Source organism: Coptis chinensis, chromosome 6 (assembly GCF_015680905.1).
Source record: "Coptis chinensis isolate HL-2020 chromosome 6, ASM1568090v1, whole genome shotgun sequence".
Taxonomy (NCBI): Eukaryota; Viridiplantae; Streptophyta; class Magnoliopsida; order Ranunculales; family Ranunculaceae; genus Coptis; species Coptis chinensis.
In genome coordinates, this window is record NC_141461.1 from 73,614,103 (window position 1) to 73,686,191 (window position 72,089).

A 72,089-nucleotide genomic window follows, 5' to 3' on the forward strand; every position below is an offset into this window, starting at 1 on the left:
AGTGGTATATTTACTTCCAAGAGCGCATACGAAGCTTTGACCAGAGAAAGAGAGAAGAAATCATGGTGCAGTATGGTATGGGGAAGATGGGTTTTGCCACGCCACTCCTTTTCCACATGGCAACTATTCTCTAATAGCATACCTACACAGGACAGGTTAGTACATAAGAAGATTCTCAATAGCTCGGTGTGCTGCCTGTGTAATGAAAGCAGAGAATTCTCAACCCATTTATTCTTTGAGTGTCCGTATTCAAGGAATTTCTTTGGAAGAGTGAAACAGTTAATAGGAATTTGCACTGATGATAGCAATGCGAATAAGGAATAGTTTTCGATAATTCGACAATGTAAAAATGTGGAGGTGGGGGAGATTTATAAGGTGTTCATATGTGCTTCGGTGGATAACATATGGAAAGAACGTAATGCACGACGCTTTCGACACACTGAAAAATCTCCTAAGGTAGTGTTTAACAAGATGGTATGGGATTTGAGAAACTATTTACAAGTTCTAAGACCTAAACTCAGAGATAGTGAAAGTGGAAGAGGGTTGTTTCTCAGAATCGGTATTACCAGTGATTTCAAACAACAGTTGTCCACAAACTGCTCATGGATTCCTCCGATGGGTACGAGAATGAAAGCAAACACAGATGGTGCCTTAGATATATATTTATGGGGCAGGTCATGGAGGAGTGATAAGAAATTATGAAAGCAGGGTTATGGCTGCATTTAGTGGAAGTGGAGGTATGACATCAATTATATTCCAAGAACTGAAAGCTATAGAGTATGTCTTGGTCGATGTCTGATAGAAGGCTTCTTAAAGGTAGAAGTAGAATCTGATTCATTAAGAGCCATCAATGCGATCAACAAAATTATGAAACCTCCATGGTATTGTCGAGATGTAGTGGCTGCTATTGACAGAAAGAAAGAAGGCTTCAGTTTCATCTCTTTTTCACATGCTTTTCGAGAAGTGAATAGGGTAGCTGATTATTTTGCTAGTTTACTTAGAAATGTTGGAAATGTTGAATTTTCTACTTTCCACTTTGCACATCCTCTGGATTTTGTTGTTTAGAACATTGTAAATGAGGATAAGAGTGGAACTATGTATGTAAGGAAAAGTTAAATTAATACAGGTGGGGGTCTGCCTAACCCTAGCTTATTTGGAAAAAAAAAACTTCTTGGAGGAAATCTGATAAAATAGTTCAAAACAAATAATAGGACTGCTACTCTGCTACAAATCATTTTGACTACTGAATGATCGATTAAAATATAAACATACAGTTCAATTAAAACCTTAAGGCATCACACATTCGCACCCACCAAAACTCACACTAGACTCCATTCATAGTCCATACCCGGCCATCAAAAGACATAACACACATGACACATTGATACAAACACAACTACAGGTCATAACCAATACTACGAGAAATATCTTCACACATTAACATTCTCAGCCAAAAATTTCAACTGATTTCACTTCAGGCTTCTTGACATCTTCCTTGGGAACAATAACAGTTAAAACTCCATTTTCCATACAAACTGTGACATACTACATCTTTCTATCTCTTACACCTCTTACAAAGCAAAAACTCTGATCGAACTTCATCCATTATATTTAGCTTTGAGAATTCTGACAAAGTCATTTTCAGGGTAACAATGGGTTCTATTGTCAAAGTGGTTGTCTTCTTCCTTGATGCCTTCTTCAGAGCGTCACGAAGCCATTCAAATCCCCCGTAGCTCGCGCATTTCAAGTACTTTTTTCCAGCATTCATTCCATACTTAGTAATCTTAACAGTCCTCCTCCCCTTACAGTCTTTTATATTGCATTCACAGTCTACCCAAGGGTACTCATCCATTTAATGGCCTGCCTTATCACACTTAAAGCATTAGTTCGTTGATGAGCTAGATTCAACCCCAAAAATTTTATTGGAAACAGCTTCATCTAACCACTGCAAATAGCTTCGACATGACTGATGTTGGCACCTCAAGTACTTCCTTCTTGGATTGCGTCCTATTTTTTATATGCCCAATAATCGGATCCCATCACATGTAGGTTCTTTACAGGGAGAGTACATAAATTGGCACTCAATATCTAAGTGTCCAAGTTGATCACAAACTTGACATTCAACCTATGAACAAAACATGTAGTAAGTAGAAACTCGGGGAAATAGCGACAAGATGCATGTCACAACAACTAATTCAGAAACTACCTTCATTTTTCGTTAATTACCAAGTTCGCTCACCTGCACTCACACAGCCTGCACAAACACATAAGCCACATACATTGATACATATACTAAGTTCTAATTCAAACATTCATACACTAAACAGTATATTCAAAACTTGAGACATGATATGAACCACCCAACTATATTCTATTTACTAAAACCAACCATAAAACATCACATTCTAGAAAAAATTTAGCAGAGTCTCCTTTGTATTTTCGGCATTTCATATGCACACATCCTGTCATAACCTAAAAATCTAATAAATATACATCCAAAGCTTATATAAAACCTCAGACCTCAGTCATAAACCCAACTACTAAAAGATATACTAATTCGAAAAACCAACTACTTAACTGTTTGGACAAATGCCAGTTAAGTCAAGTAACTAGTCATCGAAAGAAGAGAAAACGATATATATATACATTGACAAGAATTAAACCAACTTAAATCAAAACCTCAAGTCACATATACAAACAATTATTTCAAAAAGTTGACTATCTTTGCTCCTAACTCTACTAACATGATTCCCAGTTCTTGTGTTAAAATCACCGTCACTCGATCCACGTGTCAGAAGAGTTTCCAAGTGAGCTAGTAGAAACCTATCCTCGTATCAAAAGAAAACTACATAAACTGTATTCTTAAACAACCAGACATCAAGCCTTATATAAAAGACAACACAATAAAAACACGTCTCTTTCGCTAATACCCAGTTCTACTATATAAAAGACATGCATTCATACATATAGCGAACACTAATTCAAAATATCATTCTAATATCCAAAAGACACAAGTTCAAGTCCTACATTCTAGTGTTCAATCTAGTTCCCTTACTGCTGAAGCTTTCTCATAAGCCATGCATACTGAAACTGAGGATTATTGATCCCCAAAAAGACCTTTAGCAACTGCTCATTCTCTCCTAACAAATCAAAGGCCCTCAACATGATATCAGGTTCCATGTTAGGAAGTTCTTCTAAAGCATCAAGTAACAAGGTGGTAGGCTCAACAAGATTGAAGGCACTAGTTAGTTGACGCACTACCTCCGTCAACTCTTTGAAATCTGGGGGTGGAGGCATGGCCGCAAGACCAAGTTGAGACCTCTTGCGCTTCACTAAAGGAGGGGTAGTAATGCGACGACTCCCAGCATGTGAGGTATAACCAGATACAAAGCTTTCACCACCTTGTGAACTATCACCATCATTTCTATTAGGATGTGGACTTGGAGGCTGACTTGACTCTTCTTCTATATTATCTGCCCTTTCATCTCCAACTTCTTCATCTAGAATCACTACTTCCTTATTGTCGTGTCCAATATTGCCCTCTTCCCCAGTTGCTTACAAGATATAATAATAATATGTAGTAATTTAGAGTTACAAGATAGTAAAATATATTACCTTGCAATACTCTTCCCATGCCACATGATCAGCATCTATACCCTTGGTTTGTTGGTTGTATAAAAAACTAAAACCACTAGCCTTGACAACCGCCTTGGCAGTGAGGTAATATTTCTTCATTGTTTTCAGCCGAGAATGTACATTATCACTCCCGATTGGCATATTCAATCATTGATTCATAGCCTCAGCAACCTCTTTTAAGGTCTCAGGCTTCCACCCATTGTCTGACTTCTTACCTAAATCATTTAGAGTCTTTTCTAACAAGACCTCAATTAAGATCTCATCCATCGAAGGATACCAGCAGATTTGCTTCTGCCTAACAACAGGTGGTTTGGTCACCTCACACTCAGTCACCACGTGCTTACCATTGGATGAGTTACGACCTTGCCTATCCATAACTATTGGAAGTATCATTAAAATACAAACAAAGAAATTAAAAAAAAATAATATCAAATTCATTAATAACTAACAACCTCTAATAAATATTCATTAAACAAAATCATAGATAACCATTCAATTTTATCCAGTACAAACCATAATTAATACAAGCACTAATTCACTAATAAAAATTCACATTAAAAAGACAATGTGAACCATTATAAAATATAATTAAAACACCATCACATATTTAATGTGGTCCCATGGTATCTTGCCACATCATTAAAGCCAGAGCATCTCTCCAATTTGTCTAACCGTGGGCAGGTACCATATCAATTTGAACTTGTTGGTCTTCATTACCATTAGTGTCAACCTCATTAATGCCCGCATCCCCATTTTCCTCATCCGAGCTCGATTCTTCATCAGTTAACGTACTATCTGGGTTTTCCTCCCTCAAGAAGTTATGGATAGCATAACATGCAAGGATTACTTTCGTATGTACACTCATATCATAATGAGGAGCATGCCTAAGACATGCAAAACATTTCTTCAACAACCCGATTGTTCTCTCAACAACCCGAAATGACGAATGCCTAAAATTATACAACTCTTTGTAATCTTGAGCATCCTCTATGCCTATGTCATGGAGATGATATCGTGTGCCACGAAAGGGTGTGAGGAATCCCGGGACTAATACGAAACCAGCATCCATAAGATAGTACTTCGATCCTGGGACGGTGTCATGTTAAGTTTATTATATGACATTTTCAGGTGCTAAGATAGATTATAATTATAAACCTTGACATACCTGTGGGTAGAGTAAGTTTGTGCCCAGGGCGAGATACGACACTCCTCAAAACTCAACCATCATGGGCAGAACCCTCCCATCCAGCAAGTACGTAAGTAAACTTCATGTCAAACGTATAGGCAACCAACACATTTTGGCTGATGACACCCTTCCTATTACGATATCTACCCTGGTCTTTCACATCTACTTTGGTAGCAATGTGAGTACCATCAATAGCACCCACAACGTCCTAAAACCAAAAACGTTTGTTACGGAAATTTTATAAGTCAAAAGTTTAATAGGATGGACATCAATATGCATCTATATCTCTCTAACCTGAAAATACTGATGCCATTCTTTTATTTCCGAGCACTGCTTAGTAGAGTTTGCAGCGGTAGCATTATTGACCACTTCTCTATATAACCTCAAAACCACTTGTAATACCACATTGAAGTAACGATGAATTGTTTCACATGAGTGAAAGAATTGCAACTCAATATTTCATTGTCGCATGTCATGCCTGATTGTGTACAAGAAATACGCTACTTGCTCCTCGACTAACAGATACCGGCTGTCATTTAGACCAAGTCCGCACAAACGGTGGCAGAAGCGAGAAAACATTTCTCTATTCATCCTTAACATGTTATGACAATAGCGGTCACTGCCCATATAAAATCTCCTCAACACAGCACTCCATTGCAGATCCATATTCCTACGCAGAGCCCTAGGTATAGGTGTAGGTATAGCTCTAACAACCCTACGCCTAGTATACCATCATAGCTTGAGAAATAATAACAACCACCAAAGTCGCAACTGCCCTACGCTCACGTGTAGTTCTCCTCATTCTACACAAACTCATAAAGTGTAATAATAAGTAACAACTAAAATATCCACAAAGTCGAGATACAAATATATATATATATATATATATATATATATATATATATATATATATATATATATATATATATATATATATATTTTTTATGTAGAATTGCTAGTCATTTCGTGTATAAATATGTTCATAATCAATATATATTTATATTCGAAATGACTAGCAATTCTACATAACAGAAATATGTTCATGATCAATTCTATTTCCATTAATAACTCTCTACAGTCCAAAAGAAGTCATAAGTTACCAAAATAACTCTCTACATAAAAGAAATATGTTTAGATTAGTGATACTAATATATCAATTAGTTACCAAAACAACTATTCATAACAAATTTATTCACAAAATGTACAAATTGATCATGCTTAACGATAGACAGACATGAGATATCTTTTTCATCCTTTTTCCTCTTGGAATTAACAAAAATATTTTTTGGGAAAAGTTTACATATTTTTAGAGCATGTACATATAAAAGCTTAAAGTGAATATATGCACACCTAGGTTCATTGCCTCATTGGCAACATGCAACTGATATCAAAACTTAACCACTATTGTTTATGATGTGATGTGAGGACATTGACTGCAATGGTAAGACAATATTAACAAATATCTACAATATATAAGTACATCGCAATTACACAAGATCAGGCCACTGAAGCCAACAGAGGACATAAAATGCAAGCTCAAAGAAGTAGAGTAAGCACTAACTCCCATACAAGTAACATCCACAGTTTTGCACACCCTAACATCAACCAAATCGCAATGTCATTAAAAAATGCACTGGCAATCTGCTCCCCCAACAACGAAAGTGGGTGAATACAAACAAAGTACACTAAACATTTGATAAAGGCCAAACACACCATTCACATCCTAACCCCTTCATCCCAAAAAAAAAACCAAAAAATTGTAACTTAAACAATATGATAAGCATGATTTCCTTTTCTAGTACCCTACGCGCTAACAAGCCTGACTTCCACAATCTTGATTGGCCCTCGTTCTTTCTTTTATACACACGAAAACTGCAAGTTGGTCAATATTTTTTACATCTCAATTCTCAATTTGCTAATCTTAAATAGTATATGCAAGGTTTATTACTAGATTGACTTATACATTAGGGGTTTGGTGGATGGGCAAAGGTCTGCCTCACTACTGAAAGCCTTGGATGCACCTACAAAGGTGAGCTACATGAATGGCACTTTATTCGGAAAGACGACAACTATTTGAAATTACTTCAGATTACTTGGTCAATTAGAACAGTGCTTCAAAATATCCAACCTGGCCTCAATAACTCCAGTCCTGAATTTGAGTCTGAACCTCGTCACCTCGACTTTACCATTCAACTGCTAGTCCAAAGACCCAATATTTCTAGCTCTAAATTTCACCGAGTTAATGGCATCAATTTAGACTGAATGCTATTTCAATAAAAGACTTGACAGAGAATATTGCTTCTATCATTAGCGAAAAAAAAAAAGAGAATATTGCTTCCACACATACACTTTTAGAATATGTACAAGAATAAGAGAGAATATACAAACCTGTTTAATGAGATGAGCATATTTCTCCTCCTCTTGCAGCTAATTTTCGGCGCTTGAGAGAGAGAGTGTGTGTTTGAGAGAAAGCGATTGTGATTTGCCAAGTTTAGGGTTGAAGTGAGAAAATTTTGGTAATTTTCCTCCGGCAAAATATATCCAGCCTCGAGTTGGATTTTTTTTTCTCACTTGGAGTGGGAAAATAGAGTCACGTGAGGATTTTGCCGGCAAACTGGTTTTATATTTGCCAAGCCCTTATATCGCATCAAGCAGCGGGAAATATTGGTTTAAGTTGGAAAATGCCGATTTGCCAGCGGGAAAATGGGTTATCAAGCAGGCCCTAGGAAGTAATTTCAAATACCCATTAGAAAGTAGGAGAGAATAGTTACAAGTCTAGTTTTTTCATCTATCAAAACCATCCTCCAAACAAAGAATTCAAGATGAACAACACAACCTTCAACTTCACTATATTACCATATTCATATGCCATCTAGCCAATACCAAACATTTTACTCTTACTTACCTAATAATTGTAATGGCAACTATAACTATGCAGTGTTTGTGATGCAGAGCATTAGTTCGTCTGTCAAATGTTATAAGTGGGCGCCCCTTAGCTGAGTCCAAGCCCATGGGTCACGAGCCCACTAGTTTAAGTTATTCTATTTTAGTTGTTGACACATGTCGTGCTCCTATTGGTTTATAGTTTTTAAAATTAGTATAAATAATGGGCTGGTAATTAGGGTTTAGGGAGATTTTTGTGTTATTGAGAATATTTCAGAGAGAAATAAATATTTGTTTTTGTTTTAGTTGTTGATAAAAGATAAAATTGAATAGTCTTACCTACGAAATAAAGCGATGAACTCTAAACGCAAGTAAAACTAAACTTTTTATGATGCCTATATTTATCAAAGATTCTACTCTCAAGTCTATGAGATATAGTGGAGTAGAGTGATTCGTTCCACTCCTAGTCCTTCCGCATGCTGTGTTCTCACGTGTAAGTACTCTCTACTTAAAGTCTAATGAGAGATTTACGAAAAAGGCAACTAGACTACGATGCAACTACCCACGAAATGCAACTAGTCGACGATGGGAATAACTAAGGGAATGCTACGTTGATTCGATGATAAGGATTTAGAAGGGAATTGATTCCACCTTAACTCGACTTAATCCTATTAACTACAAATCATCGTAATCCGAATTGAACTGCTTCGCAGAACAATTGGTTCTTCCTAATCCCTAATTACACATGGCATTTCTACCAATTAATAACTAGCATGTGAACGATTAAACCCATTCTCATGGTGAACTAAACGTTTCTAGAGTGGAAAGGAAATTACGACGAATCTACGTTAATCGGAATCAAGCTTTCATCAAGGCTTCTCAACCCCCTCTAATGGAGGTTTAGCCGAGAATCATTACGCAATCATTTCCGATTAAATTTAAACTAAACATGATATAAAGAATTGAAATGTACTTAATTAAACAATAATGAAATCTAATTTAATGACTAAAATGCAATAAGGACAGGAATTGAAATTGGATCTAGAAATGGAAATGACAAAAATCGAAGTTGATAGAAATATAACTTTATTGACCTAATCAAAATGAAGAACAAGATTCCAAGGTTTAATCTAATACAATAATTGGATTTGAAACTACACTTAATCAAAAACAATTAAATAAAACTAGATCTAGAAGCTATTTTAATGGCTACTTTCTATTCTAAGCTATTTTTATTTTCTAACCTAAAAATCTACCATTAACAAAGAATTAAGCTTTTGTTTTTATACTTTCAGATCCAAAAATCATGCATGGGCTTGGAGCCATGTTTTGGGCCAGAGAATCAGGCCCAAAACCCAATTCTTTCACTCCAAAAAGGCCTCTTCAGCTGCAGTTGGCTTCAACAGACTTTTCGTCCACTTTTTCTCCTCTGATTGGATCAAGGCTTAGACAATTGGAAAGCTCTTTCCGAGCCGGTCGTTTTGACATAAGGTAGGCCCCATTCCGAGGTCTGAGTCCAAAGATATGGCCTTCGGAAGTTCTACTGACTTTGTGTGTTGTTTCTGCCCGCGTCGACTTTTCAGCTTTTGACCGGGCTTTTGGAAAGGCTTTGTCTTCTAGAAACTTGGCCTTTAATCACGGAACTCCTTAGTAACCGACCTCTGCTTCTTTATCTCGCTAAAGTGGCACATTTCTGCACATAATGGACTTTGAAGCCTGGAATGCATAAAACACGTGTCGGTGTTAACTCTTAATTATTACTCACATAATTGGTCTAAAAGTATAAGCTGTTAAAGGGTTAAAACTACAGTTTTGGGCTCTTATCAAACCACCCCAAACAGCATTTTGCTTGTCCTCAAGCAAAAGATGAGAAATTAACATAAGTGACCAAAAATGGAGTTCTATCTACTTCTCGTTTCGCCGAGTGCGATTGCATTGACCATATGCAACAAGGCCTTAAACCACTAGGAATTTCCTAGTGGACGAGTTATAGCCTCGTGAGAGTTTTCCAGTGAAGGTACTCACAAACTTCATCTATACTACAACGACTAAGAAATAAAACTATTGTTTCCTTATTCATGCTCCAAACTATCTATACATCTCACTAGCTATGAACAAGAATAACCAAGTCAAAAACCTAAGCTAATATATGCATAATAATCAATCATCTATAATAAACATATATACAATGAGTAATACTATGAAATGCAATAGCAGGTCCGTTTCTGAAACTTGGAATAGCGCCCTTAAGTAGGTTCTCACAATAATAGTCAAGATACAACACTCTGATTTTTCCACTCAAGTTTAAGCTACTCTAGTCTTGATGGGCACACTTTACCATACAATCTCAATGACAACAAGGAAGCCGGAGTCGATCAAACACATCTGCCACTTACTATCACACTAACCTATTCCTAATTGAGCTAGAGGTCTTTATTAGGTGTTACGGGGATTAGGAGATGGCTTAAGAAGGAAGGAAATGGATATTCAAAAAGACAAGTCCGAGATAATAGAGTCTTCATATTATGTAACTAGAAAACCTTGTTATTTACTTTTTGCTTCTACACTTTGTTTCCATCCTTAGCCATATTTTTTCTTTTTTTTTTTTTTTTTTTTCTTTGGCTTTTGACTCCCTTTTTATTCTATTTTTGGAGTTTTTATTTTATTTCTATTTTTATTTTTCTTTTCCTTGGATGGAAACTTCTTTTCTTTATTTTCCTCGCAGCAATTAACTAACTTTTTTGTTTACCACGTGTTTTCTCTTCTTCTTTCTTCCTAATTCTATTCTCGGACTTATTCTAAATTGGGTGGGTTGAATTTTTTTTTTTGTTTTGTTTTGTTTTTGTAACAAGGTAAAGGATTTGTGGTTTTTATGGAAGGCTAAAGAAAGGCTCGAGGGGCTTACTAAGCGGAAAATAATTCATAGGTTTGAATTTCTGGCTATATCGATCCAAAGAGGGCCTAAATTCTCGCTTAGGATATGGCATAGTGATCAAGCAAGTGGGCGTGTGATATCTCTATCCGGTTTTACTTCTCCCTTGTGTCATTTCTCAAATGTTTAGCTCATATAAGGCTTTAGGCTATATTCTCACAGGATTTGTAGAATAAGTACTCTAGCCTAGATTTCAGAAACTTATCAACAACAATCATAGATACTCATGTAATATATTTATAGGTAGATGCAAAGATTATTACCTATATATTAACCTAAGTTTCTAACAATTATTCTGATGCAACAACTACGTGAGACTTCTAGATTGTTAAGAGCATGGAGAAAGAAACAATACCAATATTCATAAGTGTATAGCATAACTTATTTATTTATATTTTTGAATTTTTGAAATTTTAACTAGAAAACAAATGCATATTATACATATCTATATCCTAACAGATGCCTTAATTACACGTGTTTCTATGCCCCCCCCCCCCCCAAACAAAAAGCATGCTTTGTCCTCAAAGCAATTAAATAAAGAGGGTAGGAAAAATATCATTGAAGCACGTGAAATTCAGGAACATCTGCAGAACAAGGTTAGAACGTACTAGTATAGGAAATAAAAACTGACACAACTCTATACGAGTTCTACCCATTAACAATTCTCGAAAGGAAAGTAGGTGGAATGAGGTACTTCTAGTAATGGTGTACTTTGAATAGATTTGTTGTTAGGCTTGAGGCCTTAGAACTTGTGTTTTTGTCGAACCTCTTTCTAATGACTATACTCTTAGAGAAGGTATGTATGTGGATGATGCCTCAGGAACTCCATATGTAACAAGTTGATTATCAATAAAACAGGTGGGGGTCAGCCTTAACCCCAGCTTAACTTTTCAAAAAAAAAAGAATGAAATTGCTTGGGACATAAGCAGACACTAACTAGAATGAAAACTTACCTTATACCCCGCATTACTCATCATCTTACTCATTCTCTTCTTCCATAAAGAAGTGAGGTTCCTTCGCGTCCTGCCATGCCATGATAATTTGCCAGGCTTCCCGCCATTTATCATCTATGATTGCTAACCTATTAAGAGCCACTTGGTCTGACGGGGTGTAGGGTGCAACCTGATGAGGAGGTTGTATCCGCCACCCCTTGCCAAGTCATTACCGCGGAAAGATCGAATGATACTATTGGTGGGTCGGACGGTGTCGACCGTAATCCAATCCGTGAAGCGTGTACAAAAGTAGGAAAGAAACATAGCATAATACGGGGAAACTAGAACGGGCATCGAAGGTACTTATGCCTCATGCTATGGGATCGAGCTAAACTAGACATCAAGGTTCGGGAAGGTCATGACACATACGTCCCCGTCCGTGCTAAAAGCAAGGAAAACGCCGCAAGTGGCATCATTCACGTAAGAAAACGCCATTCCCTAAAATGTTTAGCATGATCCAAAACATAACAGTTCCTATGTTCATGGACCGGGCTACCAAAGGCGGCGTTATATTCCCCTTGGTCCTCGATACGGAAAATGCCCGCGCCATACGACTCATGCAAAAACTCGTAAGTGTAGACATACATATTGTCTACCCAATAGCACCATGGGTCTTGTATTTCAGCGGGCATAGCAAGTCCAAGAACAAATGCTAGCAAGAACCTGGTAATTTCCATTGGTTCATTATCAATGTTGATGGAGAACACTTGTTCTCCATCTGGTCTTTCAAAGAAAATGCAGTTATCGTAAAAATAAGATGCTAGAGTCGGAGAATAAAGTGCATCAGATCTTACCATAAGCGGCTCCCAACCAACGAATGTGATCGTTTCGCGAAACCAAGCACCATAAGTAGTGCTTTGGAACAAATCTTCGAAAGACTGTTCCGGTATCAATGTTGGAGATGTCATCTCAAAATTACGCTTTGGAATAGCTGCGAATGATCCGGATACTACGCGCGAAAAACTGGAAATTTCCTGGTCCACGAGGTTAGTTAGCGAGTCGCTCTGATAGAAAAGCCTTGCCTCTGAAGAAATTGAAATTTCCAGTGTTTGGCGCTGGTCGCTTCCAGCTTGAAGCGAAAGGCCTCGACAAAAACTCAGAAAAATATCAGAGCGAAAAGGCGCTCTGTAGAAGGGCGAAAAGTCTTTCGGAGTTCTGAAAACTTCGGAAAATGAGCCGAAACGAGGGAATCGCGGGAGTGAAAGGTGAGTGATGGAGTTTAGGTGTAGTGTGAGTTGTGAGGATAGATTGTATCAAGTTTATATAGGTTTAAAGTTGCTAAAATGGATCGGGAAGTTGCCAAAACTAATTACGGCAGTTTCCGGAAATCCTAAAATTTCCAAACCCGAAAACGAAAACAACTCATTTTCTTGATTCTAATTCAAACCCAGTATCTTTTAGGTTGATTTTATGATAGAATATACCTATTTAATCTAGATTTCATCCTACCATGATACTTATTCATATATATGCCTAAACAGCCATATTTTCACCTTGACTCCGCAATAAATTCTAACACGAGGGTTATATAAAAATCATGCTGGAATAGATAAAACCACCCCCAAACAAGTTGGGAAGGTGGGGTCAATATTAAACAACCACGCATACTGAAAATAACCCATTATATTAAAAATAATTCATTCGGAGTACATTTCACTACAAAATTCAACTTATGGAAATAAACTTACATAAAAATAAATGACAGTAATGAAAATACAAATAAAACATAAAACATCAAACTATACTATCCCTAGCTACTCGAACCGGTGGCGGAAGGCACACGCCTGGAGATCGCTCCCCGAGCTCTGATGGACCGGCACCATTAGCCTTTTGGCGGGCGGCTCGTGTCTCGAGGGTGTATCCTCAGAAGGAGAGTCCCCGTGAGGTGGGAATCGTGTCCGCATCTCGTCCCGAAACTGGCGCTGAGCTTCTAGCTCGGCCCTCATCTGTTCCCACCTCTCATCCCGCCTGCAGGGCACGAGCTCGAAGTTATGATGCATCGTTACCTTCGCCGAGTCCGAGGGTCTTCACAGATAGTGTTGAGCTTAACGCATGCCACGATGGATCACAGCCATGCGTTACGTATCGACCAAAGACCTCTCCAAGGCATCCTCCTCAAAACACGCCAAGTCCTCCTCATCCTCCGAGGCATCCCGATTTCCCCGACCTCCTCTTCATTCTCAGCTCCACCATCCTCTTCTTCTTCTTCTCTATCCTCAGCCAATCTCCAAACCCGTTGGACACACTCCTTATAGATCACGAGGGTTACGGTGGAGGCGATGTATGTCCAATCGATCGCTGAGCTACTCTCAACTTCAAAGATGATCTTTGTTATCAACACGGGGAGGGGGCAATAGACTTCCCTACTCCCCTAATTATGCTCGGTAAAACCTAAGATCACGAACTCATACTTCCGCTCCCGGAGTATCCATAAGATGTGGAGGCAGATTTCAGCCGATGTCGCCGACCTTCCCCTTCCCTGGATGTTCCGACCAATCCAATCGAAATGGCTGGTTGGTCCTAAAGGAAGTTCAGTCGAACACAATCGCGATCTCGCATTGTAGTCGCCTCAATAACTGTCTCGTGCATCAATGGCTCTACCCCATTATGTTGGGACTCCTGCAGGTTGACATCGAGATGGATTCTAGGCGGAATGCCTAGAATCTCGACCAACAAACCGGTCGTCACCTCCTTCCTCCTCTTACCCACAACAACAAAAAATCCTCGTCCCTTCCAACTCCCTCGTATCGTAGAACCGTCGGACTAAATCCTCGTGGTAATAGGCTTTCGGTCGAAAGTACCACAAGCTATTCCAGATCTCGACCGATCATCTCAAATCACCGTGAAACGGTAGCGAAGTGGTCGGCAGTAAAAGCTTGCTCCGGTAAAATTCGGCGTTGTTGAGCCATTGGAAGTTTGGAATGTAGTGGGGGTTTAAATGTGATGTGGTGGTGGGATTTTAATAGACCGGTTGATGCAAACCGTGGTGGTGGTGGAGTGGTGGCGCGGCAGCACCAAAATTTGATATTTTGGTGGATTTTTGGTTATGTAATTTGGTGGTAATGGTGGTCGGTGGTGTTTGGAGTCGATTTGGGTTGGTTTTTTATTTTGGGCGTGGTTTAATTTTTGTTTTCTTTTTATTTTGATTTTGTTTTTTAGGTATTTGGAGCTTGGGCGTTAATGGCGGATGGAGAAGAAGATCGCGACTGTTGGTTAAGGTAAAGATGCGTCGTCGGTGGCCGGTGGGTTGGGCCCAAAGCCCAAAATCGAAATTTGTGATTTTTTCCGATTTTTCGCGAAACTTCAAATCAAAATTGCCGCTTCGTTACCGGTCCGATTTTTGCGAATGAGATATGGAAATGATCAGGAGAGAATTTCCAATCCAATGATCCATAAAACACTCTATTCTGACCATGGATGACATATAAGATAGTGGAAAACGCCTCGAAGTGCGTGCATGACGTACGTTATACGAACAATTGAACTCTAAATTCATGGATTATGTCAACCCGAATCGTAATACAATAAAACGGCCTAAGCAACTATAATGGGACATAAATATTTAGTACGGAAACACGAACACCCCACCCCAAACAAATTTTTTACAACGGCTTAGAAAATTTGTTTTTAGCAAATGGTCTTTTAAAGTCGATTTCGAGACTTCCTAGGTTACTATGCTTATTCTTTAATATATATATATATATATATATATTTTTTTTTTTTTAAAAAAAAAATAATAAACAATAAAGACATAATTCACCCCATAGAGAAACATGACTCAAAAAATCCGAGAAAAAACATGCAAGAGTGGAAAACGTGAATTATGTTTAAACGTGGACTTAGGATCCAATGCTTACAGCCACACACTCCATAGGGAGGGCCCGGTTACCTTAATGGTGCACTCACCAATATATGGAAATGAAAGGAAATGCACCAAACACAAAAAGTTGAGTCGCTTTATAGTCGATACTTTCGAGACTTTATCTAGGCGTATGTATGAACATGCAGTTTATCATATATCAACAACCGAAATAGTTGTGGATCATTCCATAAATAAATATCCCAGAAAATATATCCAAACACAATCAAGCACCAAGATTTCTTATGATTCAACCTAGTGAAATGAAAGCGAAGTCGGATAACCCTATTATGTAACCTATCATGCACCTTATTTTTCATTTTTGAATGAGTGGGTGTTATAGTAAATAAGTGTGGAAAAGTGAATGGTTGTGGAGAATATGGTGGATATGGATAAGTTGTAGAAAGACAGCCTGTAAACAATGAGGATGTGGTTTTAGCACAAAACTCATTTATTGTGTGTGTAGGGACTGTCTCAATTCTGAAAATGAAGGTGTCAAATGGTTTGTCCTTCTGTAGTATTTGTTTACTAGGTGGATTTAAAAAATTATGAAGCACAAAAGAAACAACAGGATCGAGTGCAAAGTCAGGATTCCTTTAAAAGGGTGGAAGGAGGGGAATCGAGGTGGATGTTGTGCAAAGTAGTTCTTGATAGGGTGATTCATCACCTGCTCGAAGAAATTCATCGAATTGCTCATCTAGATTGGTCATATCCTCGTTACTATGATAGTCCTCTACATCTTTGAGAAAGTCATCTATCTCATCCTCATCCGTAATATGTGTATCAACTAGTGTAGGGATGGAAATGTTGGAGTCTGAACTTCCAAAGGAAAGAAATTTGGGCATATGATTATCGGGGAACGTGTTGTTGAAATAATCTCGAGTAACGCTCTCGATCATGCTAACCTCTCCATCTATTGAATCGGGGGTAACGTGTCTTTGTTTTAAAACATTGACTTCAAATGCAAGATGGCCAAAAGACATGGACATTGAACCATCACGGCAATTAATGAGCGCATTGGCGGTTGCCGAAAAAGGACGCCCTAAGATGATCGGGGACGAGTCGTTAACGACTTACGTAATGAGGATGACAAAATCGGCCGGATAGTAAAAATCTGAATTTTTACGAGAACATTTTCGGCGACACCCTTAGGATACTTAATAGACCGATCAGCTAATTGCAACGCCATTCTAGTGGGTTGCATCTCGCCTCTAGACCTATTTGTCTATACAAATAAAAGCGGGAGTAAGTTGACACTAGCCCCAAGTCTAATAACGCGAGTCGTCGTATAGGAATCTCCTAAGGTGCATTGTATGCGATGGGATCTGACCGAGTCCTTGTACTTAACAATTCCATTATGTTCGGATAGAGTTGGGAATTGTTCCGTTAAAAAGCGTCTTTTGGTATATTGGTCTTAAGCCTAGTAGTACACAATTCCTTAAGAAACTTAGCATGGTGTGGTAGCTTTTTTATAGCTTTGAGGAAGGAAAGGTTTATAGTTAGATTCTTGAAAACATCCCTAATCTCCTCGTAATTTGTATCCCTAGTTAACATGGCTAATTTTTGTGGAAACGGTGGTTTTACGTCTATATTTAGCAATGGTATTACCCGGGTGTTTAACCGTGGCTTCTGTTTCTTAGGTTGTGTTGTAACCGGTACCCTCTACAATGGTAGGCTCTTCAGTTTCTATTTCGGTATCTAGTAATATAGCGGTGTAGGGGAATACCGGTGGGGTAACTATAGGCATAGTTACTTTGTTATCAACCACTCTGCCAGAACGGAGAGTGGTGATGGCCAAAGCTCACCTACATTTTCATACTCGTTACTAGTATTATTGGTTACCTCAAAGGCTATATTTGTTGTTTTAGGATTAGGTATTTCGTGACCTGGAAACACGCCTTTGGGTTGGGCTTTATCTTGAGCCAGCTGTTTGGTTAAATTATTAACGGATTGTAGAAGCTGTTGGTTAGATTGAGCCATGGTTTGGAAAAGTTTTTGGCTCACTTGTATGAAGGTGTCAAGACGATCCGGTTGTGTGGGTGTAGTAGTCACGGTGGTGTGGATGGAACTATTTCACGTGAATTATTTATGGGTGGATTTTGGTAGTTATTATTTACCGAACGATACGTCTATTAGCATTATAATTATTATAACTACTTTGACCTTGTGCTTGACCTTGTCGAGGTTGCACTTGGTTGTTATAATTATTAAAATTCCCCGACCACATCCCTTGTCGTAGTGGGGCTTGGTTAAAGCCGTCGCGTAGGCCTAACATATTGGTTATTGTACCCTTGAGGTGTGACGTTTTGGTTATTTCTCCAACCGAAGTTGGGATTTTGTCTCCAAGGGCGCTAGGTTCACTATTAATGGAACAAGCCCGTTCATAGGCTATAGGGACGATGGGAGTCGGGATGCTTTCGGGCTCAAAATGAAACTACATGGATTTGAATTTACATTCATGACGGGGATAGAATTTTGTTGAACCGAAATGGCCTCTACCTTTTTAGTGAGTGATTCGATTAGAGTTTTAGCTCGGGATCGTGTTTAATTTCAAACATACCGGCCCTTAACTGTATTAGAAGAACTAGCGAGAGCGGTGGATATCGTCACTACCCCCAGGTTGTTATTTAAACTTAGTTTGGTCCTCTAAAATTTATAAGCCTCCGGGGCTCCTTTGCTTAAGAAACTACCCCCATTCATTATGTCAAGGACTTCTTTATGGTGGTGTAGAAGTCCTTTGAAAAGGCACGAACTAACGTGTCTTTAAGCTAAGTTATGATGTGGACACTCTATAAGGAGATCGGTGAAACGATTCCAAGCCTCGAAAAGGATTCATGAGGATTTTGTCGAAAAGAAATGAATCTTGGAAAGCATCTCATCCATCTTTAGGGGTGGGTAAAAATGTTCCATAAATAGGTGAACAAGTTTAGCCCACGAGTCCACGAAATTAGGCGTTTGGGCGTTAACCAAGACGCCACCTTATCGGCTAAGGTGAAAGGGAATACCCTTAATTTAATTTGTTCCGCACCAACCGTAGGATAGTGGAATGTTGTTAGGACTTGTTCAATCCTACGCGTGTCGATAAAGGTTTTTCATGGTCTAATCCATGAAAAACGGGTAACAAAGTAAAATATTTGAGAGGATTCAAAAATCCCCACCGGTCCGCTAGAACGATGCAAGATTTGGGGCTATCGCCAAGGCTTTGTAGAAGTCGAGAGAGAGTCTCTCTTTCTTCCGCCATTATATCACGTGGTGTGTGTGAAATAGTAGCTAGAGGTGTAGTGGGTGGTATACTAGATAGACTTGATTGTTGATGTTGTTGTGTATTTACGTTCGGTGTTTTGTTCGCCGGACCTTAACCTCATACAAGGCGTAAGACCAACTTAGCTAAACACGCCAACACTCCAAACAATTCGATATACTAGTATAAACCTCTAACAGGAGATGCGAGGTGTGGAAGAAAGGAATACCTGATTGCGTCCTTGCTTCGCTTATGAATAGCGTCTTGTTTTACGCTTGTTCAGTGTATATAACGAGTTAGAACACCGAAAAATATGAAAGATCAAAGTTCAATAAAACCGCCGAAATCCAAAAAATTTGATAAGTAAAGCGAATTACTGGTCGCGCCGCGATAGCCTGGGTCCCGCCAAATTATGTATCTTAGAATTCCAGAGTTTAAGGTCGCTCATCGTGGTCCAGGGAGTTAGGGGTCGCCAAAAGGAAGCCTTGCCTTCGATTATAATTTCTCCCGAATTTTTTTTTCAACTCTGAAATGGACAACCACAGTATGAATCAAACAAGGGTGGGTGGGTGAAATGGGACTTTAAGAACAGTACTAACATTACGAAAACAATATGAAAGTGAAACTAAGACGGCAGCGGCGCCATTTGATAAAAAGATAAATTTGAATAGTCTTACCTACGAAATAAAGCGATGAACTCTAAACGCAAGTAAAACTAAACTTTTTATGATGCCTATATTTATCAAAGATTCTACTCTCAAGTCTATGAGATATAGTGGAGTAGAGTGATTCGCTCCACTCCTAGTCCTTCCAAGATAATCTTGTGTTCTCAATGTAAAGTACTCTCTACTTAAAGTCTAATGAGAGATTTACTGAAAAAGGCAACTAGACTACGATGCAACTACCCACCTAAAATGCAACTAGTAGACGATGGGAATAACTAAGGGAATGCTACGTTGATTCGATGATAAGGAGTTAGAGGGGAATTGATTCCACCTTAACTCGACTTAATCTTATTAACTACAAATCGTCGTAATCCGAATTGAACTGCTTCGCAGAACAATTGGTTCTTCCTAATCCCTAATTACACATGGAATTTCTACCAATTAATAACTAGCATGTGAACGATTAAACCCATTCTCATGGTGAACTAAACGTTTCTAGAGTGGAAAGGAAATTACGACGAATCTACGTTAATCGGAATCAAGCTTTCATCAAGGCTTCTCAACCCCTCTAATGGAGGTTTAGCCGAGAATCATTACGCAATCATTTCCGATTAAATTTAAACTAAACATGATATAAAGAATTGAAATTTACTTAATTAAACAATAATGAAATCTAATTTAATGACTAAAATGCAATAAGGACAGGAATTGAAATTGGATCTAGAAATGGAAATGACAAAAATCGAAGTTGATAGAAATACTACTTTATTGACCTAATCAAAATGAAGAACAAGATTCCAAGGTTTAATCTAATACAATAATTGGATTTGAAACTACACTTAATCAAAAACAATTAAATAAAACTAGATCTAGAAGCTATTTTAATGGCTACTTTCTATTCTAAGCTACTTTTATTTTCTAACCTAAAAATCTACCATTAACAAAGAATTAAGCTTTTGTTTTTATACTTTCAGATCCAAAAATCGTGCATGGGCTTGGAGCCATGTTTTGGGCCAGAGAATCAGGCCCAAAACCCAATTCTTTCAGTCCAAAAAGGCCTCTTCAGCTGCAGTTAGCTTCAACAGACTTTTTGTCCACTTCTGCTCCTCTTATTGGATCAAGGCTTAGACCATTGGAAAGCTCTTTCCGAGCCGGTCGTTTTGACATAAGGTAGGCCCCATTCTGAGGTCTGAGTCCAAAGATATGGCCTTCGGAAGTTCTTAATACGACTTTGTGTCTTTGTTTTCAAGCCCACAACGTCAACTTTTCAGCTTTTTGGATCGGGCTTTTGGAAAGGCTTTGTCTTCTAGAAACTTGGCCTTTAATCACGGAACTCCTTAGTAACCGACCTCTGCTTCTTTATCTCGCTAAAGTGGCACATTTCTCGCATATAATGGACTTTGAAGCCCGAAATGCATAAAACACGAATCGTGTTAACTCTTAATTATTACTCACATAATTGGTCTAAAAGTATGACTGTTAAAGGGTTAAAACTACAGTTTTGGGCTCTTATCAGTTGTTTTGTTTAATTCAAGCGCCAGTTTAATCTACATCTTTTGGTATCTGAGCACGAATCGTTCCTGAGTAAAATCCAATTTTCCTTTTTTCTTATTCGTTTGAATTTTTCGTGTTACTGTTCATCGGGAACAATATTCACGCGGTACTGTTCATCGCATTACTGTTCACCCAAAATTAAATTTCAATCTTTTGCTTCTTTTCTCATCGGAGATTCAATTTTTCTTCTTTCAAGGTAAAAAAAACCAATTATCTTTACTTCTAAAGATTAAAGTTTCAATCTTTATAGAGCTATGTCGATAGATCTGACTGGCATGACAGAATCAGAGTTAAATCAGTTTGATGAAGACGACTGGGATGTAGGATGGGGTACTGGCACTGAAATTGACTGGGATGCGCCCAATCCCAAACTAGGTGAGCCTTTGTGGGAAGCACCAAGTACTGAGGACACCGTGTTAAGAAGAGCGCTGACTTCAACTATTCAAGCAAAATCGTCAGCTCAGAGTTCCCCGAAACAACATCCACAAGACCCAGTAATGTCAGCAACACATTTCTCCTTAGTTGCAACACCAGCAATGATCATTGGGGAGGGTGATAAGGAGACATGGAAGTGCCATTCTATTTTCAGAACCAGATGTATCAGTAAAGGTAAGTTGTGTATTGTTGTTATTGATGGTGGTTCTACTGATAGCCTAGTTTCCCAAGAGATGGTCGATAAACTAGGACTACAGACCACTAAACATCCTAAACTATTTTCTATCCAATGGTTTAAAAAAGGAGATCCAGTGGCAGTCAATCATCAATGTTTAGTTCCACTGACTATAGGACCTTACGAAGATACAGTAATGTGCATTGTTGTTCCAATGGACGTTTGTCATCTCCTACTAGGGCGCCCTTGGAAGTTTGATCATAGGAGTATTCATGATGGTGCCAAGAACACTCACTCATTCTTGCATAACGGTAGAAAATTAATCTTGGAACCGCTCAAACCACCAGATATAGAAACCACTATGTGTACGACATTCTTAGCTGAAGCACGGGAATCTGGTATGTTTTTCTCTCTTACATCACATGAGAAAAATAAGTATGCTAAAAAACCAAAAATCGAGACAGCAGGCAATGTTCAAGCTGTACCAAGCACTACAATGGACAGCCATGATGCATCCACTTTTATGCCCGTTATGGCTTATTCTACTTCTTCTTCTACTAAGGATTTATTTGTTGGTGAGGATGTAATATGGAGTTAAACTGTGTTGATTGGGATTTCCCTCCTATTTTTTATGTTTGTCTAGAGGAGGACCATGATAGTTTTTTAGATACTCCACCAATATTTGATGAATACGGAGCAAATAAATCTAAATTTTGTCTCACTACTCCCTCTTTGTCTGGGAATCTTTTTGTTGAGTATGCCGATCTAGTTTGGGAGGATTTTGATATTAATTAGACAAGGCTCTTTAGTTCTGTGCATCTAAAGTTACAATTAGAGGTATGCGTATTTGCTATTTTGGGATGTGATAGTATTCCCATAGCGCAGAGAAATCATGATGGTGATTTTGCAAACTTGCATACATTATGGTGCATTCTTATTCTTATGAGCAATTATCTGGGCAAAATTCGAGGTCGAATTCGTTTGAACAACAGAAGAGTGATGGGCATCAGCTACAGCGAATTTCATCAGTCAGTTGCGTATACAAACTCGAGACGAGTTCTTTTCAAACTGGGGAGAATGATGCAGAGCATTACTTTGTCTGTCAAGTGTTATAAGTGGGCGCCCCTTAGCTGAGTCCAAGCCCATGGGTCGCGAGCCCACTAGTTTAAGTTATTCTATTTTAGTTGTTGACACATGTCGTGTTCCTATTGGTTTATAGTTTTTAGGATTATTATAAATAATTGGCTGGTAATTAGGGTTCAGGCAGAGTTGTGTTATTGAGAATATTTCATAAAGAAATAAAGATTTGTTTTAGTTTTAGTTGCTTTATTTAATTCAAGAGTAGATTTGATAAACTGAAGCTTCCGCCAGTTTAATCTACATCAGTTTGTCTTTCTACTATTTACTAAGTCATAAAATTGCTTTCAATTTATTCTCTACTTTTTGCTTTGACACAAGTAAAAGTGAATGGAAAATATAATATTCATATCTCATACATATGCACATATCTTTGCATTCTTACATATTTTTTTAAAATTACCAAAAAAAACTTTCGTATAACGGGAAAGTTCAGTGTTTTATACGTATTAACCCATTTAATTTACTAATATATATTCCATAACAAATTAATGAGTGTAATTATATTTTTCAATTGTTAGATCTCAATTTGAGTTGTCTTGCTTATGAATGCTTTTGTTTTTCACTGCTTGGTGTGGGTCAATGATATTCTTTAAAGAATTTCAAATGGAGTTTGGTCGAATGGTGCAAATTGAGCGTAAACTTGCACCAGACAATGGGATGAAAATTACTCGATTAGTAAGCACTTTTCTTTATGTTCTCTTTTCATGTCTTTATGTTTCTTCATCTTAGGATTCCTCTGAATATCTTCTTTCATTTGACGAGGAAGGAAGCGGGACATATATTGGAATTTGCTTCTTCTGAATAGCTTCTTTCAAATCGCCTTATGGTAATCTCTCTAATTTTATTTTCCCGACCTGTTTGACTTCTAAATGTCGGAGTTTTGTATTAGTAGTAAAGTAAAAGTTAATGTGAGGATGGGTGGAACCAATATCAAATTTTAAGTTTTGTACTTATTTGGGGTATCCTGATTTAGTCGAAAATAGTGACAATGATTAGATAGTTCGAGTAAGTTAAAAATTCAAGTTGTGTACTAACTATTGGGAGGTAATAGTAGTTTATGATTCTGAGTTCTAAATCTATGTCTTGTTGTTGAAATAGGTTTCTATAGTAGGTTTCTGTGGCTTTGTTAGAATAGATATTTATTAGGGGATATTCAATTTTGATAAGTCATATGTTTAATATTTAGTTCAATTTTTAGGATGGCTCATTTACTGGGGACTTGAGCCGATTAATCTTTTAAGCATTCAGACTGAAGCCTGCATTTGCACATACTTTCTAAATTGTTATGCCGAAACCTAGATTGGCTATCTAGCTCTGTAGATGTAATTGTGGTATGCGCTTTGAATGTTTATAACTTAAGCATAACATTTTGGTGCTTATAAGGTTTATGTTAATGTGTTTTCTGCCTCTAACATGTGTCTTTTTCTTTTAAATCTTATCTAGCAATGTATTTTGATGCTACTCCACTTACAAAAAAGTCTTATTCCACTGAGTAGTACTTGAGCACCACGAAAGAGCTATTCCACTGAGTAGTACTTGAACACCACGGAAGAGCAATTAGGAGCTTCAGGTCAACAAGAGATGTTCAAGATTAAATTGAAGGTTAATTACATGTTAAAGCTAGGTGTGTTTTTATATGACTTAACATGGAACCCATCTATCCAAGCTTTCCTCCAATGCACTCCTTTGTTTCCTAACGTGATGTCAATACACGTGATTAAGATTTTTGACATCTAAGACCAGAAAATTAAATAGCTCCCAGATATTGCCTTAGCAATGTATATCTCCATGGTAATTTATTGGCTTCAAGTACTTTTATCAAATAAATTGTAAATTCCTTTGAAACAAATTACAAGATTTTGATTCCCAAGACTTGCTCTCATCCATTAGTAAAAGAGTCTTTCATTGAAGTAGAACGTTATGTGGTCTTTATTGTCCTTATCTTTATTATATGCAAGTAAGTTGATTTTAACCTCTTAATTTTCATTCTAGAATTTCTAGAATCTCAAGTGCTCTCCATACACGTTTTCTTAATTCATCAGTCGCTCCACTAATGCTAAAGGCCGACCATAGAAAATATTGCATCGGTGAATTATATTTTCCTATGCCACTGCCTTATTAAGTAAATGTTAATTATCCCTATTCAGGATTTAATTTATGCTTCTCATGTTAATATTTTGAGTCTAATATGTCAACAAGGGTGGGATTAGGAAACATAATGGCCAGAAACTGATGATCTTTACTTACTAAGTTGAATTGAGAGGTTGGAAGAGACTTGGCAACTTTTGTTTGCATATCCGTTCAAGTATCAATTCTTCAGTGAGGTAGGTCCTATCATGTTTCATTGCTTAGTATGAGTTATATATATGGGCTCGGGTACGTGTCACAATTAAGACGAAATTCAGACTCCACTAAAGGTCGGTGGAATGTATGATTTTATTAGTGTAAACCAAAAACTATTTGATCAAAGAAGTTATGACCATCAAAATATTCTATTGCAGTATTGCATTAAAGAGTGTAATGAAGTTGGATATTCTCATTGTATATTTGTATATACAGTCGCATAATGTATTACTAAAGTAAACATATTATCTTAGATGCATCATCTATGACATATTTGTGTAGGTATCTAGATGCAAGTTCATTAGCACATCAGTGCTTTCTGTAGTGCTCCAAACCTCCTTTATGAAACTTATTTTTGTTAGTCGTTTAATCACTTGATTTACTTTTATTAGGATTTGGAGGAACAACTAGAGTAGAACAAGCTAGAAAAGTGATTGGTAGAAAGGACAAAAGCTAAATTCAGGTGGTTTGATAACATGTAGTAGTGATGGTTTTTAGGGAATTATGAGGGACCATGGAGGACAAGTGCTTCTTGCTTTCACTCGAAGAACTAAGAGCAAGCGAAGCAGGCCTTGGAGGTTCCTTGAAGTTGGGTTGCATTAACGTGGAGGTTAGTTGATTTAATATTAGCAGTACATATAGTTAAAGGCAGATCAACTGAACATGTGATTATCACTAGACATTTTGTTTAGACATGATCTTGCTCTTGCATTCCAAGACAATGACTCCCTATTCATCCTTCATATCTACATTGATTTCTTTTTCCTATTAGGATAAATTTTTTACTGAGCATGACGAGTCCAATGGACTGTTCTCTCTTCGGGTCCTCTATGTGACAATGCGTGTGCTTCAAGTATTGTTGTGTCAATGCCCACCGTTCAAACTTTTGAGCTCTTTTTTTTTGGAGACTATGAAGTTAGCTATTTATACTTTGCTAAAGCAAGATATTTGCTTTTTGATGATCACATCTTCAAAGTAAACATGAGAGCTTTTTTGTGGTATCTTAATTACTCGAACTGAATTACAATGAGGATGAGGATTCACTCATCTAATAGATTAATACTTTCTTCAAACAATACAAAAAGTATGCATGGCATGGAGTGAATGATGTGGATGAGTTTGTTTAAAAAGTTGTCGAGTTAGGCAAAAAAGGACTGGAAGTTTGTTTAGTAAAGGATTGAATAAGGTTAAACTGGCTGCAAGCTTATACCTCACATAGAGTATAATTTAGGATTGTCAATGTGAATGTAAGTGAGATTGTTTAGATTATTAATTGCCGAGATTCTTATTGAAAAATTACCTTACAATTTTTATTTTTATTAGTGTGAATGAGAACCCTGATTCTTGGGGAATTATTTTGCACATTACTTAGTTGGTCTAAAAACAAATTATGTTTGGGATATGGTTGCAATGGTATATATTGCTTTTTGGTACTGATTAAGAACGTCTTTGTATTTCAAAATTGTCTTGGTATTGGAGTAGTTGAACGGTGATGAGAGGAAAGAGATTCCAAAATTGGATAGTGAATCAGGGGAACCTCTTGAAGACATCAATGAATGGCCTGGTTCAAATTGGACCTGATGTATGTGGAAAATTTATTGTGCTTAGGTTGTTCGCTGATTGGGTTACATAGTTTTGTAACTGGTTGATTTGATTATCGGGTGTAATTCTCATTTAAATATTGGTTGAACTTGGCTACTCACCTAGATTTGATGTTGCGGTCAAGCTTCTTAGTAGTAAATTACCTTAATCATCTTTTATTTCCTTTTATATTGAAGTTTTTCCGAGAAGGTATATGGATCAAATGTTCCCAATAAAGTGTTATAGTTCTATATTCGTTTCTTAACAGCTAAAACATGTGTTTGCAATGTAATGACAGTGCACTACCATGTATACATTTGAGCAGGTGATTCCATATTGTGAGGGTGTATCCATTCGTTCTCCTTTTCATCCGTGCAAGGAACAGTGCAACTTTTTGGTTCAGTTTTTTATTTCTGGAGAGTTTTGGTTTTTGGCTTTGTAGCTTATGTATGTTTTATTTGATAGTAATGATGTTTTATTGATTTTAGGAATGTAAAGCATAAGATTTTTTTTTTCTCTTCTTCCTCTTCTTCTTCTTTCTGAAGTTGGTAGATAATTGTATTGTTTTGTATTGTGTTGTTACTACTTATCTGAGCTGCGAATAATAATTGCTGTATAAATTAATGACACATACTGATTTGAGCTTGATTATTAAATTATAGCTTTAGTTACAGATTTAAACAAAAATTCTATTTAAATCTATTTTGTTTATGGGAATGCAAGTCTAACAAGAAATTTGTTACTAGGTGGTGCTGGTAGCAGCAGAGGACGAAGGCAAAGAAGGGGCGAGGATGTGATGCATCCACTGAAGGTTAGCTTGGAGGAGCTTTACAATGGAACATCCAAGAAACTATCACTCTCACGAAATGCCATCTGCTCCAAGTGCAAAAGGTGAGTCCACAACTACATACCATATGTAGCGAGGAAAGAACTCTATTCTTTATTATTATTTGACCTTTTGGTGTTAGTTGGGTGCATTCCTTAAATTATGTTTTTTTAGTTTTCTTTATAGTGCAACTTAACGTTGCATTTTTAGATACGACCTGCTAGAGTTACACTTTCTTATTACATTGCTTTCGATTACCAACCTATCATTTTTTGTTGCATGTGCATTGCTTTTTTTATTGAGCAAGAAAGAATATTGTTTCATGTCTGTACTGAACCTTGCAAAAGTTTAAACTTAACTGTTGTGAGAAACATGACTCACACAGAAATTAATCATGTGTTGATGGTGTTAAGCATCAAGCTTGGTCTTTGAATTGATGCTTTTCCACCATGTGAATAGAGTTTTACTGTCATTAAAATATAGTGTGCAATAAGCAAGCAGCTTAGTCTGTTGTAGTTAGCATAAATATTTTTGTTGTCGTTTAGAGCTCGGAAAGATGACTGCGGATACTCCAAATAAATTTTAATACGAGTTGTTGTTGTCTACATGACAATTAATGACTACAGACACTCAGCTATGTTTAAGTTATGATGAACTACTAATGTTTGTACCCAAGTCTGGCATTTTCATAAGTGTTGGTATCTACATCCAAAGGTGTATGTATTAGAAAGTTAAAGGAATATGCATGTACTTAAGACTAACCACTATTGTTAAATTGGTTGGGTTGTTAAGATTGAATGATTGTATGATATTTCTAATGTATATATCAATATGTTCATATCGCGTGTATAAGCAATCAAACGAATTTTATGTAAATTTTTAGTAGATTCAAGCCATTAGTTACTTTCTACATAATTTGACTTATGTTTTGATGCATGTTATTCAAAGCTTTTAGATATGGAGTTTTAAATCTTCAGAGGACTAAGTTCTGGACATTGTTTAATTTGTTCATTATATTTTTGAAAAAATGTATAGATGTTTAGCCATAAGGGGAGGTTTGTAGTTTGACCGTTTTAATGCGAGTTTTCCAATCTTGAAGGAACTTCCTAGGTTTTGAAGGTTTGTTCTTTTATTTCTTCTCTACTTTTTATTCATTTTAACTTCTTCATAATTTTGTCATCTCTGCCACACTCTTTAGGGTGATTAGTATGTATGTATGCTCTTCACTTACTAATTCATACTTTAACTTGTTTTTGCAGAAGTTTTGGCACATGTTACCTTAGGTGGTTCTAGCTTAAATCACATGTTACCACAGCTTTTTGAATGACTCGAAGACAATGCATCAAGTTGCACTCACTATGATAGGATATAATGAGTTTTTCATCAATCATCTCTTCACTCTTGGTATGTAACATGATCTCTATCTATTATATGAGTTTTTCATCAATCATCTCTTCACTCTTGGTATGTAACATGATCTCTATCTATTATTATTTTTCCCCGTGTACAAAAGTACCTATTAAGGAGTGACTCTGTATGAGACTGCAAGTACTTTATTCGACAGTTATTAAGTTTTATAAGCTCATAGCTCACCGAGTTTAGTTAAATGAAATGTAACTAGGAAAATTACCAACAATCTTATGACTTAGCTTTAATTATTATTATTGCTCTACGAATGTTTTATTGTTAATTTGGTATACTATTATCTTGGCATATTTATGAATTAATTACAGTGCTCTTACTTTTTTCTCACGCAATGATTTTTAGCACATAAGTTTTTTTTGCAACAGTTTTCTGGATTGAATAGGTGTGTAGCATTGGGTTTAAGGCTAGAATAGGGGTAAGGTATGAAGTTTTCTCGACAATAGCGTCAGTGCCGAGCCACCATGTCTATACTTTGCTAAGAAAACAATGAAATTGAAGCACATGAGATTGTGAACTATGCCACTATGAAAACCTGACTGCACAGGAAAGGTGTGGTGTGATGCTGCATAAGGATATGGTTCCTAAACACTCATTTGTAACCAGGATAGCTGCGGGTAAATTAGCTACATAAGATATTGAGATTTCTTACAATTGATAGTTTTCCCAAAAGAGTCAAACGCCATCAATAGCATTACATCGTCAAGGTTTGCTTATCTTATTGGTACTGACCAAGTTTATTATTCTCTTTGCTTGCGGTGAAGGTGGTATACTACTTTTCGAGGTCAGCAGGATTCTCAGGGCTATACGCTCCTATGCAGACGAGACATGGCCACGTTGTGATATAGAGATTTTGGAATTCTAGTTGATTGGTTGCAGGATTCGGGTGTAGTTGGCAAGGTACTATTCTCACTTAAAATTGTGTGATATGGGTTTTTGGTCCATGTGTGAGAAAGCCATTCATCCTTAATGTGCCTAGCAAGCTGTTTGAGAATAAGTTGCAAAGAAGAAATAGTTATTAGGGACTTGGAAGAGAACAATTTGACCTACACCGAAAGGTATAAAAAGGAAAGGGACCTTAAATTATATTGCTTAATATATTGTACTTATCATTTATTTTATATATTTTGCTTCTGAATCTTATACTGTTTTTTATGTAGGTATTCTCATGTGTTTTCTCCATTGGATTGCTTTGCTAAATGGTTTGCAGTTGAAGTTTGAACTTTGAACACTTTTGATACTTCAAATGCTAATTGCCTTATACATACATTACCGTGTTTCTTGATTGTTTGCAGATTGATTAAACATAGCCAAACCCAAAATTTAGCTAGCATTATCAATACTAAGGTTGGTGCTCTTTGGATTTGGGAAAGCATCTCTATTCATTGTATGAAACTCGCATTTCTAGATTTAATCAATGTGAGTTCACAGTCATCTTATTTTTTGTCCAATATCTTAATGTGTAAAAGCATTTGATTTTCTACAATGTGGAGCCAATTAATTATGGAATCAATGACCCCGCCTTGATATTGCTTTTGTAGAACAGTTTCAAATCATAGGTAACTCCAAAGGTTATTTTTGTTTCCTTTGATTATTTGACCTAGCTAGATGCTTAGTGAAGTGTATGACCAATCACATTAGAGATGCATTTTTGGTGAATATAGCTTCTTAGTTTTGGTGAATATATCCCCTGAAATAAAATTTTCAGACAAAGAGATGGAGCATAAAGTCTCAATGCAGAACGCCATAACCCTTTCCCTGACGAACTGCTTCTTGTGAGTAGTTGATTATGAACACTTTCAAATAATAGGCACCGTCTTGGTTTTCCTGATGTTTTCGTATTTATGATTCTTACAGCTCTTAGTCAAATTCTTAGGAAAAGGCAATAAGGATACATCAATTGTATTGCTACGATAGCACAGTAGTCTCAAATATTTTTATACAAAGTCATCTTGGTTCTTATTAAACCTCTGAGGAAATGTTTGATACAGATTGGCACTTATGAAGGACCCTGATTACGTAAAAGCTTTGGTTCTTCTAAGGCAGGCTCTATTGCAATTGGAGATGCTAACGGAGGCTACCGTATATCTTGAGCGTGTTGTTACCAAGGTCAGTTATTTTTCAACTGTCGATGAGTTTATTGCAAACAGTTATATATATATATATATATGTTGTGTAGATGGTGAGGTTGTGCAAGATGTTTGGTTGAGGCTATGTGGTGTTGAGTCTGGGGAGATCGAGTTGAAGCTAAAGTAGATCGACAATGCTTCTCCTTTCTATGCAGACCCTAAAATGTAGATGCTATCGAAGAATAGGATTTAGAAGTAGTGTAGATGGTGTGATGCCAAGTTGCATGCACAATACATATATTGTCTATTTATGTAGTAAGTACAACACAAATTGGATATTCCTTAACTATGTCACGGCAGATGAACCTAGCACATTCATTCCTGAATTATATTAGTGGAGCTAACGATGTAGTTATAAGAAGCAAATACAAGGATTACATTGATTCGGTTCACCCTATCATGATTACTTTGAAGAATTTGGAAGAAAGCAACTAAGCAATACTATGTTCTAGCTATAATGCAGAGCTGACCCACCCTGTTGGTGGAAGTTGCGGTAGGTTGGTAATGTGAACTGATTGACCTTTTGACTGTTCTTTATGCCATTTGCAAGACCAACAAGTATATGCATGGGGATTTAGTCCAGGCCTCAACATTGAGTTGAACAAAGTTGTAGAAAGATGAGGATCTAAAGAGAAGAGGCTATTTCTCCATTTCTCTTCTCTATGAGCTCTAGGACTGTAGGAACAAGCTAGGCTAGAATGAAGAACAAAGATATATCTCCAAAAGCCATTTTGCATATCACTGATTTTAATACAGCAAGATGTTCTGTTGCTTTTAGTAAGGATCAGAAGTTGGAAGCTCAGATTTACAAACCTAGCCAACTATGCATTCTTTTAGATACTTGGTCACTTCCTATCTCACCATGGGCTAAAGTAAATATTGATGCTGGATTTGACAGGTTTGGTAGTAAAGCTGCAGCAGGAGCAATATGTCGCACAACACAACTGATGGAATTATATTAGCAGCAACATTTATGAGATTTCAAGCTGAAGCTTTGGTTGCTGAAGTAGCTGTTTTGTTAGCTTTGAAACTTTGTCCTTTTGTTGTTTTTAAAGACTTAAAGTGATACCATATATTATGCAATGTACTTAATCATAAGATCATCCACTATTAATGTAGCAAGCCCGGCAATGGCCTGGCCAATTAGCTAGTTAGGCAAGAATCCTCAACAAAGAATCTTTCTCTTCCGTGTTCACAAGTTGTATCTAACGAACGAACTACTAATGATATTGCCTGGCCAATTAGCTAGTTAGGCAAGAATCCTCAACAAAGAATCTTTCTCTTCCGTGTTCACAAGTTGTATCTAACGAACGAACTACTAATGATTCCGTAGGATTCTTTGCATTGCAGCTCTTTTTTTACCCTTCGGGAGTACCTTAGTGTCTTTGACTGCAACCCAAGAGTCTCCTTCTTGGCTCCTCCTGCCCATCCCAGCGGCAAAACACTTTACCTCCACCAGTTTCAGAGCTCATCACTCCGGCAAAAAAAAACAAAAAAATAAGACAAAGAAGAAGAAGAAAGCTTCTTTTGAGTCAAGGTTTTATATATACTTGGAAAGAAACTTTGAACTTCGGCTTTAGTTAGTTTGTGGTTACATATTTCGTAATGATAATTTTCAGTTGGATCTTGGCACGATGTGAAACTGCACGTCTGGACAAGAGGGTGTACCTATGAAGAAATTAATAGAGTCACTTATAAGAAGACTACCTTGAAGAATACGTGCATGGCTTCACAGATGAACAACAATACTAATAACTAGTACACAACGTACTGTAACTGTAAAAAAGCTTTTCAATTAAGAATAAAAATGGCATCCTTGAAAGTCAAAAAAAAAAAGAAAAGGGGGTGGGGGTGAAGAGAGAGATGTATCTATAATTTAATAGAACAATTGCTCAAATCTTAAAAATGCAGAGCAAACATCCTTCTAGGTCAAGTATTACAAGATCATATGACAAGGGTACAAACACGTGTAACATTCTACATAATGGAACTACAAGGAACTTATATACACATCTGCGAGCTTTGAGAGAAGATTCATATCAAAAGTTACTCATACTTCATTGACACTTCAGCCCTCCGCTTCTGTCCAATCTCCACCAGCAATGTCAGAAGAGCCTCACACACTTGAGATGCATCAGCTTCACTAGGGTCGTCATTCATGGACGAATAAACCATCCAAGCATGGTCTAACTTACGTTTTGGCCTAACTACAACTGAACCAGGAACCTCTGCATCACGGCATGTGACAAGTCCATCGCTCTTTTCACCGTATCTGACCTGAAGAAGCTGAGCACAAGCAGCCATTGCAGCAGCAAGAGGCATAACCACAGGGAGTTTTGCAGATTGGCCTGCAGCCAAAGGTGCAACCAGGGGTAGCTCTGCATGCGCTACATGAGAAAATGTTGCAAGAACCCCAGGAGCAAGACCCGCCTCAGTATTTAAAGAAACAACAGGAAGTTCTTTAGGCAACTGGTGCTTCCTAAGAAATTCCTTCCTTTTCTCATAAGTCAAGTCCTCTAGAGCTTGCATGTCTCCCTTCACCACAGAAAGGAAAAGTTAACATTAGTTCACAATCTTTTTTTTTTTATCGATAAAACTCAATTTATTCATAATAGTTCAAAAGGTTACACATTACAAATGCATATACTCGATCCTACCCACCCATACCCTTAAGTTACAAGAGTATCCCAATTACATAGAAAATCTATATAACCCACTCCCCGGAAGCTTGGGCACACAGTAGCCCACTCGAACAACACTTCTTCCACGATCTTATGTAGCTCTTTCTCCTTGTGCTCAAAGATTCTCATATTTCTCTCCTTACATAAAGTCCACATAATAGCACTAGGGAGATGATCCACAAGCCACTCGGATTTGCTAGACAAAGGACCCGCAATCAATTTCTTCACTAAGGCTTCTCTAACATTTGATGGTGGGTCCCAAGGTTTATGGAATGAAAAGAAGAAGAAATCGCTCCAAACATCGCTCGCAAGTGGGCAATTGACAAGAAGGTGATCAATACTTTCATCCACCCTTTTGCAAAGAGAACATTAGTTCACAAACCTGACAAGGAATTTTGTAGAGTACGGAGAATTTCCAAAGTATAGTTTCCCAAAATGGCAAGGGGGAAGAATAATAGCCCAAAGTGGGAAACTGCCATCCAACCACGTGAGAAATATGATGCACGTGTTGGTAAGATGAATAAAAGCGCACATACTATGTCCTTGTAAATCGGGACATAGAAAGCATAGTTCTTCTTTAGTTATCATCTAAGTTTAAGACTAACCAATAGATATGACGTACAAAGACACATTTGAAACAGAGTGAAGATAATGGAAGACCAACATTGCAGAGAGATACTCAAAATCATTCACCAAACAAAACTCTTGACTTTGTTGAGAGAGAGAGAGAGAATATAATAGGAACAGAGATATACCTTAATCACTTTACAAATCAGGATTTCCGTAAGTTTCCTTAGTTGAAAATAATCACCTAGCTGCCCTTCTCGCAAGATATCTGAAGCTATTGGGCTACCGCCATATGGACTCTGTGCTAACACCAACCCAGCGACCTTGTCTCTTAAATCAGGCCAATACATGGATAATGCTGCTGCTGCATCTACACCCCCTTTGCTATGTCCAAGAAGCAAGACACGTTTACTCGATCCCCAGTAAATTTCCTCAATGTATTCCTTTATCTCCCTGGCATTTTTCTCGATCGAAGCCTGAAAGTTAACACTGGAATATAGAAGACAAACAACAAAGGAAACATGTAACACAAGTAACCAAAACAACTACCTCGCTGTGTATCTTGGCAATATGGCATGCTAAACCCATTTTTGAGAAACACATTTTTGTATTAACAAAATAAAGTGGCCCATGGTTGCTAAAGAGGCCTGCCAAAATGAGAAACCATGAGATACAATACAAGTATCATACATTAAGAAGCATAATGACTTCTTTAATCTACTCTAAGAAAGGAAAAAGACAATGACAAAAAATGTACACATCACCCTTAGTTTTCTCATCAAACTACGATAATTGACCATCCGATGGATCACACCAGTTATGTATCCAGAAAAAAAAATGTGATCCGACCAAATGATATCCAATAATTTGCATTCTTTGGGCGCTTGGAGAAAGAAAACTTTTAATAAATCTACAGACCAGATGTTTAATTTTCGAAAAATTCCACACTTTTGTTGATTTCTTGATGGGATGTCTGCTAGTGCAACATGTATGACAATGGGGAGAATTCTTACCTGGAACTAACAAGTAAACCATTGAATTTGGCAACGTATGTACACCATGTCTGGTAGGCAGAAGCAATTGAGATCAGAAGAAGTAAAATACATTGACATAATTTTAACTTCTGTTACTCTTTCTAAATAAGCAAATGTGTATTTGTCTAATATAAATTTCATCATAAGAACTTTTTAGAGTGGTGATTTCATGTAAACATGCCTGATGTTGTCAAGCACTTTCATAAATTTATCAGTTCCATCTTCAATCGGTGGCATTCCAGGAGCTCGCTGTAACCATCCTATATCCTCTGCTGACCCACGGACAGTTCTCCTGGCACGAGAAATAAGACTGGAAAGAAACATGTCAGCAAAGCTGAATCCTGTCGATAACAGACTCTAGACCTGTATATATGAGTTTATACTCATGTATGTATAGGCATTCCAGGAGTTTATACTCATGTATGTAGCATGTCATTTGCTTATTTATTTCCTGGATGTCAAATTATACTTTTTTCCCAGTCAGCAATACATCGCATAAGACGAGTGAACGCAATCTAGGTTCTGACTTAATTACTTTCAATAAAAGCTTGCTATGACCACATTTCATTACGCATGTAAAATAAAGTTATCAAAGCAGCATTTCATTATGTACATATCTAACCATGTCATGCAGCTACAGTAATAACATCTCGAGCCTTCTGTATACTACCTGACCATTATTGCAGTGTTCCTGCTTATTGGTCATTGGAACTTCACAATCCAGAGAGAGATAAATGTTTAACTTGTGGCACCAAGTAAATTACTTTGTAATGACAAAGCTTAGTTCGTCTACACGTGCTACATAGCAAGTTAATATTGCTTGCAATCTTTACTTGCACAAACATTTTCCATACAGTTCACAGTAATGACTGTTATATGTCTACTAAGGTTGTAGATTCCTTTCCCCTTTTTTCACTACTCAAAGCGTATTCTCATATAGAACTACACATATAACTGACCAACAGTAGAGATAGATATCTGCATAAAACTAAAGTGGTTATTAAAAGAATTTCACAAGACCGATAGAAGTTTTGGCTACTTGTCCCTTTTTGGAGCTAGTACGCTTTGTTGATCATTTAGCTACAAATTTGCTTAAAGAGTTGTACTTGTCAAAAGAAAATGACAATTACGAGAGAATTGGTTAAAGTAGTTTTGCAATACCCGAAATTCAGGAAACTTAGTTCACTCCATGTGCAGCAAAACCGAGGAAAAAACAAGAAAGAATGTTTGATACATATAACCATGAGAAGGCCCTCCCCTTCCCTCCCCCCTCCCCACCCCACCACACACACACGCTTTAATATGTAATTTCAAATGCATGTAGTGACTGATATCATACAGAGATACATATTAGTTATAGGCCAAGTATTGGTACCCTTGAAAGATCGACAGCCCATTTTGGACATTATGAGATGATCCCACCGGTTCATCAGGATCTCGAGTTATATCTCCACTGGAGCTATTCATTCCTGCATCATGTACAGAAGGAGCAGCAATGGTTGTATCAGAAGGTTCAGAGACCATAGAACATCTTCTAAGCGAAGACTGATGATCAGTTAATAAAGATTCATTGGTTTGTCCAACAGAAAATGTCCTTAATTCTTGTGCATTCATGCTGGAATCTCCCAGCAGCGCTTCCTCTGCAATGAGAACATCATGTGAAATTTAATTACCTTATATTCAACGCTGAACCTGAGTGGTATGACATTTACTCAACCGTCTCCATATATGTAGTTCATTTTACTAAGATGGCATACTATCAGAAGAGTTTTGTCATACTTTAAAATCCCTAGAACTTTGAAATGTCCTAACTTTTTAACAAGAGCTGAGCTTGTTTATCTTGCAAGTCTATGAACTTTTAATGCTGAATATCGTAGGACAGGGCAGTGGAGGACTTGGTAGGTGTTTCCAAATGACAGCAGAGTTTTAACCAGATTTGCATTTTCCACTCATCCCCTGCTCTACTTCACACTTCACCTGGAAAAATTTAAAGTTTGCAAGGAAAACAACAACAGAGCCTACTTATAAGTTTCCGACATATTGGTATAGTTGGTAATTCTTTTTCTCAAAATCCTCAAAATGACATTAATGATCAGTAGAAGTTGTGGAAAGAAAAGGAATTTTATCAGTTAAAGCATTCCTTACATATTGGTATTTAAAAAAATTATATTTTTGGTTCGGTATCTTTCAAATCCTAAGAAAAATTGAAAAATTAATCATGGAAAACACATAAATTTTGTACATACTAAAGGCATCTATTACTGAGGTGAATATGTATGAAAAGGCATGTGTTTACACATACTAAAGGCACGGAAGCCATAGTTGTCAATATCGTACGATACACGATACGTATCACACTACTGTATCAATAATGTTAAGTATTGCACGATACAGATAGCGTGTTGTACGATATGATACAACCATGTATCGTGCGATACACTCTAACACATGAAATCATGAATTTTTTTATCCAAAAACGAGTTTGTAAGAGTATTTTAGTTTTTAATTATCTTTTCTAAGTTTTGGAAAGCCATCTAAGGTTTTAATTTCGATAAACAATAACCCTAATGCAATGCAATCTTTACTTACTCAACTAAGAGCTAGCTTAGCCCTTCATGTATAATAATGATTTAGGCCCAATTATTGAAAATGATGACATTTTTATTATACATTAGTAATGTTGTGCATGCTAAACCGTATATATGTATCTTTGTAAATGAAACTTACATACACATGCAAAAACACATAAAACTATAAATTTTTTATTTCAAGCATATCATACGAAACACGATATATGATACGATATATGATTTGATAACTATGATGGAAGCTGTGCAAGCCCCCTAATACAAGACAAAATAATGTATGATATAGAAAAAAATATCATAGCCAGAGCAATTGACTCTAGATGCATAACAATGATGCATAATTGAAAATAATGGAAAACATAATCATAATGTGATCTAAACTCATTATGTGATCTAATGGCTTCAAAAATATAGTATTCTTGTTGAGCTATAAATATGTTATAGTATGTGGTTTAGTCCCACATTGAGTGCATAGGAGTTAGAATGTGTGTTATCTCGTTATTTACGATGAGTGAGTCCCCATGTAATAATCAACTTTGGCTATTATCAATATATTAAAGATTTCTAACAATATTTTCCTAGAATACAGTATTCAACTCTTGGAGATACACAAACTGGTAAAAAAATGGAGTTATACATGATTGTCGGCTTATGTGATTTGGGAATGTGTGAACTTTTTTTTCCATTTTTGGATCAATTGAACATCGGATAACAAAGGTAAGCACTAAACGAAACTTTTATAAGAAGATGCTAAGGGAGTGTGTTAAATTACAGTTGTCGACTGCACTTAATGTTGAGTAAGGTAAAAGGCAAAGTATATGCAGCATATAATAACAATATATGAAGGCGCCAAGGCTAAAATGCTGACTGACATCATTATTCCATAAGAAGGATTGTAAACATATCAATGAAAGGGCAAAAGAATTTAAATATAGAAAAATACAAAAACTCACCAGTAGAGTCTACAAAACAGTGAGTCAAATATGATGTTGTTTGTGCAAGGTATGAAGCAGCATCATTAAGAGTTGGGACCGAAGTGAATAGCTGAGGGACAAGCCCATTATTACTCATACCATCACTACGAACCTGGCACAAAAGCACTCCTCAGATGTTCAATTTGATAAATACAAGAGTCAACATTTTACTATAAAGAAATATATAACACTATGTTACATGGACACACCCTATTTTATAAAAAAAAAATCCGTGTCGGACACGTATCTGATATACCTCAATTTTTGATATTTTACCGTGTCAGTGTTAGATACGGTATCTGAATCAATGTAACTTAGATATATAACATAACATTAGGATGTATTCATGTAGATAAGAGGCAAAACAGTATTGTTTTGATGCAATTTTGCAGAAGGAATTACGGAAAGGAAAACAACATCAAACTATTAAATCTGTATTACCACCACACGCTTGCTTCTATCTCCACTTTTAGAGACCCTTGAGTTCATAGTCGAAACAAATTCCTAAGAGCAAAAATCAAAAATTAATTTACAGAAGTAACAAATTATGAATACTCGAATTGAAATTGAGGTTACATATAAATTACCTTGTGATTTCCAACTTCAATTGAATAAAATTATTAATAAATTTTCTTATTACAAATTTTCTAGGGTGTTAAAAAGTTGACGATTTGACATGAAGATATGAGAAAGAGTTTTAACGGTTGCGAAATGCCACAGGATGTCGTAATATATCGCGATATCTACGGATCTACCAGTTTTAAAAGTTACCAAAACTCTGATATATTTCGATATATTACGATATCCTGGTACTTTTTGTGTCGATATTCTCTGAATGACAATAGGGTGATGACTGATGACTAAAAGATTCTTGTAAGACAAGTAACGTTTGTTGACTAAGTTTGACTATAAACTGCACAACACTAAAAATATCGGATGTATCATATTTTGTTGCTGTTTCTTTCTAATTCTACCTGCTTGCGTTCTGCACCATCCACATATGATGACTACGCCAATACTAATCAACTTTATTCTTATAAATTCAGCGTTACAGAACTAAGCAGGAAAACTTGTCCACGAACATATAGAGTTCGCACAAGAAAAATATCTCAAGTGGAAAATGAGGATTAACAAGTGGACTAAACATCGTAGATGCAAAGGTATGGAATGAAGCAGCTATTTGTGGGCTCATCTTCAAAATTGCCAGCAAGGAAGACTCTCTATGGTCAAAGTGGATCTGGGAGTATCAGTTGAGAGGAAAACACTTTTGGACTCTCAAAGTACCTACTGATTGCTCACGGGTTTGGAGGGCTGTCCTTACATACAGGAAAAAAGCTATTAAGTTCTTCACTTATTTGATAGCAACTGGGGAGAAGACTAGTCTATGGCATCATCCTTGGAGCTCAGTTGAATGTCTACACAACAATGCAGAAGCAAGGCAACTCCTTCGGTTACTTGAGGAGGCTATTGTTGCTGATTTGATTCACCAAGGGCAATGGAATGACAAGGTTACTGGACTGCGTGAAGGAGAGTTAAAACACAAGATTATGAGTGTGGAAATTCAAACTCATCTACTGGAAGACAAGACAGTTTGGAATGCTACCTCTGCAGGGAAGTATAGCACAAAATCAGCTTACTTGGGGATCAAGAACATCAGGGAAAAGGTGAAATCGTATAAACTGGTGTGGGGCAAACTTTGTGTACCCAAACACTCATTTATTGCTTGGCAATTATTTAGTGGTAGCTTGTCAACGCAAGACAAGCTAATTAAGAAGAATATAATTCATCAATCAAAATGCATCTTCTGTAGAAACTCAAATGAAAACTCTCATTATCTTTACTTTGATTGCTCATATGCCAAAGAAGTATGGTCTGGAGTTAAGAGAAGCATGGGACTGGATCCGAATGTTCAGAGCTCAAATCAAGAGTGGTATAGAATCTTTAGGAGCACTAGGAAAAATACTACAGACTCAGAGATTCTAAGGGCTATGGCGTGTTATGCATTGTGGAATGAGAAAAATAATAGAAGATTCAAGAAGGTACATCACTCTTCTTCACAGGTTACTAGAGATATCATCAAGAAAATGCTACTGTATTTACAAAAGGAACTAAAGAAAGTCACCAACACCGGGGCAACAAGGGTGATGTTGGACAGGTTGGGCATTCAAATGCATTTCAATAACAAGGTAGCAAAGCAGGTGATGTGGAAAAAGCCACCTCCAAATATAGTCGTGTTGAACACTAATGGGACCTTGCAAGCTGGTTTGGCAGGCTAGGGTGGCTTATTCAGAGATGCAAAGGGAAGAGTACTCCTCATATACAAGGGAGGTTCTAGGAAAAGGTCAATATTACTTCTAGAATTGCTTGGCATTGAAGCTTGAGTATAGCAGTTAGAATGGGAATCCATTCCTTGCAGGTCAATTCTGATTCAGAAAAACTGGTGAACATCGTCAATGGGACAGAAGATGCCCCGTGGTATTGCTTGAATGTCTTGCAAGCAATAAAGGCACACAAGATGACTTTCACCAGTTTGGAAGTTACTCACATCTACAGAGAAGGCAACCGGGCAGCAGATTTTATTGCAAAGTCTTGTCATGAAGATGCGAGTATAGCTTGTCATATAGGCCCTTTGGAGGAGAAGCTAGCTGTAATAGTTCAGGAGGATGTGAGTGGTTCTACTTACACTAGATTTTAATTAATACAGGTCAGGGTCTGCCCAACCTTTAACTTCATCAAAAAAAAAAAACAAGTCCTATGTTTATTTTCTTTTGCAGTTCTTTCTTCTCTCTACATTGACGACACACATATCTGCAAGCAAAAAAGTAAGATTTTGTAGCATCATTTTTCTTTCAACAGATAAACTTATTTTCTGTTTGTTAAATATTTTATTATTTGCATAGCCTTATCCTAAGCCAACTTCAACGGATTTTAGTCGAGCAGATAAATTTCATTACAAATTTCTTGGATCATTTTTAAAAAGGTAATTGTTTGTGTGTTTGATTTTTTTTTTATAAGTAAAAAGGGAGTCAAGGGACTCCTCAATGAGACTAACACTTACAAAGGTCAATTAGGGATTTTGCTGAAGCTAGATTCAAACAAAAGAACGGAGGTGCTCGACCTCTCATAGATGCTAGACTATAAGCTACAATATTTAAGGATCTACTGATATATGATAGCAGTCCTGATCGCTTTTCCAAGACAACAATTAAAATATAATCCATCAAGATCATCAATTTCTTGACCTTCATTTTCCTAGTTAGTTCTATTCCTCTGGAGATGGCATGAGCTCTGTCTCTTATGGATCTCTAGTTATAGTCCTATGTGCTTGATTGATTTTAGCTAGGCTCATTCTTCTCATTTTTCCTAGGATGGAAAATTATCTTCATTATATTTATTTCTGATCAGGAAAAGACAAAAGATGCAATGGTATACTTCCACGCCAAGCATATCAATGCTTTCGGTGGAATGCTCGAGCCTAAAGCAGCCGAGGAGATCTTAAGTAAGAAATATGAGCTACATATTTATTAAAAAATGGTACGGTTTTATGTACATTTCATTTTCAGCTAGTATTTCTTTTTTTTCTTTTGGTTATAATCGATAAATAATCTCATATGCAGAGCACGATAGCATTGTGCATGTCATCTTTCCAATGTAAGGGACTTAAATTTATGACTACAAAATCATGGGAATTCTTGGATTGGAGGAAGCATCGAGGTGGTGTAGTACCACCTGAATCGCTTTGGAAAAAAACAAATTTTGGTGAAAATATAATAATTGCAAACATAGATTCAGGTAAAAACTATTTCTATCGATCATCACGGTTTTATTTTATTTTAGTGCGAACCACCATCATGAAATGATACTTCGTATTTGTGGTCTTAGGGGGTGTAGATGTTGGTTATTTTGAGACTACGACCTGATGATTTGTTGGATAGAAAATGGCTGCACTCTTCTTGGGATAAGAGTTGCCTACATATCAAGTTTCTCCAGGTAAACTTGAATCAAGCCTTACGTAGTTTATCTCTTTCTATTTGTAGATGTGTGTCTCTACCATTATGGATTGTAGATCTACCTTGTATGCTATCTTGATGATTCGCCATTACTCTAATGTTACAAAGTAAATGACTCCTTGATTGTTGCGTTGACTGAGCTCTAGGATTGCGCTGGTTGATATCTTTCCATGTATGGTTGTAATTGCTGTTGGTGACGACCTGGGTGTTGGGTCATTGGTACGATCTGATATTGTGGGACGAGCTGAGATAAGGCGTCCTGCCTTATGAACACGTTCTCTGTAGTGTAGAACGGAGGGTACTTACACTGCCCCCTTTTTTATCCGTTCTGTGGATAGCGGTTGCGTGGGATAAGAACGGTTTAAAAAGTAAAGTTTGAAGGCACATGTCTGACAGCTATTTTGTTTTGAATTTAGGTTTTGGAGAATGTGCGGGAACTGTTGGGCTAGATTCATGGGCCCAGATTTACGGCGATTTATGGGTGAGTAATAATTTAAGTTTTTGGAACACAAAACGTTTTGATTGAGAGGGGTTTTTTGACTTGTAGAAGATTTTTGTTTGTCCACTTTTCAACCAAAGGGAAAAAAAAATAGTCTAAAGTGAAAGAGAAAGAAAAAAGAAAAAAAATTTCTTGTCCTTATTGAATTAGGTTTATCTTTCCATTTTAAAAATTTGAGCTTTATTTCTTTCTTTGATTGTGTCATGTCTATGACTAGTGATGGTGTAAGTGGTGAGGTTGAAGTTGGTAAATGGAAAGAGAGAATTGTAAGTGAAGAAAGTGAGGAGAGGGTTTGTAGTGGTGATGAGGCTTTGTCGTCCTCCTCGTTGAAGACGGTGGATGAGAGGAAGCCTAAGTCGGTGAACTGTTATGCCGCTTTGAGGAGGGAGTTTGGTTGGGTGAAATCCGACCTGGTCATGTACGATATGGCTGGGGAGAAGAATTTGTATACTAACGACTATGTTCCTTGGGGTGGAGGAGTAGTTTGTTATGGGCAACAAGGTGGGATGAGGTCGCCTTTTCCCCGCTATCGTGGAGGTGTTGAACTTTTGGGGAAAGCCCCTTTGTCACCGTGGGGAAACAGTTGGAGGGTTCTCCATGTGTTGGACTTGTTAAATGACAGGGGCTACAACATCTGTTTAAACGATGTGATTGAGCATTTTGTTTTTAGGAGGTCGGGTGTTATGAACTTTAGTTTTCATGTTTATAAGGGGAAGTCTCCTGTTATTGAGCAAGGAGGACTGGAGTCGTAGGCCATTGTTGGCTGCGGGTAGATATTGTCCTCCTGGCTTGGAGATTGATAAACATGTTGTACAATCTCGTGGTAGGTCGTTGGTTGTAGGTCGTAATGTGTGTGTTTTATATTATAATTTGGACGTTCTGATTTATTGCTGGGTTTGTTTTTGTAGAGGTTTCTATCCCTTCTCGTACGAAGAACGATGTGAGTGAAAGGTTTGCTTGTTTGAGTTTGGAAGATAAGCAGGCTTTGCTGGATGAGGTTGCACATTACTTTAAGAGGCGCGGAGGGAAGAAAATCAACCGTAAGAGGCTGGAGCAGAAGGCTAGGGCTAGCAAGGTGGTGGTTGAACTTTCAGATTCTAGCTTGGAATCTGCCATGGAGAGGGATAGTCATAAGAAAGCACCTATTTCTAAAGTGAAATGGAGTGGAGGTGCTGGTGACAACCTTTCTGGTGGAGCTAGGACATTTGGTGGGGCCTTCCACACGTCTTGAGTTGGGTGATGCAAATCGTTTGGCACCCCAACATTCTGAGCTGGAGAGGTGACGCCTTCCAGACGTCTTGAGTTGGGTGATGCAAATCGTTTGGCACCCCAACATTCTGAGCTGGGGGGTGGGGGGCGCTCTGCGTCCAACCGCTTCTCTTCTGGTGATGCAGATCGTTCTGCATCCAACTACTTCTCCTCTGGAGATGCAGGTGCTGGAAGTGCTAGTGGTGCTGCAAGTGACAATGCTGATGGGGAGGGTGATGCTCCCACTTCGTTCCCGAAGCCTAATCTAAAAAGGCGTTCCGAAGTGGTTGAGTCGGAGGGGGCTAAGAAGGGCTGAATTGGGTTTGGAGACCGACCTGGTGCTGTTGTAGGTCATTCATTTTCAGGTCGGGCTCCTCTTGAGAAGATGTGCCTAATTGATGTGGCTGCTGATGTTGGGGCGGTTGAGGCCCGAGGTAAGGAGAAAGTTGGTGATGCTGAGCCTGTTACTGAGTAGTGCAAGGGGTCAAGAAGTATGGACCCCCGTAAGAAGAGTGATAGTGATGTCCTTGATAGACTGGTTACGTATGAGGACCCCTACAGTCTGCTACCGAAGTTTGTTGTGAAGGGTGACTGTAGCTTCAAGTCTCCTTTGGTTAGTGGGGCGTTGTTGGAGAGTATTGCGCTTGCCGGGGATAAGCGCAAGCTGGATGGTAAGGGTTTGGATGTGAACTTTGTGGAAATGGAACGGTTGTTGTGCTTTGTGAGTATTCTTCCGTTATGAGCTTTCTCCTTTTTAGTCTTGTTGATTTTGATCCCTTCTAATGTCTACGTTTGTTGTCTTGTTTGTTAGGTTCTGGCGATGTATCGGAAGCTGAAGGATATGGCGTCTATCTCCGACCGTTATAAGAAGGAGCTGGATGACAGCAAGCAAGCTTGTAGTTGGCTGGTGGCTGAACAGCAGGTGGAGAGAATGGAGGTTGCAGTGATGAGGGATCAGGTGCAACAGCTTGGTGGTAAAGTGGCTCTGTTGCAACCCGCTCTGGATTCCACAAAGTTGGAGGTTCAGCAATGAGTTAATGAGTGTAAAAGGCTGCGCTCCGTTACTGAACGAGTTGAGACTGCATACAACGACTTGGTAGATAGGGTGGAGAGTGACGATGAGTACGTGCTGTTGGATGATTATCTTTAGGCATTGGATAAGTATGATCGCCTTAAGATGTCTATTGAAAGTGGGGCTGCAATAGTGTCTGCTGCAGATGCTGGTGTAGATGCTAATAGACCATCTGATCTCCCATCTGACCAAGTCATTGTGCTACCGGTTGCTCCAGCTATTCCTTCTATTCCTTCTATTCTTTCTGAAGTTGTTGTTGATCAGGCTACCAGTTTTGGTGTCGCAGAGGGCGTTGATCTGGACCCTTTGAATGTGGATACTCTCTTTGTGTGAATTGATTTTGAACGTCTTGTGCTTGTCTTGGGGTTGGGAGGTCTTTGAATGTCTTGTTATTGTCTTGTTCTTGGGTTGGGGGGTCTTTGAGTGATACTTAAACAGCTTTTGTTCTTGATATAGCTACAATATTAATATTAATATTAATATTATTAATATTAATATTATTATTATTATTATTATTATCATTATTATCATTATTATTTTTTTGATGGGGATACTCAGGTCGTTTTCCTGGGATAACCTGGGGGCCTTGGTATCTAACCGATTTTGTATTGAAGTATAAATATCTAAATTACTTACTTGTTGAAGTTGGCTTAAAGTATGCATGTTGTTGCTTTTGTTGCTACTGATTTGTTGTTTGAGGACCTGTGTTGCATAGTGTTAGTTCTGATGTATTGCTTGATTTTGCTAGGTCGTCTTTAAGGTACAGGTCGTAAAGCGTTTGAGTATGACCTGATGTCTTTGCGTAGTTGGCACGTAGGCTTCGTCTTGTGTCAAGTAGACGCCCTGATTCGTTCCTTTTGGGGGAACTCCTGATTAATATAAGTAGCCTTTGAGTGGCCATTATATTTGAGTCTGACTTAAACCCTTTGTGAGGTCGTAAGTTGACTTGGGGTCCTTTTGGGGGTCCCCTAGATTGAATTTGTCTGATAATTGACCTTTGAGTGGCAATTACAGTTGAGCCATACCTAACCCTGGTGTTGGTGTTAGGTTGGTTTACCTTTTGGGGGACCTTGATTTGAATTGAATGAACTTAATCACTGCGTGGCTGTTGTTGTTAAGTCGTTCTTAACTCCATCTTTGATATCCGACCTGACATTGTGATGTCTTAGGTCGGGCTGCGTAGTGTGAAATGCAAGGTGCTCATGTAAAAAATGATAGCTGCATTCAACAATGTTGATGAGATTTCATTCATATTAACTTATGTACTTGGAGAAAAACTTATTGATAAAAGCGCTTGAGGAGAGCTGTATTCCAAGGTCGGGGAAGCCTATTACCGAGTTGGGTTTTGATCCAGTATGCGCTATTTCCAACGACTTTGTGAACAATGTATGGGCCCTCCCATGTTGGGTCGAGCTTGGCTGGTGCTAAAGTATTTTTGAGGACTAGGTCGCCAGCTTGGAAAGATCTTGGGACGACCCTCTTATTGTAAGAACGTTGGATTGTTTGGTGGTACCGAGCTAGGGATATTGCGGCAGCTTCTCTACGTTCTTCTAAGAGATCCACTTCTTTTGCCAAGATGTCGTCATTGACTCTTGATTCAACAATGTCAGAATGTGTAGTTGTGATTGTGAATTATGATGGTATCACTGCTTCCGTTCCGAAGCAAAGTGTGAAGGGAGATTCATTTGTACTGGATCTAGCTGTTGTTCTGTATGCCCATAGAATGTTTTCTAGTTGCTCTGGCCATTGGTTTTTTTTTGCTCTCCAGCTTCTTTTAGAGGTTTTCTTTGATAGCCTTATTGGTGGCCTCTGTTTGGCCATTGCTTTATGCATATCTAGGTGTAGAAAATGCTTGAGTGATGCGCCATTTTTATAGAAAATCCTTGACTTGAGTGCCAACAAACTGTGTTCCGTTGTCCATGACTAGGGTGTGGGGCAGACCAAATCTAGTGATGATATTAGTCCAGATGAAGTTGATTACGTTGACTTCCTTGACTTGGACTAGTGGGATTACTTCAACCCACTTGGTGAAGTAATCTGTGGCTGCTAGGACGTACTTGACCCCTGATTTCTTTTGCGGGCTGAATAGTCCCATGATGTCTAGCCCCCACATGTGGAACGGCCATAGGCTGGCTATGTTGATCAATTCCCTTGCTGGACTTAGGTGATTGTGGCCAAAAGTTTGACATTGAAGGCATTTAAGAACATACTTTTTTGCCTCGATATGCATGCATGGTGATAAGAGCCCAAAAATGTAGTTTTAACCCCTCTAACAATATTGTTTTAGACCAATTATGTGATTAATAAGTAAGAGTTAGTACTGTTATCGTGCTTTTGTGTATTTCAGACATTGGAGTCGAAAATGTGCAGAAATGCGTCCCTTTTGCGAGATAAAGGAGCAAGGGTTGGTTGCTAAGAAGTTCTATGATAAATGGCCAAGATTCAAAGAGAAAAAGCTTTTTTAAAGCCCGGTCAAAGCTGAAAAGTCAAAGTCAACGCGGGCAGAAACAACGCATAAAAGTCAGCAGAACTTCCGAAGGCTGTATCTTTGGACTCAGATCTCGGAATTGGGCCTACCTTATGTCAAAACGACCGGCTCGGAAAGAGCTTTCTAATGGTCTAAGCATTGACCTAATAGAAAGCACAGAAGTAGACAAAAAGTCCGTGGAAGTCAAATCTAGCTGAAAAGGCCTATGTGGACTGAAGAAATTGGGTTTTGGTCTCGATTTTCCGGCCCAAAACATGGCTCCTCATCCCATGCACGAAAAAGTGGATCTGGTCTCCTCCATTTGTATGGAGAAGACTTAACTCTTAAGATTACCTAGATCTAAATTAGAAAATTAGGTTAGACTCCATTAATTAGTTCCAATAACTTGTTTTAGATCTAGTTTTTTTTACATTCAATTAATTAGTTTGTTTTAATTTGATAAGTAGTTATTCATAATCTTAGTTCTAAATTAGTTTTAATTTTAGTTTTAATTTATTTTGAATTATTATTGTTATTGTTCAAATAGATTAATAGAGTTTAATACTTATTCAATAATGACTTGTTCTATTTGTTTAATCAAGTTTAGCTTAATTTACATTATGTTTTCCTTTTATTATTTTAGTTTAATTAATCCAATGATATTAGGCTAATCCCCCATTAGAGAGTGATTATGAAACCTAATGAGGAATAGATTGCTTAGTAGAATTATTTCATTGTGTATGTGTTTCAATGAGTTTAGTTTATTGTATGACTTCCAAAATAAGCATATGATAAATTAAACTAGGGATTGTTATAATTAAATCGAGAGACTTGGTTGTAATAATTCTACATGCTAGTAATAATGACTATAGAGATATAGATTGTTGCTAGGGATGATAGAGGTTGAGGCTTTGGGTTGAATCATTGTGTGAAAACCTAAATATGATCTCTTTTCAATGAATAATTCGATTCTTGTATGAAACTAGTTATTAGGTGGATTGATTACTCTTCTTTATACTTTCTCTGTTATAAAAAACCCTATTTCTATTAGTTTAGTTAATTTAGATTTATTTGAATTTATAGTATAATCGTAGAATAGAAATTTCATATCACACATTACTCTCACCATTATTCTTTGTATTTGATTAGTTGAATTCGTTTAAGTCTAGAGAGTTAAAAGTGGAACGATTCCGTACTCTATATATTGCATGAATACATATGTGAGAGTAGGAAATAAATAATTAATACCATAAGAATGAGGTTAGAGAAATCTAGTTGAGCTTTTACTAGTTATCACCTGGCCAATAATATCCTTGGGCGATTGCTTTGTGTGCCAGTGATCTTGCACCTGCGTGGTTGCCACATTCACCTTTGTGGATTTCGTCGAAAATGAGTTGTCCCTCCCTTGTTAAATGGGTACATCAGTGATGACCTTGATGCTGTGAGATTGGAAGTAAGGTCGGAACTTTCGAGCTGAGTAGAGTAAAGAAAGCATTGCTTTCTCCATCAGGGAATAGTGCTTTTCTGCATTTGCCAACGTCTTGCTGGTGAAGTAGACCGGCTTCTCGACTCCATCATGCTCTCGAAAGAGAACTGAGCTGATTGTGAAGTCGGTTGTTGCAAGGTACAGCCCTAGTGTTTCTCCTTCTTCTGGTTTGGACAGGATGGGTGAAGTTGATAAATAGGCTTTCAGGTCGGTGAAGGCTTTGTGGCACTCGTCTATCCAAGTGAAAGTTGCTCCCTTTTTGAGTATTTGCAGGAATGGTCTTCATTTGTTAGATGCTCTTGAGATAAAACTGTTGAAGGCTGAAACCATACCAGATAACTTGTAGATTTGTTGCTTTGTGGTTGGTTCTGGCAGTTCAAGGAGAGCTCGTGGATTTGCTTTAATGCGTCTTTGTGAGACGAGGTAACCTAAGAATTTTCCTGAGGCTACTCCAAATATGCATTTGGCTGGGTTGAGCTTCATCTTGTTTTGGCTAAAGTCGTTCAAAAGCCTCTTGTAGGTGGGAGATGTGATCACCTGCCTTTTCGCTTTTGACCACCATGTCGTCTATGTAAACTTCCATAGTGTCTCCTAGCAAGTTTTTGAACATTTTGGTGACAAATCTTTGGTAGGTCGCTCCTACGTTCTTCAAGCCGAAAGGTAGGACGTTATAGCAGAACGTACCTTGCTCTGTTATGAAGGACGTCTTTTCCTAATCTTCCTCTGCTAGTGGTATTTGGTTGTACCCACTGTATGCGTCCATGAATGACAAAAGCTCATGGCCGCAAGTTTGATCTACTAATATGTCGATTCTTGGTAGGGGGAAGATGTCTTTTGGGCAGTGCTTGTTGACATTGGTGAAATCTATGTAGAGTCGTACCTGACCGTTCTTCTTTGGAACGGCTACTATGTTAGCAAGCCAGGTCAGGTTCTCGACTTCTCTGATGAATCCCACATTTTTTAGCTTTTCTATCTTTTCATTGATGACTTTTTGAAACTTGAGTGCTAGCTTCCTAGGTCGTTGTTTGATAGGCTTGATGGTTGGATCTACATTTAACTTGTGGCAAGCGACCTGAGGGTCGATTCCTGGCATATCGATATATAACCAAGCAAAAACATCTTTATTGAGAGATAGAAATTTGACAAGCTGCTTCTTGAGCTTGGGGTCTAAGTCAGCCCCTACATATACAAATTTTGGGTCATCAGTTGTGCCCAAATTGACTTTTTCTCTTGATTCTGTTTGAGCTTGTTTTCCTTTGAGCTTTTCTAATGCCACTGCTGGAGGGCTAGATGTTTGAGGATCCTTCCTCTTTAGAACGTCCTTGGTTTCGACGACCTGAGGCTTGGGTGAGGTCGTAGTGCTGACCTGATTGCATCGGTGAGCTTCTAATTGGTTGCTTCTGAGCTCCATGATGCCTTTGGGACCAGGATATCATAGGACCTGGTGTAGGGTTGATGGAATAGCTTGGACTTTGTGGATCCAACGGCGTCCTAGAATGGCGGTGTAAGACAACCTGACATTGATAACACTGAAGCGTGTTGATGTTTTGACCATGTCCTCTTTTTTGCCAATGGAGATTGGTAGGATTACGTCTCCGATGGCATCTGTACGATCTCCGCTGAACCCATAGAGCGGTGCATTGGACTCTATCATCATCGAGTCTGGCAGGTTCATGTCTTTGTAAGTTTGATAGAACAGTATGTCGCATGAGCTCCCTAGATCGATGAGGACTCTTTTGACCGTCCAACCATTGATCTTGACGTGCACTACCAAGGCATCATTGTGAGGTAGGCACACCTTGTCTAGATCTTCTTCTGTGAATAAAATTGCCGTTGTCTTCTTAGGGTTGGTGGGGTTGATCATCTCGGCTTTGTGTGGGAGATGGTAGATTTCTTGAATTGCTCCCACTTTTTTGCGCTTCTCCCAACCTGAGATTTCGTCGTTGGAGGTGTTTGTAATCATGTTGATTACTTTGTCCTCATCTTGGTCGGAGGAGTGCTATCTCTTGTTATGCCTTGACCGACCTGGAGACTTAGATCGTCCTGTTGATCTGCCTCTGCTTCAATTTCTGTTGTTGGCAGCTCGTTCATTCTTTGCGGCTCCCCGCTTCGTGGCGTTTGGCATCCAAATTTTGTGCCTCGATAAACTTTCTAGCAAGAACTCTTTTAATTTGCCTTTCTCCACTAGGTCTTGGAGGTAGTGCTTAAGGCTCTAGCAATCATTGGTATCGTGGTGGTGGAGTTTGTGAAAATGACAGTATGGACACTCTGGTATGACTATTACCTTGTTTGGTTTGAAGTATGGCGCTGTGTAGATCATCTTCAGGATTTGACTTGGCATCCTGGAGAAGTTGGAGAATTCCCTGTTTGTGTATGAGGGTTTGCTGGCATTCGATCTCTTGTTGTTGGTGGTGTTGTTGTTGTTTGAATATTGCTTGCTTTCTTTGGGATTGGCTCGTTGCTGACTACAAGGACCTCTTTGCCTTTGCGCTTGGCCATCCACTCCTCGTACTTGATGTATTTGTCGACTCTGTGATACTGGTCGGCTGAGGTGTCTGGCTTGTTGCGCATGAGGGACCCTGCTAGGTCGAAGTCATCCAGGAGGGCGTTTATGAACACAGAAATTGCAAAACCGTCACTGAGTCCTGACTCCAGCGAGAGTAGGTCCTTCTTAAAACATCCTAGAAAGGCTCGGATCGTTTTGCCATGAGCTTGCTTGAGCTAGAATAGGGAGTCCAAGTCGGTGCGCTTTTTTCTATTGTGGACGAATTCTGCTACGAACGTCTCAGCAAGGCTGTCGAAGTTGCTAATCGAATCTGGAGGGAGTGTGTAAAACCAGTCTATTGCTCATTCCTTTAAACTGGCTGGAAAAAGTTTGCACTTCAAGTAGTCCTAGTCAGGATGGCTGTATAGTGCTAGGATTTGGCTGAAGCGGGCTATGTGCTCGCCTGGGCAGGAGGTACCGTCGTACAACGGGAACTTTGGTTGAATGAACTCTGAAGGAGGTTGTTTCTCTCTGATATCTTGGATGAATAGTGATGCTTTGTATGTCTCCAACATCTTCTGAGTGATCTGGATCGCACTGGCTCTTTCGCTTGACTTCTCTAGTTTTTGTGCGAAGTCTTCTAAACGCTGATTGGTGGTGTTGGCTAGGGCTGCAACAGTGTTGTGCTCCCCAACTTCTGTGGTGCCATTGCTGGTGTTGGAGTTGGCATTCTCTTGCATTGTCTGGTTGTCCTGTTGCAAAGTGATGAAGCTTCTTGGAGTGTCTTCATCTGGTCTGCCAATGCTTGTAGGATGGGCTCCATTGTGGTTTTGTTGACCAACTTCATGGGCTTGAGAAAAGAGTGGTTGTTCTTCTCTTAAGAAAACGAACCGGCAGACGACGCCAATGTAGATTTTGGTTATTTTGGGACTACGACCTGATGATTTGTTGGATAGGAAATGGCTGCACTCTTCTTAGGATAAGAGTTGCCTATGTATCAAGTTTCTCCGGGTAAACTTGAATCAAGCTTTACGTAGTTCATCTCTCTCTATTTGTAGATGTGTGTCTCTACCGTTATGGATTGTAGATCCACCTTGTATGCTATCTTGATGATTCTCCATTACTCTGATGTTACAAAGTAAATGGCTCCTTGATTGTTTCGTTGACTGAGATCTAGGATTGCGCTGGTTGATATCTTTCCATGTATGGTTGTAACTGCTGTTGGTGACAACTTGGGTGTTGGGTTGTTGGTACGATCTGATGTTGTGGGATGAGCTAAGGTAAGGCGTCCTTCCTTGTGGACATGTGCTCTGTAGTGTAGAACAGAGGGTACTTACAGGGGTGAATCCACACTCTGAGAGCTTTAAGGATTGACAGTATGGGACCTATTCCATCGAAGTGGAAACGTCACTGCAAAGATGACAACCACGATTTAAAAAGCTATTGCAATAGGTATCTTATTTTTTTTTTCCATTAATTCAGTATTTGTTCCCCATAAACTTTAATTTGTGGATTATTGGAAATTATTTAGACAATTTACATTTAGAGTTTGTAGAAAATGGGCATCCAACTTAAAACCAAGTGGAGATGTCTCAACATAGTTCATGTTATAAAAGGTGCTTTTTTCTTTAAGTTAAGTTGAAGGGATATTATAATTAACTGGTTACCGAATTTCTAAAAGAATAAACAGTAAAAATGGTAAAAGTCTCATAATTCTCGATGTTTAGCGATGTTTAGTGAATTTCTAATTATTTTCCGCTTTCCATTCATTTATTTTAATATTTTATTTTCTGAATTGCAAATATTTGTAGGATATAACAAGATTTTACATATATATTTGCAAATTTTGAATTTGATATATGCTCAAAGTAACCCTAACATGATGGACAATCACACACACTAATATTGTTTTATGTTTTAATTATTTATGACTTTGCCAATTTTTTCCAATTTTTTAAACAAATTTGTACGAATTAACGATTTCATCCTTGCCGAATTAATAACGAATTCCAAATTTGTGACTACAAGAAATTGGTCCCAAGGCCCAATTTCGATTCAAAACAAATATAGAGGATAAAGTTTTTTTATAATCACTCACAAGGACAAATATTGGATGAAAATAACCCTGAAAATCAATTTTCGAGTGAAAATAACCCTCAAGGGCAAATGGTCCGGATTTGAAATAAATATTTTTCGATTTTACCCTTTATGTCATTTTACTATGAACAATGAGTGTTCATACATTATACTGATATATGAACAATGATTGTTCATAACCAAATAGGTTAGCGTACCTTATACAATATATTGATGTATGAACAACGATTGTTCATAGCTCATGCATGTTGAGGTATAAATAATGATTGTTCATACTTCAATAGGTATTTTTATTGATCATACATTATGTTAAGGTATGAACATTGATTATTCATACCCCAAATATGTATCAACAATAAGAACAATTATTGTTCATACCCGAAATAGGTTAAACAATGATTGTTGATTGTTCATACTCTAATAAGTGTTCTTATTGATCATACATTATATTGAGGTATGAACATTGATTGTTCATATCTCAAATAAATATGAACAATAATTATTCTTCATATATGAACAATTATTGTTCATACCCCAAATAGGTATGAACAATGATTGTTCATACTCCAATAAGTGTTCTTATTGATCATACATTATGTTTAGGTATTAACATTGATTGTTCATACCCCAAATAGGTATGAACAATGATTGTTCATAGCTCATGTTGATGTATGAACAGTGATTGTTCATACTCCAATAAATGTTCTTATTGATCATACATTATGTTGAGGTATGAACAATTATTGTTCATAACCCAAATAGGTATGAACAATAATTGTTCATAGCTCATGTTGAGGTATAAACAATGATTGTTCATACTCCAATATGTGTTTTTACTAATCATACATTATGTTGAGGTATGAACAATGGTTGCTCATACCCCAAATAGGTATGAACAATCAACAATGATTGTTTATATGAACAAGGAGTGTTCATAGATCATGTTAATGTATGAATAGTGATTGTTCATATCCCAAATAGGTATGAACAATATACACCGGGTCGTTTCGGTTGGGCTGGGCCGTTTATTATTTCGTATCAGGGGTATACTTGATATTTCATCTACGTTTTTAATTTCGCGTCAAGGGTATACTTGACCTTTCATTTACCCGGTCCTTGTGAGTGATTAAAAAAAAAGGTGTCCTCTCGAATTACTTTTTTCCACGATTTGTCCTCTAGAGTTACTCTCTGTTTGTGACTATGCCTATTAGTAGTAGACTCTGATAGGGAATTTTTTTAAATGATTTTTTTTTGGAATATTCCATGTAGAATAGTAGAAACTTGTATTGGAGTTAAGTTTTAGTATTCTGTCCCACGTGAAGTGGAAATAATTTTCTCATTTCCCAATATCCATTACAGATTTATAGCATTAGACCGCTTTTCTAATAAGTTGGTTTATTTAATTTACATGATATACGTTGTCTTTATTTTGAATTTTGAATTTTCCAGGTAGTTGATATCAATGAGAAAGTTTGACCAAGCATACCGCAAATCTCATGGGCAGAATGCTAACTATACGATGTATGATTATATTGTAGCAGATACATCTAAGCGGTGCAAATCTGAATGGTCTTGCCAATGGAACTGCAAAATGTGGATTGCCATTTGCCAAATGCCCGTTTAGTCTCATATAAGGTCCAAGACTATAGTTTGACGATGGACAACGAGAACGAATGAGCTGAAGCATGTAACTTCTTTTCAGCTTATGACGAGGCAATACACGATGGCATCAATGTTATATCTATTTCTATGGCCCCGAGAAGCTAGCCCATATTATTTTGATGTCACTGCACTGGGTGCATCGCATGCTGTGAAGAAAGGAGTTGTGGTAGTTACTGCAGCTGGTAAAAGTGGGCCAATAAATTGTGTCGTTAACGTTGCTCCCTGGTTTTTAATAGTAGGAGGAAGCACAATTGATTGAACATTTGTTTCATATGTTGAACTTGGAATGAAATATTAGTGGTGATGCTAGGAGAGTTGTGACATTATTGTAATAAGAGAAACCAAAAAAGAGAAGAATGGAGACGAATGGAGGCTGGAAAATAAGGGTTAAAGAGAATTATCTTACTCTATCCAGTAGTTCATATATATACTTAACTTATCTTAGATGTTAAGATACCCTAATACATGAAAATAGAAAAGACTAACTAGATATGTGCGGTTCAGTTTCGGCATTCCGAACTGATTGGCGCACGCCTATATATAATGAATATATAATAGGCATACGCTCATACATACTTCAACACTCCCCCTCAAGCTATGTATATTACAGTTTAGATTACATAAATAAAAGATAAGAAAACTGCTCCACCTTCTGCATAGAATTGTCTTTAGTTAAAGAATTTGAACAACTGTTGAGACATTCTGGAAAGTGAAATCGTCGGTTTAGGCAATAGCCTAACCTGAATACTAATATGAAGTTGTACCACAATCACAAACTGAAACCATAACACTGGTTTGATGGTACGCTACTTGGCTGCTACTCACATCATTTGATGTTATATATGGCTGTCACAATACAAATTGCAAACAATAACACTGATTTGATGTGTGCCAGCGCTTCTTGGCTGCCACTATCAATATCACTATTGATACAACAAAATACTGTTTGATCTGGATACTCCTAAATACTTAATACTAGTGTAGTTAAGGCTTCACTGCTACCTGAATACTAATACCAACTGATGCAGTTTAGGCATGACTGCTACCTAAGAGATGAATATTGAATAGTGGGGATGCCATTGTCTCATACGAATATGGATATCATACTCTTCCACATATGTCTCCATAATCTCCTTGGCTCAAATACTACTCAATATCCTCATATCTTCATATGCTCCTCCTCAAGTTGAAATATACAAGTCTAAGTTGGAACATACAAAAACTTGTCTATTCTGACTTGAACTTGAAACAGAGAAAACCAAATACCAACACAATAAATAAACTGACTATCCCCAAAGTTATACAACCAACCAATACCCAACTTGAAACATATGATAAATACTTTGTTCACCAATATTCAACTTAAACAAGCAAAGACGAATTTATATGACCAAAGATCAACCAATGCCCACTTCAAAAAACAATACTCCATACTCTAATACACGAAGCATATAAGCTAGAAAATATTCTAATTAACAGAACATATTTCGAATACATTTAAATCATATTGTCGCCACCCCTTCAAACCAAAACAATCAAGACAAGCTAGACCATTACCTTCATTTACCAACATGTGTTACCCATACCAAATTAACAAACCAACAACACTAACATACATAACCAAATCCCCCAATTCACACAATGAAGCAAAGCAAGAGAGATACTCACAGTAAGTGGAACACTACCACAAAGCATACTCAGGTTATAATTAGCTTCTAAATGTTGTATACATAGAACGGGCCCATAGGACTGAATCGAGTTTTAATTTAACTTCTAGCAAGTTTGGATTGGCAGATACTTATGGCTTAAGGACAAACTGAGTTCACCAATGCTGAAAGACGATATTACCCTCATTTAGGTTTTTATCAATTAAATCAAAATCAAAATGTTGTGGCCAATGGGGAAAACTCCCACGCGACTTTTCAATTTTGCTTTTGACCACCCCAGGACACTCACATTTTATGTTAGGACTAACATGAGAAATTTAATTTATTTCATGGTGTACACATGCATAGTGGTGTTTGTATGTTTGTTGGACACATGCATACTGGTGTGTGCATGGGTGGTATACACATGCATAGTATTGTTTGCATGTGTGTTATACACATGCATAATGATGTGTGCATGTTGGTATACACATGCAGTGCATATCATATATGCATAGTGGTGTTTGCATGTACATCGGACTGCTACTCCTAAGTCCCAACTTAAAAATATCATCGATGACAACAATATCGAAATCGAGATAAATCACACGATTGGTTAACATAAGATTTGAGGATTTGAAGAGGAAATTAAATTATTGTTCAATTGCTTGCTTGCTGAATCGGTGTCAAAATTGACTCAATTATTCTTCAATTAACAATAACCTAGAATTGGAAAGTACAAAAGTAGATTACAAAGTGAGAAGAGTCATGAGATAATAAGATGTTTTCTCATATCTTAAATCACTAATCTCAACAGACAAATCATCTAGCTCAAATATATGGAAATAACTAGATCTCAAATTTTATTAGTTGAAGTTTTTGTTTTCTTTTGCTAGATGGAGAATGTCATAATTGGTATTAATAAAAAATAACTTGCTGACGTCAGCCCGGAAATGTCCTTATAGCAAAATTATTAATGATTGATGATGATCTCAGCTCATTTTTGTCCTAAAACCCTAATTATTGTTCACCCGGTACTGGAGCCATAATTACTAGTCAATTTCTATGTTTGAGCCTAATTTTTCATGTTTGTATATGCTTACAGGAAGCTGAGACTCAGGTCCACATTCTCTTCTCGTGCCCCCATGATATTTGATGTTCGTCATTTATCACCAATTTTTTCACCTGCAGGGCCCCAATCATCAACATGAATGTTTCCATGCTTCTTTCCCCTTCTCCATGCTTCTTTCATATCTGATCCCATCTCCATGCTTCTTTCCCTTTATGGTAAAATCCTCCATTGTTGACAATGTGAGTTCAAAAGGGAATCCAAGCAAGAATGGATCTTTATGAGTTCGAAAACCCAACATGGGTAGGTAATCTGGTGGCAGAGCCTACACCTAGTACACAAACTACCTAAGAGGAACTAATGGCAACTACTACTATGGGAGTAGCTGAACCCCCAATTTTCAAATCATATGATGCTGCTACAAAAGAAGGTGTAGTCCCCCTCTTTGAAATTCATAATCTTCCGGAGCCAGAGATGGTGGGTACCTATCCTTCAGTGAAAATTCCACAAAAAACGCTTGAAAGAGGGCTTGAGTTCTGTAAGTTATGTCTGTTTGGTAGAACTGATCTAGGCAAAGTTTCAATTGATCAAATTAGAGAAATTACTCATGATCTCTGGAAACCCAAGGGTGAGTGGGTCATCACTCCAGTTGGGAAAGGACTTTTGTTCATTCGGTTCTCCAATGCCGAAGACCTTAATAGAGTGTGGGCTGGAGGCTCATGGAATTTCAACAACACTCCCCTCCGACTCTCCCCATGGACGCCTAATTTTAACCCAGACAACCAAAGGCAAACTCACGCTTTGGTCTGGGTTCGTTTTCTAGGTTTGGGTGAGGAATACTAGGACCCCGAAGTGCTAATGTCCATTGCTAAAGGTGTAGGTAACCCGATGCAAGTTGATGAAAAAACGATTAAGAGAGAATATGGCTATTACGCTAATGTTCTTGTCGACATTGATCTTTCTAAGCCAATCTCATATCAAATTCATGTCAAATCCAACAACAACGAGTTATGGCAGAATGTCGAGATTGGGAAGCTACCTAAGATGTGCAACCATTGTAACATTATTGGCCATCTCGTAACCGAGTGCAAGAAGCTCAAAGGAGTGATGGCAAACAACGAGAAACTCAAAGCTGTGGTGGTAGATACTACCCCCATGGAGGGAGGAAAAATAGGAGACACAGAAACAAGCAAAAAGAACCTACTGCAGCTGAAAGCTCTAGAGCAGCTTGGGTCCAAAAGCCCGCACCAGCTCCGGTGCAACTGGGAACTAACATGTTTCAAGCTCTTTCAGAAGACCCTGAAACACTGGTGATTGACATCACCAATGACACAGTTATAGATATGGTTACAAAAGCAAACATAACATAAAGTATTGTTGATGCCTCAATGCCCAAGGATGCTGACTTCGGCAACAATGTCGTTATTATTGTTACAATAGTTGAGAAAGCTGTGGAAACTTCCAACGCCATAGATGAATTACATGAGGCTGTTGGTACTTTTGTTATGGACCTAAGTAGATATGGAGATCTTCTAAATAGTGCCTCATATGTGTAGAGAACTACCTCGCGCCTTTGCCGGTCCGATGCAGAGCTGTAGCAAAACCCCCAAGGATTGTGGTCAACACAAAAGCAGACACTACTAAAAAAAGGGTTTATAAGCTCAGCTAAAAGGTGAGATGTTAGAGTTTTTACCTCGGTTTTCTAGAAAAAAACAACCGAGATAAAATCCACTGAGATAATAGAGTTCTATAAAATCGAGATAATAAGCTACTAAATTATCTCATAAGTCTGAGATCTTATCTAAATATATTATCTCGGTTTTCTAAATAAAACCGATATTATATAAAATAAAACCGAGATAAATTGTTGATTGAAACCAATTAGTATAGAAGAAAAACCTGAGATGTTTTTTTATTGAAACCGAGATAATATCAAAAAAATAACCGTGATAAATTTTTTGGAAAGGGAGATTGTTGGACAACCTTTTATCTCACCCTTTGTCATTTTTGTTGCTATTGCTCATGACAATTAACCAAAGAAATAAAGACCTGTCCTAAACCACCACATTCCCTTTCATATTCACAAACATCAATACCAATTAACAAAAGCAACCCAACATAAGTAAATTCTTTAAAGAACTTATTTCATTAATATAAGAAAGAACAATGTCGAATATAAACTTAACTTTCAAAGAGTACTAGTGATCAATCAATTATATATAGAAACTCAAATATTGTATCAACTACTATTATATCAAATTATATACAGATGGTTCCTACTGAATTTCCTCCTTACAGATGGTTCTTGCTGAATTTCCTACTCAAAAAAAATTTGAGAATCCACAGGTCCCAAAGTATTCACGTCGGTTGTCAGCTGTGAAAAATTATAGGCTCCAAGACTCTCTTCATCAACTTAGTAAGTGGTGACAAATATCCAAGATGGCCCTAATCCATAAGAGAAACATCATTTCTAACAAACTCATCCTGTGCTAACTTCTGAAAGAATGACCAATGTTTATGCTCAATCCAGTTCCATCACTGTACAACGGACTTATGCTAGAGGACTCTTCAGTCAATCTTTCCTTTGAAAATATATCTGACGGGAAATCTCGAGGGAATCGGTCATTGATGTCAATAAGACTATCTCCACACTTGGCAACTGAGGACTCAACTTGAGGTGCATCTTTAGTGGAGGCCTGTACCAAAATAGAATTATTTGATTGCTCAAGGACATAATTACTATGTGTGTCACTCGAAGCTATCTCACCCCAATGAAGCTCTGGGTAGGATAGATGCAGGGTCCTCACATTGCTTAGAAGTAACTTCTAAGCAATAGAACCACACAATAAGATAGATATAAACAAAAGAAGAAGGGCAAAAAAAGAAAGGGTTGAACAAGTATAAAAATGTTGCAGTAGTGACCTTACCAGAAACTTTTGCAAACTGTGTCACTTTACTTATAGAATCTCCATCTTTCTTAAAGCACTTGACCTAAGAGTAAAAAACGTTGTTAATAAATAGACGCTTTTGTGCATTTAAAATAAATATAATAGAGATAGGAATTGCAGAAAAGACTCCCTACATACCTTTACATACCTCCAATGAGGGATCGATCTCGTTAAATATCATCTCTGCAAGAGAAATTCCGGCAATGTCGACCTCCTTGACGAAGAAATGTGCTTCTACTTTCATATCAATTGGAACGGTGGCCAGGACATGTTCGTTTAAGAGAAAACATGTATATGTCAAAGAAAAAGGATGTAGAGTTATTTCCATCAACAATAATTAAAAATTATATATCATCAAGGATTCAAGGTCAATAGCTCGTTTTATTAACTCTTCATCCTTTCCTTAATTGTTTGAGCACTATCAATTGACATAAAAAGTGTGAAAAAGCATTTTTCTCGAATCTATGTATAGAAGAATTACAATCAAACATTGAAAATATTGTAAACGTAAGTAAATTCTAGACAAGATAACAAAAATCCAAAGGTTTAGAAAGAGTGCTTCTTGCATATATAACAATTAGTTTCCTAGAACACTAGGTTCTAAAGAGGTTAACCATTCAAAACAGCCAAACACATACAACTGGTATTAGAAAATGGAAAGCTTCTAAAACACTTTTAATGCACAAAACTACCATTATAACTTTTGTTAAAGGGTCAGTGAAAGAATGCTTGCTCCACGAACAATAGAAGTCTGCAGAACTTACACGATAAAAACTGCATAAGAATGGCACACTAAAGAAGGGGGATAAAAGATAAATCGCATGAATGGAGAGACATCTCACGCATAATACTTTTAGGTGGGAGCAGAGGATTTTCAAAATAATATTGATCATTACACCAAGACAAGATAAAACACCTTACATACAAATAGTTTGCAAAGATATGGCACACTAGAAGTCCGTAACACCAAACTAGATTCCACATGGTTTTGCCAAAAGTATCAATGAAACCTTCTCACATTCCCCTCAAAACTAATGACACACTCAAAGGAGTCATAATGACATCATAGAATTAAGAACGCAGCAATTACCTGATTTTTAGGAGTAACTAACTTTGCTTTCTTCTCATGAACGAGGGTCTTCGTGAGCGCATTCAACGACAGGCCTCTTCTTTGAAGCTTTAACCTAAAAAGAAGGAAAAGAAGAAAAAAAAGGGGAAAAAGAAAAAAAATATGAACTTAGTAACCGAGGTAACCACAAACATCTACGGTGTGCACATTCATCCTAATAATGCAACCATTAACCATAATTTTCAACAAAGAAAGAGTCGGGTTATTATTACCTCGAGCTGGGTTCATCTTCCTCGAGAGGAATCATCATCTTCCTCATCACTATCACCCTCACCGCAAGCATGTCCCATCAACATTAAAAGAAACAACAAATGAGAGAATGCAAACATGAAAATTAATCAAATTGCAAACTGCATCATCTCTCATTATTATTATAAAATAACAAGGCAGCCGTTGCAATAACAAGCCAAAGCACAATGCAGCACATGCCATTAAAGTTCACGAAAAAAGAATCATAACAGATCATATGAATATCATGATACAACCATGTCTATTGACATACCAACACTTGTACAACAACACAAAATATATTAATTGCAACAAGATGGCAAGTTATCAAATCGCAGAATTTGACTAATTATATTAAATTTACTACACACACAACAACAGATGATTCAGTTTTTGGTGAATACCTCATCATCGAATCATCTTCCTCAAGATCTTCCTCATCGAATCATCACTATCATCATCCTCATCATCACTAACCTTAGGCTTATCATCCTTAACTAGTTTAGCAATTTTTGCATTAGGTTTAGCTATCGAAGTTTCGGCTTCACAACTTTGGCCTTATCGCCAGAAGCCTTTAATTTTTCAACCTTGAGCTCGAGGTTTCCCCTAAGAAACGACAACGAAACATAAATAGCTAACAAAAGACAGATGAGTATCATTTATACAACAAGAGACAACTATATAGTACCATTCGCAGCAGCAGCAAATGACAAAGAGGAGGAACTTCATCATCTTGGAAGAATCATCACCGGATCCAAATTGATCATCGTCGGACTCTTCACCGGCATTTCAACTTGGTAGCCAACAAAGTAAACACTCCCATTCTTCCAAATTGTGAAAGCTCAAAGTCTTTGTCAAATACCAAATCATAAGTTATCCGAGTGCACTTCTCGAGATAGTGTCCCCTGAACAATCTTTTACCATCAACAGTTGCATAAAGGAGGATTGATTCATTTCCTCTTTCTTTCTTCACCTCACCAAGTCTTTGCCTAAAAATTAATTAATTGATTAAAGATGTTAGAACAATCTAAATCAAGATATACCCATTTTGCTAAATCAAAAATATATCCGATATAAAGTAAAGGTTCTTAACCCGTGAAATATGCAACATCGAGTCCTCCACAAATTAACCTTCAAGGGCTCTCCAAATTTTTACTTCAAAGAGCTAGAACAATTGAAAAAAAAAGTAATCTAAGATATTTGCAGGTATTTATATCAAAATAACAAACAGAAATATGCAACTCATATACAAGAACCTTAAAAATAAGGAAAAGAGCAATGTACTCTAGAAATAAATAAAGTAACCTTAAAAAATCCCGAAATAAATAAAATATTTCAGTTAAATTTTTGCTTTGCATAGAAATAAGTTGAAACATTTTGACAGAACAACAAACATATATCAACAAAGTGTGAGATTAATAACCATTTTCAAACTTTCCAACACACACAAGTCTATATAACATGCGAAAATGTGATAAGGCCGAATGTCGGGTTTGCAAGCACATAATAAAAGAACTATTTACCATATTTAAAAGCAAACTATGTCACAGCTTTTTTTAACACCCTAACTGGTGCAACTACTTGTTATAAAATAGAAGCTTTTCAAGCATGGGATTGACAGAAAACCCTTAGAGAGCACGAGGTCAAAAGCAAATATCTCTCCTTTTATCCACGTAGTGACTTCAATACCATTATGATGTATACCTCATAAGAACAAATGGTAATATGTGTTGAAGACTGAAGTATGACCAAGGTTTTCAGTTTGAGAAGGTACTAGACAAAAAAAAAGCCAAGCAGATTGACCTTCAAGAACTAACAATTCTTTGGGATTTTGTTGTTCGATGCCATTGCAATAATTGATACGAGAAAATGAAGTACATACTCAAATAGGGTCATCTTTCCATTCAAAATTTTAGGAAGTGGATTTTCTTATCCCCGTCTTTATTTGGGATGCACCGTGTTTCCACATTGACACAACTTTTCACATAAGAGGATCTCCGGTAACACATAAAACAGATTTGTGGAACACATGGAAACCAAAGTCTGCCACATAATTACAAACAACATAAAACCCAATTTTGAGATTTTTGTAAACTGCTTATTTTCATTCAAAGCCTACAATCTATCTAAGCTTAAAATTATTGAGCTGGCTTACTATACTTTATTTTCTAGGGACCTAAAACATCGTAATCCATAATGTTATCTCTAGATGGAGCATTAGGTTGACCACATTCCTATATGAAAGACAACCGATGTATATACTTAGAAACAAAAACTTGTTTAACAAATTGGTCGTGAGTAAATACCACACGCGATTTAATGATTCTTTGGGAAGCTAAACCTTCAATATCTACTAGAATTTGACAATCCCTGGGCACCACTAAGGCATTGCCATACTCATTTGGCTGCAAAGAAAGGTTGAAGCTTACTACATGGAAATGTTGGTGGTGAAGCGTAAGAATTATTAGAGAGAGGAGAGTACCTCGATCGTGTCGGGCGCCTTCGGAAGGGCAAGCTTGATAAGGGCATTGAGGTCGTAGGCGATGAGTTGATTTCAGCTGTTTTTATTCTTCATGAGAGACTTCTTTCAAGTTAGTTCGAATCTAGCCAAACCGCAAGAGCTTTGGCAACATGAGGAGATTTGGGCACACTTTGAGGTTAATGACTTTGTTTGCATTATGGACAATGCCTACGGCAGAGCACATATACTTGCAATGGAGAAGCTGATTCTGGGAAAGCTTGAATGGAGTCAATCAATTTACGATTAAATTCCACACAAATTAAATAACTTCAGGTCTAATTTTTGAAATTTGTTGATGATGCAAAATTTAATTTTAGCAAATTGGAATTCTAATGAAGCATTTCAACAAACATATAACTTGCATCGGATAGGTGTTAGAACATTTTTATTTCTAAGAAAACCGATTTTTGTTCCTTTTAGCTAGGCGATGAAAACCATCGATTTCTGAAAAATCGATGGTTGCTCGACACATATATTCACCAAAATTAAGAAGAAAACCATCGGTTTCTAAAAAAAACCCCAATACAAGTAAAGGAAAAATCAGATTTTCGTGACCTTATTTCGTGCTAGTCGTGAGAGAGTCCGTAGAGAGCGGGACTTCCTTATCTATCGCGTGTGTCCCTACTTTTTTTTTTTTTTTTTTTTTTGTGATTTCGTTTTCTTTGCCAAATTTATTCCGAGATATTTGATATAATAGCAATTATATCATTTGAGTCTTAGAGATATTTGGTATAATATCAATTATATCGGTTCAATACGAGATAAATTAAATTTCCTATTATATCGGTTCCATAATGGTGAGATAAACGACATTTTCTATTATATCAGTTCCATAATGGTGAGATAAACGATATTTCCTATTATATCAGTTCCACACCACCAGTGGTAAAATCCATATATTTTATCTCGGTTAAGTAAAAGGCGAGATAACATATTTATACTCAGAGTTAGTACCTAAGTTATGGGACATATTATCTCATTTATAGGACATATTATCTCGCTTATCAGCATAACCGAGATAAAGCTAATTTTAGAACTGAGATAACAACCCCTTTTTTTAGTAGTGAGAGCAAATTTTAAACCTTGTAGCACTGCAAGAAGAGGAAGATCACCAAGAATTCCACTCTCCTCAAGGCTCGAGCTCCACACATTGGGCTAACCTTGTTGAAGATGAACAAGGGCAAGAACAAGAGTTCCTAAAAAATAAAAATGGTGGTTACCATCCACTATGGCAAAAGCAGTTACTTCCACCACCTAGGACTAGGTCCAAGAATGGTGACTCGCTGTCTTCCTACTGAGGGATATCCTCATTTTCACAAATAATCTCAGTAGTATTTCCGATGAAGTGCTTTTATTGGAACGTTCGAGGGCTATGTAATGCCAAAACTACCGAAAGGCTTTCTAAGCTCATTAAATCTCATGACCCGACATCTTTGGAAGGCCAACATCCCTCCCCCCACCATGTTCACTCAATCAACCCAACATATCACCATATAGATTTCTAGTTCCCTGATCACCATAGTACATGTTTTCTCTCTATATACAGCCAGAAGACAACTTTGGTCCAGAACTCTCCCTGATTAACCTACTGCACAACCCTTGGCTCATAATTGGTAACTTCAATGCCTACATGAGCCCAGCAGAAAAAAGAGGAGGACTTTGTCCATCTAACAAGTCCATTCAAGAGTTCATAGAGGTAATTGAAGATAACTTGTTGATTGAAGCTCCCAGTAATGGCTACCAATTCACCTGGTGCAACAAGTAGTCGAGTAATAAACGAATTTTGGGGAAATTGGACCGAGCATTCTTTAATGCAACTTGGAGTTCAAAATTTCCTGGGTGGAATTACAAAGTTCTCTGTAGAGTATGCTCCGATCATTCCCCACGTGTGGATTGGTTTCTTAACACTCCAAAGGCTCATAACTCCTCTTTTAAGTTTTTTAAAATGTGGATCTTACATCCATATTTTGAAGGGTTGGTGGAACGAAGTTGGGCTGAATGTCCTCCTGATCAAGAACACTGCCACTCCCTCTTCATACTTGCTCAAAAACTGAAAATACTCAAAGCCAAACTGTAGACACCCAATTTTTGCACCCCAGGCATAATTCATTCACGATTTTGTCTTGAATTAAAATTTATCATATAAGGTGATTTGCTTTCTAGAGTTTTCATTTCTATATCAATCTTATTTCTTTTCATCTTCTTTTTGTCTTTTGACTCTCCTCATCATGTTCTAGCTATGGCTGAAGTTTTGCTGCTTTCTGAGTTTTGAGCTGAAAATTACCAAAATGCCCCTGTAACCCTTTAGAGCCCAAATCTCGTTTTTTTCCACTCTTTCTTTGGATGAGATTATTTCATATTTGCATTCCCCTTGAAAAATCCTTCAAAATGAGTACAAGCTTGGCTAGGTTCCTTTTGGATTTCAGAAACCCTAATCTTGCCTTATCCCGCTTTTGAAATTCGGATTTATGTCTTTGTTGGTTCTAATATATTATTGGAGTAAGATTTCGACCTAAGGGTATTTTTAAGAGTTCATGGACCTTCCTAATGGATTAATTAACAATTTTTGTGAAGAAGAGTTTTCCTAATTTTGACCCGGTCAAAGGGAATTTGCAGCATTGAAAATATGGTCAAAATGGGTTTTTTTGTGGATTTTGGACTTGTGCTCGTGGGCTGTAGATCCAGCTCGAGTTGGACCTTTTCATTAGGGTTTATAGCCTATTTTCAAGCATCCAAAAACCTAGAGAACCTTCCTTCTTTGTTTGATTTGATCCCTAAAATCAAGAATATTTTAGAGAATATGCCATTTTTTAACCATGTTTGGAAACCCTGGATTATGGGCTCATTGAGGACGTGTAGGGCTTGATTTTTTTCCCTAATCCATCTGAAGGATCCAAAAACCAAGGGCTAAGATTGCAGCCCTTATCCCACCTCTTGAATCAAGGGCCAGATTTAGGAGGTGCAACCAAAAAGAGATCAAGCCATTGGATTTTTCTTCATCAATACTCAACCATTGGATCAAACTCATTACCATATTTGAATCCATGCCCAAAAGCTATAAATATGGGTCTCATTCACCCTCAAAAAACATCTGGAGCTAAGGATCTGGAGCTAGGAATTCGGAGTTAATAATCTGGACCTAGCTATTCAGAGCTAATAGCCTAGTAGTTTTCTTTTCTTTAGTGTTCTTCTTTTTTTTTTTTCTTTTCTAGTTCATCATTCTAGAGTAGAATTTCTTTAGTTTAATTTGGAGTTGAAGGTAAAATTTCGACTTTGAGGTTTTTCTAATGAAGTTCTTCGTGTTCTTCATCTTTAGTCTTCTTTTCCCCTTTTTCGATCTTGAGTAGAAGCTCCTTTTCACCAAAAGTTGTTTTTTTTTCTCAAATCACCTGTTTCAATCCACAAATCATAGTTGTCAATTCCAAATCAAGTTTATCATCATCATTTATCAACAATCAATCAAGATCATCAATCAATCAATCAATCTACAATCAAGTATGAGGCAATATTCCAAACAAGGTGACATCTTTCTTTTCTCTTTTATTTTAATTAGTATTACATATTAGGATTATTTGTTTTTTTAGTTTTACTATAGCATATAGTCATTTTCTTTTAAATAATTTAGGGAAGATCGTTCAACTTGGTAGATTAATGTTTCAAGCTTTATTCGTTTGCCTATCTTAATACATTACACCTCAATAGAAGTAAGGCTGATTTTACCAGGCGAGCGTGGGTGCCTAATACCTTCCCACATCGTACCTTGACTCCCGAACCCAATAATCATCTAGTTTCGAGGGCTAGTCCTTCACATAGGTTTTACTCAACTTTTCCTTAATAAAGTTAGTGGTGACTCTAAAATCAATTGCATAGACCTAGGTACACATTTTTGTGCGTACAGGTTTTTTGGCGACTCTGCTGGGGACCACCCTAGAGAGTCAGACTTACGTTTTCTTTTGAGGTGTTTCAGTTAAGATATGAAAGAAGGCTTATCCGGAAGCCAGTTTGAATAGAAAGCCAGGGTTAAGGTTATCTCGTGCAACCGTTAACTCGCTTATGAAAATGGAGAATCTACCAGCTAATTCTCCTCAAGGGTCTCTTCTACTAGTGTCTCAGCCGATGGTTAGTTCCTCGCTTATCTCTCAAGGTGAACAATCACTATCTAGCCATGGACAACCACCCCAAGGAGGTGGTCAGAGTCCAACATTACCCCCTCCTGGATCGGAAGAACTAATGAGACAAGCAATGGAGAGAATGCTTCAAGAAATGCTACCAAAATTCATGAACATGGGGCAAGGACAATTTTCTCAAGGGCAATCCACTCCACTACCACTACCAAGGTTTGATCTTAACCTACCTACTCCACAAACCCAACTACCTACTAGGAATGTCACACACCAATCCACCCAGCTACAACTTCCTATATCATCTCAGACTCCAAACCAACCCATCTCTTATATCGACCCTACTGATATATGCTTGTTTAACACTACTTAGAGGTTTGAACTCTCTAAATTGATGCAAAAGCACTCAAGGTTCCTTACTCACGATCTTCGTTTCGTAGAGTTTGAATAAGGATTCGAACTAACCTAAAGTTTAAAACAACTACAAATTGGATGTTACAATTAAGGGAACTAAGGAGTAAGATTATAATATTAAAGCTAGGATTTCCTTCCTACACAAACATTAAGAAAGACATTAAAGTTTGAAAACATGCACTTAATACCAAAATAGAGATTTGAAAGAAAAGGTGGAGAGTTAATCCTCCTCATGTGAAACTATCATTAGATGTTGATTTGAAAAAGGTTATTTGATCCTTCCTAGACTCATAGACAAGCCCCTAATGGAAGAAAAGATTTGATCCCTAGCATGTATGGCTCACTTAAGAGCTCACACATGCTAGCAAGTGGAACTAAACAATGACTTATCTCTAAGCTCATTGCTTTGATTCCTAACTAGACACTACACCAACTATCATTTTGGGATAGGGTGTAGAGCTAGTTGTTCTTCCTAACAACCTACCAAACCAACAAAAATTGATTGACCCTCACATGAGTTGGATTAACTCCCCAAAAGGGAACTTAGCTCATGCTCCTTGGGACAAGGATTTATAAACTAAAAAAAAACAAAAGAGAGAGAGAGAGGAGAAAGCTAAACAATCAAACTCACTTCTATTTATTATCTAGAAGAAAACAAGTGTTTCCTCCATTAAAACTATTACAAGCTTTTTTTTATAAAAACTAAAAACTAACTTATGATTTTTTTCACTAAGGAACTAAAATAATGCCATGTAAGGAAAATAAGTCAAGGGAGTAAATGGAGTGTCCCCCACCCTTGTCTAATTTCTTCTCCATTTCAGAGAAATCTCATTTCCTCCCACGTGAATCATCAAACTACATTAATTCATTTTTATCCACCACATTAAAACAAAGTGACACCTTGCCTTTTTTTTTTCACTATTAACACCTAATCTAATTTATTACATGCAAGGTGTCAACTTTGCACCAATAATTTGTTATTTTTGTCTTGACATGCTCCATGATTGATGACTCATCCAATCTTGTGGCCCTGCATAGTGGGTCCATATGCAGTCCAAATGGCGGTCCGGTATTTTTGGGCGCTTTACAACTTCCCCGCCTATCGTAGAATTCATCATCTGATTGTCTGGGCAGCTCTCTTGTCGCATTCGGAGTCCTGGTTCGAGAGGTAGGAGCTTGGGAAGTTTGATGCTTCTGTGCGGAATTGGAAAAATTCATATATACGCCGTTCCTCATGCTTTATCGCAGGTTTAACCAATATTTCCATGTTTATTGCAAAAACCTGCAAAAGTATGAAAACATATTTATTTCATGATTATTAAACACATAATTAACCAAATTTATATGTCTCAATGGGGTTTCATAATACACTTTTGGGTGCTTATCACACTACCCCCAAACAGCACTTTACTTGTCCTCAAGCAAAGAAGAGACACTAAAATAGATAAGTGGCCAAAAATGTGTAGTCCTAAACTAATTCTCGTTTAAGCAAAAGTCGCGGTTGCATTGACCATATGCAACAAGGCCTTAAACCACTAGGAATTCCCTAGTGGACAAGTTATAGCCTCATGAGAGTTTTCCAGAAAAGATACTCACAAACTTCATTTATACTACAACGACTCAGTGACAGAAACTCGTTTCCTAAGTTAATCTCAGATATCCATACATCTCCTTAGCAGGGAACGAGGATTGATTTCTTTGAAACTCAAGTTAATATGTATTCAATAATTAAAACATCTACATATGATTATTCATGCAAAGAACTTTTCATTGAAATATACTAGCGAGGGTTGTTTCTGGATCCCTTGGAGAGCGTACCTAAATGGGTTCTCACAGGTATGTGTCGAAACACAATTCCACTCAAAATTTTACCACTCAGGTTTTGTTAACTCCAGTGTGCAGTGGGCACACGTTTCCTCACATCTCAATGACAGTCAGAGGAGCCGATGTCGATCAATCACGTCTACTACTTATTATCACACCACCCTACTCCTAATTGAGCTAGAGGTCTTTATTAGGTATTGTGGGGCTTAGGTGGATAGTGTACAAGAAAATGGAAATGGATAATCAAAATTTATGAGTATGAGAGAATAGGGACTTCATATATTTACACTAGAGAAATCCTTGTTTTCTTTCCTTCTTCT

General features: G+C 37.5%; 2 protein-coding genes and 1 long non-coding RNA gene across 21 annotated transcripts; 1 reads left to right on the forward strand and 2 right to left on the reverse strand.

Annotated features, from left to right (window-relative positions):
* Positions 1–22,629: 22,629 nt before the first annotated feature.
* LOC147494404 (uncharacterized) lies at positions 22,630–32,194 on the forward strand. 15 transcript variants are annotated; one of them, XR_015199736.1, is made up of 12 exons: positions 22,866–23,373; positions 23,465–23,524; positions 24,142–24,300; positions 25,540–25,651; positions 27,369–27,513; positions 28,484–28,567; positions 28,708–28,852; positions 29,635–29,770; positions 30,031–30,072; positions 30,166–30,289; positions 30,862–30,979; positions 31,898–32,194. It is a non-coding gene; the product is annotated as an uncharacterized LOC147494404 (long non-coding RNA). The 15 variants fall into 15 exon arrangements; XR_015199727.1 differs by having other exon boundaries at positions 22,867–23,373; positions 25,434–25,651; XR_015199725.1 differs by lacking the exon at positions 28,484–28,567 and having other exon boundaries at positions 22,630–23,373; positions 24,142–24,322; positions 25,434–25,651.
* A 576-nt stretch (positions 32,195–32,770) lies between these two features.
* Positions 32,771–39,571, reverse strand: LOC147494405 (alpha/beta-Hydrolases superfamily protein). Of its 2 annotated transcripts, none has more exons than XM_086568744.1 (9): positions 39,431–39,571; positions 39,285–39,347; positions 38,823–38,955; positions 36,657–36,750; positions 35,463–35,591; positions 35,261–35,310; positions 34,797–34,894; positions 34,436–34,723; positions 32,771–33,534 (listed from the first exon to the last, which is right to left on the reverse strand). In XM_086568744.1, the coding sequence occupies exons 2-9, from the start codon at positions 39,330–39,332 to the stop codon at positions 33,046–33,048; spliced, it is 1,329 nt and encodes a 442-aa protein (XP_086424870.1). In that variant the 5' UTR covers positions 39,333–39,347; positions 39,431–39,571; the 3' UTR covers positions 32,771–33,045. The 2 variants fall into 2 exon arrangements, with proteins under 2 accessions (XP_086424870.1, XP_086424869.1); XM_086568743.1 differs by having other exon boundaries at positions 36,657–36,921; positions 39,431–39,562.
* A 21,140-nt stretch (positions 39,572–60,711) lies between these two features.
* On the reverse strand, positions 60,712–62,249 carry LOC147494406 (uncharacterized). Of its 4 annotated transcripts, none has more exons than XR_015198949.1 (4): positions 61,671–62,249; positions 61,512–61,575; positions 61,352–61,409; positions 60,712–61,280 (listed from the first exon to the last, which is right to left on the reverse strand). XR_015198949.1 is itself a non-coding variant. In XM_086566386.1 (4 exons), exons 1-4 carry the CDS (start codon positions 61,858–61,860, stop codon positions 61,157–61,159), a joined length of 426 nt encoding a protein of 141 aa, XP_086422512.1. In that variant the 5' UTR covers positions 61,861–62,249; the 3' UTR covers positions 60,712–61,156. The 4 variants fall into 4 exon arrangements, 1 of the variants encoding a protein (XP_086422512.1); XM_086566386.1 differs by having other exon boundaries at positions 61,681–62,249; XR_015198948.1 differs by lacking the exon at positions 61,352–61,409 and having other exon boundaries at positions 61,681–61,952.
* Positions 62,250–72,089: the final 9,840 nt, after the last annotated feature.

Excerpts from the sequence above, each read along its gene's own strand:
- LOC147494406 (XM_086566386.1), bottom strand. The coding sequence starts at position 61,860 with ATGGAAATAACTCTACATCCTTTTTCTTTGACATATACATGTTTTCTC. Across the intron at positions 61,576-61,680 it reads AGATCGATCCCTCATTGGAG|GTCAAGTGCTTTAAGAAAGA; the intron begins GTATGTAAAGGT and ends TTTTACTCTTAG. Across the intron at positions 61,410-61,511 it reads ACAGTTTGCAAAAGTTTCTG|AAGTTACTTCTAAGCAATGT; the intron begins GTAAGGTCACTA and ends TCTATTGCTTAG.
- LOC147494405 (XM_086568743.1), bottom strand. The coding sequence starts at position 39,332 with ATGAACTCAAGGGTCTCTAAAAGTGGAGATAGAAGCAAGCGTGTGGTG. Across the intron at positions 35,592-36,656 it reads GGGCTGTCGATCTTTCAAGG|TCTTATTTCTCGTGCCAGGA; the intron begins GTACCAATACTT and ends GTTTCTTTCCAG. Across the intron at positions 33,535-34,435 it reads TGATTTGTAAAGTGATTAAG|GGAGACATGCAAGCTCTAGA; the intron begins GTATATCTCTGT and ends TCTGTGGTGAAG.